Here is a 72,089-nt window from a genome sequence, read left to right on the forward strand (position 1 = left end):
GTGGGGGTTCCCTTGGGGCGTGGGATGGCCTGGGCGAGGGGCCTGTGGTGGTTTGCAGGCCAGCCACGCCCCACCGGTGACCCAAGCGGAGGCCCTGGTATCTGGGGTTTATTTATCTTCTACAATTGAAACTTTGTAGCCTGGAGTGGAGCCAAGCCTTCTGCTTGCTCCATGGGGGCAGCCATTTTTGTTGGGATTTACGTATCTACTATAATTGAAACTTTGTAGCCTTAAGCGGAGGCCTGGGCCAGCCAGGATGTGTGGAAAGCTTGGCTTCCCCCATCGCCAGGGGCAACCCTAGCCTCCTGCTCTTTCCAGCTCCGTGGCTGCCGCTATTTCTGTTTGGATTTATGTTTCTTCTATCATTGAAACTTTGTAGCCTTGAGTGGAGGCCTAGGCCGGCAAGGGCAGACGGAAAGCTTGGCTTCCTCCATTGCCAGGGAAACCCAAGCCTCCCTCCTGCTCTCTGTGGCTGTAGCTATCTTGGTTGGGTTTATGTGCATATTCGCTCCTGATTGGCTGGTGGGCGTGGCTTATGGGTGTGGCTTGTGGGTGTAGCAGAGTGATGGTTAATTTGCATATTACTCTTTTATTATGTGTAAAGAGGAACAAGTTGAAGGACCCACACTTTTTGCTTACAAAAACTACTACAAAACTACAGCAATCTAAACAGTGTTGTACTGAAATAAAGACAGACATATAGACCAATGGAACAGAATACATAACTCAGAAAGAAACCTTTCTGTATATAGTCAAATGATTTTCAACCAGGGCACCAGGACCATTAACTGGGGAAAAGTCAGTCTTTTCAACAAATAGTGCTGTCTAAGAAAACTGGATACCCACATGTAAAGGAATGAAGTTGGATCCTTAGCATATACCATATACAAAATTGAATAAAAGGATCATTATCAAAATGCAAGAGGTAAAAACTGTAGAATACTTCGAATAAAATGTAGTGGAATGCTTCATGTCATTGGATTTGAAAATTATTTCTTGGATACAGGTAACAAAATAAAAAAAGCCATGTAAGTTGGACTACATCAAAATATAAAACTTTTGCCCTAACTGGTTTGGCTCAGTGGATAGAAAGTCAGCCTGCAGACTGAAGGGTCTCAGGTTCAATTCCGGTCAAGGGTATGTACCTTGGTTGCGGGCACATCCCCAGTAGGGGTGTGCAGGAGGCAGCTCATCGATGTTTCTAACTCTCTATCCCTCTCCCTTCCTCTATGTAAAAATAAATAAAATATATAAAAAAATAAAACTTTTGTTTATCAAAAGGCACTAGAAAGAGGGTAAGAGGCATTCCATAGGAGAAAATATTCACAACTCATATATCTAATAAGGTGCTTATATCCAATTTTTAAAGATAAGTCCTAAAATACAACAAATCAACTAAAATATTTAAAACCCCAACAACAAAAAGCAAACAACATGATTTAAAGATGAACCAAGGGTTTGAGTAGATATTTCTTCTATGAAGATATACAAATGGCTTATGAAAAGATACTCAAACTTAATAATCTTTATCAGTGGTTCTCAACCTTCCTAATGCCGTGACCCTTTAATACAGTTCCTCATGTTGTGGTGACCCCCAACCATAAAATTACTTTCGTTGCTACTTCATAACTGTAATTTTGCTACTGTTATGAATTGTAATGTAAATATCTGTGTTTTCCGATGGTCTTAGGTGACCCTGCTAGCAGTTATCAACCTGTGGGTCGCGACCCACAGGGTGAGAACCGCTGCTGTAGATATTTACATTATAATTCATTAACAGTAGCAAAATTACAGTAATGAAGTAGCAACGAAAATAATTTTGTGGTTGGGGGTCACCACAACATGAGGAACTATATTAAAGGGTCGCGGCATTAGGAAGGTTGAGAACCACTATTTATATATAGATTCTATAGGAAAATGCAAAACCACAATGAGATATCATCTTATACCCATTAGGATGGCTACTATCAATAAAACAGAATAACAAGTGTTGACAAGGATGTGGAGAAACCAAAATCCCTGTGCATGCTGCTAGAAATATAACATGGTGCACCCACTGTGGAAAACAGTGTGGTCAGTCTTTAAAAATTTTAAAGGAGACTTACCATGTGATCCTGTAATTCCACTTCTGGTATACAGTATAACCAAAAGGACTGAAAGCAGGGACTCAAATGGTTATTTGCACAATTATAACCACAGCAGCATTATACACATTAGCCAAAAGGTGAAAGCAATCCAGTGTCCTTCCATAGCTGAATGGATAAACATAGTGTGATATATGCATACAACAGAATAGTCTTCAGCCTTAAAAAGGAAGGGCATTCAGACCCATGGTATAACATGGAAGAACCTTGAGCACATTTTGCTAAGTGAAATCAGGAAGTCACAAAGGAACAGATACTGCATGTTTCCATTCATATGAGGTACGTAGAGTTGTCAAACTTAAGGAGATGGGAAGTACAATAGCAGTTTCTGGGGTCAGGTGGGATTTGTTTAATAGATACAGTTTCAGTTATGAAAGATTTTAAAAAGTTCTGGAGATGGATGGGTCCACCAAAGTCAATATACTTAATACCACTGAATTATATACTAAAAAATGGTCAAAATGGTGAATTTCATGTTATGTATATTTTACCACAAAGATAAAAGCAAAACTTGGAGTACTTTATTTTTAAAAATCAAGTCAAGTAACAAATTACACTAACCCACAGGAACACAACACATTAAACAACGATTTGGTAAAAAAAAAAATCAAGGAGAAAAGAAAACATGGAAAATATATCCATAATAACTTGGAAATAATATTCTACACATATGATTTGGTAGAATGACAATGAGTCAGTATCATACTGACTCCTATATACAACACTCAGATTTTAGATTTATAAATCAGGATTATCTTTGCCAATTTTAAAAGGTCCTATCATCTATTCTTATTTATTTTAAAAACATATGTAACAGGGTAAAAGCACAGGCCTTGTGGAATATATCAGAATCAGAGAAATTTACTTCATGATTGTAGGTTGGGTGGTACAGGAATATACACTATGTATTCCCATATAACTCTTCTAGGATTGGCTAATCAAGAATAGGAAATAAAACAGGTCAGGATTTGGTGAGGTTGAAGGAGATGTGGGTTTGTGGACATGCACTTCCTCTGCTCCCTGAACTCCAAATGAAACAGAAGAGTGGCCACAGGTCAATGAACTACACCAGGAACCTCAGCCAGCAGCTCAGCTAAAAGACAAAGTGTCAAAGCACCACACGCTTTGACAACCATGATCACTGAGAAAAAAACCTTGGGATTTAAGCATCAATAGGTCATAAAGAAGCTTTAGGAGAAGGTTCAGTAGAAAAGTAAGGCCAGAAGCCAACAGCCAGAGGGTTAAATAGAGAATGGGTTATGATATGAATCAGCAACTGCTCATGACACTTTCTGGGATCACCCACCTGTATTTGGGGACATCTCTTCATCTTTTTGAACTTGAATTTTTAAAGAAGTCATACAGCAATAGCTACCTCACTGATTTTTTGCAAGAATTAAATGGAAAGGCAGTTTATATTTTGTTCCAACAGAAAACTGAGCATAGTCACTTTTTCCTTGAGAGTGTTGGTGGCACTTATCCTATATAATAAAAGGCTAATATGCAAATTGTCCTCTCGACCAGGAGTTCAACAACGAGTTCGACCAGGGGGTGGGGCCACCCGGCCAACCACCCTTGGCCCCTACCCCTGGCCAGTCCTGCCTCCAGTTAGCACCCCCACCACAATCAGAGGCGGGGCTGGCCAGACCCTACCTGTGCACAAATTCGTGCACCAGGCCTCTAGTACCAAATAATTGATAGAATCACTTTCTACTTCCTTCTACTTACAACTCCTGGGAAAGAGATGATGACAAAAAGTTGACCCTGTTAATGGCCTTCCAAATTTTCTGCTTTTCTTTATGCTGCTCAAACAATAAATGATCAAATGATTCAAATTCTTCTATAAAATAAAATTGGAAGAATTTTTGCTTTCCAATAATATTTTAAATAGAAATGGGGAGAAGGGGAGCATTGTGAGGGTAACTAAAGGAGAGTGAGAGACACCAGCAACATGGTGTGTGTGTGTGTGTGTGTGTGTGTGTGTGTGTGTGTGTGTGTGCGTGTGTGTGTGTGTGTGTGTGTGTGGTAGGGGGAGTACGGGGAATAAAGACAGCAGAAGAAAAATCCTATTGTCAAGAATAGCCATAAAGGATTTAACAATATAAATGCCTTACAGTAAATGTCATCATCTGGGCTATATTAGGTGATGAAATAATCCTTCACTCCATTATGCCAACATTTAGAAAACTTGTGTGACTGCATGAGCAACAACATTCTGGGAGAGATAGCTTCTAAGTTTCGGTCATCAGAGCAGAACAGAGACCAGCACCAGTAGGCAAGTACTGAGTTAGGTGGAGAAAATAATGAGGGAAAGATATTAGGACAAGAGCTAATGAATTGGTGAAACAAGCAAGAAAAAACCTCATGGACATGGACAACAAAATGGTGATAACCAGAGGGAAAGGGGGTGGGGGCAGGTGGAGGAGGGTAAACAGGATAAAATGTTAATGGAACAAGACTAGATTTAGATTGTGAGTGCACAATGCAATGTGCAGATGATGTATTACAGAATTGTACACTTGAAACCTATGTAACTTTATTAACCTATGTAACCCCAATAATTCAATAAAAAGAGCCAATAAAAATAAATGTAAATAGAGCTTGGAACTGTAAGAAGAGACACCTCCCCCCAAAATCGGGTAGAATTTTCCCCCTCTGCCAGCTAGGTGGGCTCCATCCTCATTTGGAATTTAACCTTGCCTGTCCAAGATGAAAAGAGAAATCTGAGAAGGTCTGGTGCTGCCATTCTGGCTCAGCTCTGGGACTGTGACACCTGGGTCCTTGAGAAGTAGAGTACATCTAGCATCAGGGTTAGGAAGAGGAGTGAGCATAGAAACTATGAGGTGGGAACCTCCTCGTTATCCCTACGCAGAATTTTCTATGCCCTGGTTTCTGTTAGAAAGGAAGTCTCCCCATACACCCAACACAAATTCTTACATATATGGTTTGAATTTTATCCTCCCACACCCATCATGTTGTTCCTTCTTCAGTTATGCCTTCTGCACCCTGCATCTTAAATATTTTTCTCTCTACCAGTTATTTGCCATCCAAATATCTTCAAACCTATTCCATCCCAAAGAGAATTCCTGCCTTGACCTCTCACACTTACTGCTGCATTCTGGCCCCTCTTTTCTCTAAAATATCAAATGACCACCTTATACACATCTTCCCTGCCATTCATTTATTATTTGTACTTGTAGAAATTGTTCTGGATTTTATCAATCACACGCCATGTTCAGATATTCTGCTGACACAAAACATGTGTACTGAAAAGCAATAACCCCCAGCCATTTCCCAACCCCAGGATCAATGTTATTTATGTTTCATGTGTTGCAATTGTTTCTGAAGTCACTTGTATTTCATCTGTATGTCTCATTTTCTCTCTCTTTTCATTTCTTGCCATGTTTATGGTGATGAAACAAGGTTGTTTGTCTCCCCAATGGGTTTCACTGATTATTTCTTCATGGTGTAAAATGTTCCTTTATCCTTGTACTTCCTACAGGTTGGTAGTTATATTTATAAATTTGATGAGAATTGCTAACAATTTTATGTTTCAAGATGACTTCATATAGTCAGTTCAAAATATTTCTGCCAGAGTCACATAATCACTGACAATGTCTCTTTTTTGCATTTAGCCACTGTAGATAACCATTTTTAGATGTATTATTTTATTAGGTGTTGCAAACTGTTAATATAATAACTTCATCATTCCTGTGTAATTTATTAGCCTGAATATACTTAAGAAGTAAAATATTGCATAAAGATGACTTGATTAGAAGTTGGCAAGAATGTGAAATTGGAATTGGTTTAAAGTCAGGCTATTGTTGAGTCTGCAAGAATAGGGTTTAAGGGACATACCAAAGATCAGGCATAAGAGGTCGGGTGGAGTGAAGAAGCTGTGGTTCCATGTTGAGTCCTTTTTCTGGTAGAGGTGTGCTTGAAGTTCAGTGGTCACTGTAATGCAGAGTGAAGATTCATCAGGGCAGAGAGCCTGGAAAAATAGGCTTGCTGCTATAGTATTAGATTCATGGGAAGGTGTAGGTCATGCTCTATCAAAACTCAGGGGTTCACAATCTTAATGTATATAGACTACCTGCTGGACTACATTTAAGTACTTCCCTTTTGTATATATTTCCTTATCATTACACTGAGAGCAGGTTTAACTGTGGCAACCACACCTTGATGAGGAACTTGGGTTTTATTATATATTCATTAGGAAGCTCTTAGAAGGGTTTAAGCAGCTGACATGCCTCATTCTACTGGGATTGGTGATCTGCCATGGGCCTTCAGTGCCCCTAGGTCTTCCTGCTGGGTATGTCAGAAATGCAAAGCCTGGGTGCTCTTTACTTGGGGTTATTTATCAAGGTTGTTTCCGCAGTGAGCAACCCTGAGTGATGAAGTCATGTTTCTGTAGACAGAGAATGGACATGGATCTATACTCACAAAAGTGGTGAGTCCCCCAAACTCAGTGGTCCTCCCCTAAAATGCAGCCCACTGTATGTGCTGTCACTCACCTAGTCCAACCTGCATCACACTCATGGGACATGGGAGGGCATGAGGAACTGATATGAATATGAACTGTGGCTATTGCGTTTGCTCTGAGTAATAATGTCACCTTTGTTACTGAACTCGAAGTTTTGTGTGTCCTGCCATCATCAGCCAAACAGCAACTAGACAAACCTGACTAGTTTTTAAGTTGGGTAAAATCCCACAACAGCTTTTTTTTCCCTTCAAGATCAGTCCTATCCTATTGGCAAAAATTAAAAAGTGGTAATTTTCTATGCTGGTTGAGATGCAGAGATAAAAGCCCTTTGGTACCATGCTACAGCTTTTTTGGTAAGCAATCTATCCTATATAATAAAGAGGTAATATGCAAATTGACTGTCATGCCATTGCACAAGATGGCCGCCACAGGATGGCTGGCAGGGTAAGGCAGTTGGGGGTGACTGGGCCTGCAGGGGAGGGCAGTTGGGGGCAATCGGGCCGGCAAGGGTGCAGTTAAGCGTCAATCAGGCTGGCAGGGGAGTGGTTAGGGGGTGATCAGGCTGGCAGGCAGAAGCAGTTAGGGGCAATCAGGCAGGCAGGCAGGCAAGCGGTTAGGAGCCAGCAGTCCCGGATTGTGAGAGGTATGTCCGACTGCTGGTTTAAGCCCAATCCCTGTGGATTCTTTCTGCCCCTTTCTCTGTGGGATTGGCCCTAAACTGGCAGTTGGACATCACCCGAGGGGTTCCAAGTTGGAGAGGGTGCAGGCTGGACTGAGGGACACCCCCCTCCAGTGCACGATTTTCGTGCACCAGGCCTCTAGTATATATATAAAAGCCCAAGTGACCGTTATGACGGAACGACTGGTCGACCAGTTGCTATGATGCTCACTGTCCACCAAGGGGCAGATGCTCAACTCAGGCCTTATTGGCCCCGATCAGGTGGGCTGGCTGGCCAACCTCCCGCAGCCCCTCCTCCCAGCCGGCCAGCCCCCCATAGGCCTCAATTGCTGGGCAGGCCGAGGGACCCCACCCATGCATGAATTCGTGTATCAGGCCTCAAGTTTAATAATATTATACACTGGTGTATACTTATTGGCAAAAATTGAATTTTATACATCAAATATGTACAGATTTTACACATCAAGCATACTTTAAAAACATGGTTTTCAAAAATATATATAACATCTAATATAAAATATATACAAGCATTTTAGTCTGAAATCTCAATTCTGGGGATCTGTTCTTTAACTATAAGGGTGCATAAGAGTATACCTACAACAGTGTTCATTAAAGCACTTATCATAGTACTGAATACCCATCAAGAGGGTAATCCTTCAAGCTAGGAAGAGAGGTGTTAGATCTCCATCTTCTGATCTGAAGATATTCCCATCATGTAACTGTGGAAAGTAACTTCCAAGAAAATAAATGTAGAATGTGACCTCATTTTTGTGGAAGAAATGACATAAACCACATGAAACAATCCTATTAACAGAAAGGAGTGGTGAAGCAGAAATAGCATGTATTGACACTGGTTGTTTGTCTTGGGATGGGGGTATGGATAGAAAACAAAAGGGAGAAAAGGAATACATTAGCTGCTCTTTAGCTGAATGGGAACCACAAGTCTTATTATAGGAAATACTCTAATTCATCCCTGAACACTGGAGTGTCCCTCAGGAAAGGCCTTCTCTGGCCCACAATGACAATCTCAATGCCCATTCAGCAAGCAGACCTGGTAGGAAAAGAGAAAGTGGGTACAGTCACCCAGGGGCACCAGGCACTGCCAGCAAGAAAAGAGACTGGCACACAGGACACCTTCAGAAAATGCTATTCAATAGTAAAACGAGGGTGGGGCTGCGTATGGGGGGGGAATGAGGGCCTAGAAAGAAAACTGGTGGATTCTCCCTGCACCCAGGCTCAGAGGAACAGTCAGCATTTCCCCCACCCTCTGGACTAATCCCAGGTTCTGGTTTGTCTGGGGTGGAGCCCAATCCTGTAGTGGGCTGGCACACAGAGTCCTGCTTTATTAAGCCCTGGACTTGTCCTACAGGCAGCAGGAGGAAGCCTGGCCGCGGAATCTTTGGTACCAGTAACGGGACCTCTGCCACCCAGGAGAGCCCACCTGCTGCCATGGGCCGCTACCGCATCCAAGTGGCCACTGGGGCCTGGCTCTTCTCTGGGTCTTTCAACCGCGTGCAGCTGTGGCTGGTTGGGGAACTCGGGGAGGCAGAGCTGGAGCTGCAGCTGAGGCCAGCGCGGGGCCAGGTAAGAGGAAGAAGTGGGAACTCAGACCCCCTGGCTGGGCTCAATGCCTGAGGGCAGTTGGGACTTGGGGGGCTGAGAGCCAGTGACAGCACAACCACACCAGCTGGGACTTCCAGTGAGAAGGGACGCCTGCACCTGGTGGGTGAGAGGTTCAGAGCCAGGGCCCAGCTGGACTCAACCCCTTTCTCCCTCCCCTGGACTCTGCCCCACACAACCTCCACTTCTTTCCCAAGTGTCATTATGGGCTCAATGGTCAAAGGGGAAGGTCCTCCGAGAGCCTGGGCACAGGTGCAGGTGTTGGTGCTCAGTGTTCAAGTCACTGTGGTCTCAACTTGGGCCCCTGGTCCTCCTGGTTCAATGGGTCATCTGAGACCCACCGCGCAGGTGTTGGGAGGAGGCAATGCTGTCTTTGGAGGCTGTGTCACTGGACTCCACAAAGCCCCCACCCTTGGTTAAATGCCTCTCCCGGGTCCCTGCTACTAAGTCTCACCGGGTTCTGGTCCCCACAGGTGGAGGAGTTTGAACACGAAGTTCCCCAGGACTTGGGGCCACTGCAGTTCGTGAAGTTGCGCAAACACCACTCCCTGGTGGATGACGCCTGGTTCTGTGACCGCATCACTGTGCAGGGCCCAGGAGCCTTTGAGGAGGTCAACTTCCCCTGCTACCGCTGGGTGCAGGGCGAGGGCGTGCTGACCCTGCCGGAGGGCACTGGTGAGGGTCTGCCTTAGGGAAGTGGGAACATGCATGGCCTAGGGAGTAGTGCATGAAGGGGGGAAGGGGCGACTGAAGGAGGGGTCGGAGCACAGAGGAAGATCTGAGGGATTTGAAAAAAGTGCGCACTTCACAGGTTAAGAGGGCCCAAGACAGGGACAAAGGGAAAGTTATACATAGAATGAAAAAGGTCTGAAGTGGGCCTGCACAGAGAAATGAGTGATGTGTTGACCACACCTCCCAAGGTGAGCAAAGGGAATGGGAGGTGCAGCCATGCTGGGAAACAGAAGAGCCAAAGTAAAGTGGAAAGATCTCTGTGTGACTGGAAACTAGTTAGGACAAGGACAGGTAAGGCTAGCACATGTGACCCCTGAGAGGAGGCATGGAATGGAAGCAATAAATGATATGAAGATAAGAGCTGCTTTGGCTGTGAAAACATGGAAGACAATTGTGAGGGCAGGGAGCACTCTGACTGGGGTGGGGATGCATGAGCAGGGGCTATAATGGTATTTGTTGCTGTGGGACACGTGGAGGAGAGATATGACTGGAGAGTAAATTTAGAACAATGGCATGTAATAATGAAGATGAATCAGCCATAAGAAAGATGAAATATTGCTGTTTGAGACAACATGGATGGATCTTGAGAGTATTATATTAAATGAAATGTCAAAGAAAAAGGACTAGAACTATACGATTTGACTTCTATGTGGGATATAAAACAAAAAGCAGAAAATGAAGAAACAAAACAAAAAGTACAAACTCATAGATACAGACAACAGAATGGTGGTTACTAGAGGGGAGACAAAGAGGGTAAAGAGGGTCAAATATGTGACTACAGCACACTCAGAGTATACAAATGTAAGATTGTACATCTGAGTTTTATATGATGTTATTAATCAATGTTATATCCCAATAAATTTAATAAAAAATGGAAACATGAGACTTTGAGGAACAATATAAGTACAGGTGAGAAGAGGACAAGTCAGGTAAACAAATATAAACTATGTGATGGTGAGGTTAGGTGAAATGGAGTGAGGGAAAGGTAGTAACATGGAACTATTTCCTCTTTAAGACAGGTGAGATGGGATGGTTGAAGGTAACACACATAGAATTTTTGTCTCAGGTGGGGGTAGGGACAAGGAAGAGCAAAGTGCATATGTATAAAAAATATGAAGTATGTCATTTGGAGGACAGGTGAAGGAGTAGAAAGGGAAAGTCCAATAAGATTAACAAATGAGATAAAAAGATTAATAAACAAATGAGATTAACAAAGGTAATCTATATATAAACTGAGTGGCCAGATTATTATGACCACCTGACGCTTTAGACAAATTAGCTATAATTTGGCGCTGAAGTTGCTAGAGGGCCAGACCATTATAAATAGGGAAGCAGGTTGTTTACCACAACGGTAAAAGTGATTTTTTTCTGAAGATATGGGTAAACAATGCGATTTAACAGCCTTTGAACGTGGGATGATTGTTGGCGCTCAGAGCCATGGAGTGAGTATCAGCAAAACAGCTGAATTCATTAAATGTTCAAGAGCAGCTGTTGTTAAAGTGTTTAAAGACTGGACTGTCAGCTGAAAATCTGGGTCTGAATGTGCGAATTGTGGCCGTCAGCGACTACTCAATGTTAGGGCAGAAGAGAGAGGGCCAAAACTGTTATAAGACAACAGAAGGGCAAAAGTGCATCAAATTACTGCAGATCTTAATCAGGGATCCTCTCAAATGATCTCTGAACGCACTGTTCACCATACACTGCATTGTATGGGATATGGAAGCTGAAGGCCTGTTCGAACACCTTTGCTGTCTGCAGTTACCAAAATAAAACATCTCCAATTCGCACAGGAACACAAGGATTGGACAGTCGAGCATTGGAAAAAAAGCCATGTGGTCTGATAAATCACGTTTCCAGTTACATCATACAGATGGCAGAGTGAGAATTTGGCGGAAACAATATGAAAGCATGCACCCCACATGCATGAGTACAACCCTTCAAGCTGGTGGGGGCAGTGTTATTATTTGGGGAATGTTTTTCTGGCATGATTTGGGCCCTTTAATTCATGTGGAACAGCGTCTGAATAGCACAACATACCTAAGTATCATTGCTGATCAAGTTGATCCTATCATGTCGATGGAGTATCCCAAAGGAGATGGCTTCTTCCAACAAGACAATGCACCATGCCATAGTGCTGGTATTGTGCAGGAATGGTTTCAAGAACATGATGGAGACTTTACCTTGCTTAGGTGGCCCCCACAATCACCAGATCTCAATAAAATTGAGCATTTGTGGGACAAAGTTAAAAGAGCCATCAGGCAGTTGGTTCCACAACCATCAAATCTCACAGAACTGGACAGTGCTATTCATCATGCATGGTGTCAGATTCCTCGCATCACCTTTCAACATCTTGTGGAGTCAATGCCAAGAAGAATCACCGCAGTATTGAAGGCAAAAGGTGGCCCAACGAAGTACTGATGGGATGGTCATAATAATTTGGCCACTAAGTGTATAAAGGCCTAAGTGACCGTCCAACCGCCTGACTGGTAGCTATGATGCACACTGACCACCAGAGGGCAGACACTCAATGCAGAAGCTTCCAAGGAGGTAGCCCTATTCCAGGGTGTGTCACCCGAGAACCACTCTCTCGCAATCTGGGACCCCGTGGTCAATATCGGAGAGCCGGTCTCAGCCCTATCCTCGCTGAGGGATAGGAACCCACTGCAGAGGGACCTGATTACTGCAGATCTTAATCAGGGATCTCTGAACAGTGCGTTCAGAGATCGCTGAGGGACCCCACTGGTGCACAAATCTGTGCACCAGGCCTCTGCTATATAATAATATGGGATATTGTGGATATGGCACGTGATTAAGAAGAAAATTCATAATCATCTCTAGGCACAAGTAGTGGAATTTGACTTAAGGAACAAGAAAGGGAGGAAAACATGGAATGTTGCTTAAGGACAAACATGGGTTGCAATAGGTGAAATCACGAATTGGGTGTGGGTAAAGATACAATAAGTGACTTTGGGAATATATCATGTGAGGTAGAGACAGAGAAAAAGGCAAAAGAACAGTCAAGATGGAGAGATTAGATCAAGTCAGGGATACCATGAATTGGATAAACCTATGTGGTCAAATGTTCTCCCAGCCCGCCTTGCAGAAGAGAGTACCTTGGACGAGTTCCAGAAGCATCAAGAGAAAGAACTGAAGGAAAGACAGCTGATTTACTGGTAACCATCTACACATAGCCCTCCTGATATCCCCACCTCTTCTCTGATCCTGCCACCATCACTGACCCCCTAATTCCTCCCTGAACTCTTTTCCCCGTCTGCTAGTTGGGGCACCTGGCATGAAGGGTTACCCCTGACAATAGCTGTGGACTCTGTGAAGGATCTGCCCTCAGATATGAAATTTCATGGTGAAAAGAGGCTGGACTATGAATGGACAGGGAAGACAGGGTGAGAAAAGACCCCAATGGAGTGGGGAGTGATATATTCCATAACAGGCAGGATTTGGTGAGTTGACAGTGCCATCCTTGATATCTGTCCTAGGTTACTGGAGATGATTCTCAAACGTGTTTATACCTTCCTGAACTCCTGGGACAGCCTAGAGGATTTTGATCAGATCTTCTGGGGCCCCAAGAGCACCCTTTGTGGTCAGTATTCCCATAGAGCTTTGTAAATTCTTCATAGCCTGTTTTGTTGTCCCAAACTTCATACTTCATAGACCCTCATAAGTACTTTCAGATGAGAAGATATTATGCCTGGTCATTTCTCAGAGGCAACAAAAGAAAGACAGGGGCTGGATACAAAGTGATCATATGCCTGAATAGCTGTATTAAAGCCTAAAGGAGAAGGACATCAGGTTGTGGTGAATATCCTCCCCCTACCCTCCACTCCAATCCCACAGAGAAGGTTCACCAGCACTGGAAGGATGATGAACTTTTTGGCTATCAGTTCCTCAATGGTGCCAACCCCATGCAGTTGAGACGCTCCACTTCTCTGCCCTCCCGGTTGGTGCTGCCCTCAGGAATGGAGGAGTTTCGGGGCCAGCTGGAGAAAGAACTCCAGGTACACCCCAGTCCTTTATTGTCTTCTCCTTGTCTGTGGCGGAAGGGATGTGGTGAATGGGAAGGACCAGAGGTGAATCAAGGAAGAGAGACTGTATTAATCCACTGTTCCTATGTGCAGAGTCCTTTGCAGGAAAAATTTGCAGTTGATAAAGTATGTAAAGGAAACTATGAGACTCTTACGTGCCAGACAGAGGTAGCAGAAGAGAAAGTAGATGAGGAAAGAGGCCTGGAAACCTTGACAGGGGAAGCTTAGCATGCCTGTGCTGCAAAGAAATTGGTCAAGTATGGTCTTAAAACCACCACTGCCACAGGGAATTAACATGTCCCTGGGGAAGACTCCTCTCATTTTGCCTCTTTCCTCACTGTCAACTGAGATGACTTGGACTAAATGTTCTGGATGCCTCCTTCCTTTCTGCCACTAGGACTCTGATATTGATGTAGGATAATTGCAAGAAGTGAGACTGAATGTTATTACATTTCTTCCCCTTGGTGCTGGCCCTCTGGAGTAGACTTTGAACTTTTCCCCCCAGAACGGTTCCCTATTTGAAGCTGACTTTATACTGCTGGATGGAATTCCAGCCAACGTAATCCAAGGAGAGAAGCAATACCTGGCTGCCCCCCTCGTCATGCTGAAGATGGAACCCAGTGGGAAGCTGCTACCCATGGTCATCCAGGTGAGATATTTTGGAAATCCTCTTTCAACACTGCTCTGCCTTCTCCCCAACCACTGCCCAGGGACAAAGACAGCTAGTTCTTGTCCCCCCTCCTCTATCTCACTCAGTGAGGTCTGTCTTTGTCTCCAGTCTTCCCTTTCTACCTTGCAACTAGCTCACTACTCACCTGAAATTGCCTTTTTTGAGAGTCAGAATGCTCTCTATTGGTCCTCACCCTAAGGCTACTCAGTCTCTTTCTGATCTTTGAATCTGTGGAATATCCTTTCTTTCTTGGACATATTTTCTCCCTTGTTTTTAATGTATTTTCCCTCTTACTGTTATCAGTCAATTGATGAGAATTGTCAGGTATCTCACATGTCCAACTTCTCCTTCCTATCCTACCATCCAAACTCACACTTTAGTCAGGTTTCTCCCAAACCGCTGTTATGGCCATACTGAACTCCTTCCTTTCCAAATCCTCTTGCTTTAACCTGACCATTTATGGTACTCACACTTCCCCGCAGCTAGTGAGAGGATGAGAGGCAGGATCCTCATTCCTTCTACTAGATTATAGCCCTCTGCATGACAATAATATTAGTCATCAGTTTCCCCTAGAATACTGAGCATAGTGTGCAACATATGATGAGGTTAATGAATGCTTATCTTTATTGCAGATCCAGCCTCCCAACTCCAGCTACCCAACCCCACCACTATTCCTGCCCTCAGACCCTCCCCTTGCCTGGCTTCTGGCAAAGACCTGGGTCCGAAGTTCAGATTTTCAACTGCACCAGTTACAATATCACTTGCTGAACACTCATCTGCTGGCTGAGGTCATTGCTGTGGCCACCATGAGGTGCCTCCCAGGACTGCACCCTGTCTTCAAGGTACATACTCTATCTTCCATGTCCCATATTGCGCACAAGGAAACATGTGAAACAATGCAACAGTTATTCAAGATTTTACAATCCTAAGCCACCTGGCTAGGCATATATAACAAACCTGCTTTGCAATAATCAAGCACTGATATGGTATCAGCAAAGAATCTTCATAGGCAGGAAGGGACAGGAGTGAGATAATGCTGGCAACACCTTGAATTTTGTGGTGATATTTTCATGTTTAAATTCTTTTTTAAAATTATGCCAATTATAGATTCACACACAGTTATAAGAAATAAAACACAAGCTATCCTATTAAATCAAGTCCTTCAGCAGTTTTCTACACATATTGCAAGTCAATTCTCTGAAATTCTCCAGCAATGGGTCCAGAGGAGAGTAGGAATATAGTTTGTTAAACCCATATGTTGCCATTTAGCCAGAAAGACAAGTGGTAGACATGACAAACAGCCAAAGAATCATATCTGAGAATAGAGGTGGAAATCAAAAAAACAGCTATCTACACTAATAAAAGAGAAATATGCCAATTGACTGTACCTCCACAAGGCCCACCAGCCAATCAGGAGTGGGTATGCAAATTAACCCAACAAAGATGGAGGGCTAATTTGCATATGCAGGCACAGAGCAGCCAGGCGGGGCAGGACACCTGCTATGAGGGGCATGGAGGGAGGTGGAGGGAGCTACAGGAGTGAAGACTGAAGGCTCTGGCCAGAGGGAAGACAGAAGGCGGCAGCCAGGACGAAGGCCTGGGTCCCAGGTGCCGGAGGAAAACCAGTGCCAGCAGCCATGGGAAGGAAGGCCTATTCTTGCATGAATCTTTGTGCAATGGGCCTATAGTAAACTCTATAGTATTGATGGAGAATGTTCCACTGAAACCAAATGTTATGAGGAGCACAAGATAAAAGGGCAAGGATAGCAGCCCAGCTGGTCACTGAGTGAGGAGACTAAAAATGTACATTAGCATGGTGATGACAGGGATGGAAGGGAGGAGACACTGCCTGCGTCATACTTGTACATTATTGGAGAGAAAGGTCAGAGGTCTCAGCACTGCCAGACCTAGGAGCTCACAAAGTGAATACTGTTGGAATGACCCAAAAATACTGTGATGTTATAAACAGTGAGTTCAGTGTCTGTTGCTAGGCAGAAGGCAGCAAAATAAGGCTTGTGCTTGTCTTACAATTGTTTTCCAAATCTCAATGGCACTTCGATACAGGGAACAGGGCAGGCAGGGGGCAAAAATCTACAAGTCTATGAAGCAGAGCAGTGGTCAGAAAGATTGTAGTCAGGAAAAGAAGTCAGTTTGGAGGCAAAGATTAGGTATTGAGCTTTAGATACAAAGAGTTTGAAGTGTTGGTAAGATACGCAAATGAGCAGTTGACAAGCAGAAAAACTGATCTGTAATGTCTCTGGGAGTTCCAATGCCAACAATCCTATGGGCTGTGGATGTTCGGGGTTCTAGTGTAACATAGATAAAATAGTTACTAATGTAGTTCATGGGCTCTCAGATTTGATAACCTCATGATGCCTTTCTATCACCATCTCCCTCCTAGTTTGAATCACTTATTCCTACTTTACACTTCAAAATGCCTTTTTAATATATAAGCCCCCCTCCACAGCCATATTCCCTCATCATAGCAACTCCATCCCATGGCAGACAGTCTTGTTGGAACTCCCAGGAGGGCTAAGCTTGCAGAAGTTACCAACATTATCTGTGCAGGCTCTGGGTCTGAAGCCTGAATCCTGGTCTCAGTACTTACCAGATGTATGTTCAGGTTCCTTATCTCTGAAGGAGGATAACGGGTTGTAATTGGTTGTTAAGGCATTACAGACTAAATGCTAGAAAAATGTCAGTTTTCTGCCATTATTTTGGTTATCATCATCATTTCTGTCATTGCTGTTAGAAACTCTGTTCTGGGTTCTTTGCTCCTCACTGTGGTCTTAGCGTTTTCTCTGAAACCAGCATCTCTCCATGAACTTTCTGAAAATAATAATATGAGATCCTTTGATATCTTGGTATCAGGAGTATCACTTGTGTCCTTCCTTTATTCCGGCATCAAAAAGCTCTGATCAATACCCAAACAGTCTAAATCCTATATATAAACCAGGCAGAAATGAAATAAAATTCATCTAAGATAAAAAGAATATGTTAGCTGTACTTTTTAATAGCTAAAAAAAAGAAGAAGGAAAGAGAGGACAATTAGGAATAGGTATAGATTTGATGATAACCCATTTGCTGCTTAAGCAGGGAGCTTGATATCATTTCTAAAATTCTGACTGAAGATACTCTTTCCCCAAAAGAATCCAAAAGTAAAACAATGAGCAGTTGGAGGGAGAGCTTTGAAAATGAGCAAAGAGGCCAGTTTAAGGAAGGAGAAGATGTGAATGACAGAGGAAGCATGAAATGATATTGAAAACTAAAGGGTAGCTTCTAAACGGACAACTACATTCAAGGTGGATACAATAAAGGTAATGATAATACTTCCTAATCAATGCTTCTGTGTGTCAGGCACTGAGCAAAACACTCTTTATATATTACTCACATAATCATCACCACAGCACTTGACTTAGGAGACCTATTATCATCCTTGTTGACAGATGAGGAAATTGACAGATGAGGTACTTGAACAAGTACCAAAGTGAGTGGTTAAGCAAGGATTCAAGCCCAGGTCATTTGGGATCCACAACCCCACTCACTGTATAGAGTCATGGAGAGCATGAGAGTTAGTGATCATAGCAGCAGAAGGAGACCAGCCTACAAAGGCCCTGGCAGGGAGGAAAGCATCAAGAGGAGAGAATGTCACCAGGCTGAGTGCCACTCCCTACAAGGGAGGACCCAAGCATGGTCTCCAATAACTACCCTTCTCTAATCTTCTTCATCCAGCTCCTGATCCCACACACCCGGTACACCATGGATATGAACGTACAGGGACGAATACACTTCAACTCAGATAGTGGAATATTTAGTCAGGTAAAAAGGAAATGAGGGCATGGGGCTGCCTAATCTTTCATCTCTCTACAACAGTGGTTTTCAACCTTCCTAATGCCGCAACCCTTTAATACAGTTCCTCATGTTGTGGTGACCCCCAATCATAAAATTATTTTCGTTGCTACTTCATAACTGTAATTTTGCTACTGTTATGAATTATAATGTAAATATCTGTGTTTTCCGATGGTTTTAGGTGAACCCTGTGAAAGGGTTGTTTGACCCCCAAAGGGGTTGCAACCCACAGGTTGAGAACTGCTGTACAACCTCCTGCCATCTTCACAGTTTCAGACCACCTAGTATGAATGTCCTGATCCTTAAACCATGAGCCTGTTCATTTCATACTTTTAATTTTGTAAACTCCACTGTGAACCTCTTATATAATATGCCAAGATTGTCAGATCTTCTTTTATCTCTCAAGACCTGTCAACTCTCAAATTCCAGGCAGTGAGCACAGGTGGAGGGCCCCATGTGCAGTTGCTCCGTCGGGCCATGGCTAAGCTGACCTACCGCTCCCTCTGTGCTCCTGAAGATCTGGCTGACCGGGGCCTGCTGGGAATCCCAAGTGCTCTCTATGCCCATGATGCTTTACGACTCTGGGAGATCACTGCCAGGTGGGTAAGAGTGGGAGCTGAGAAATGGAGGGCCATTGGTGAGAATGAGAGTGGGTCTCTGGCTTGAGGTCAGCACTGGACAAAAGGAATATGAAAAAAGAAAGGTCCAGACAGAAGGAGCAGAGGAGACAGTGGATAGAATCTGAAAAGGAAGATAGTGGAATAACGAAAGAGCCTAACTTGGGGAAACTGGGAATGGAGAGATGGGGATCTGGAAGAACTTGGTTTTTGTTAGAAAGAATGGTTATTAATCATGTATAGGGAACACTTAAAACTAATGTCCCACATTTCCCTTCTAAACTAGTGTGTAGAAAGAGGTTGGGGATGTCCCAAAAGGAAAGTCTTGTAAGATGTGCCCCCAGATACAATGACAGTCAACTGGACAGAAGCCACAGAAAAGGATTAACAGTCATAGGCTAGATCCTTGTACTCTCAAGTAACTCAGCTCCCTTCTCCTCTTGGCAGGTACGTGGAAGGGATCATCCGCCTCTTCTACCACGGGGATGATGTTGTGAGAGGGGACCGTGAGCTGCAGGCCTGGTGTCGGGAGATCACTGAGGTGGGGCTGTGCCAGGCCCAGGACCGAGGTGAGAACTGGGCCAAGAGAAGGAAGCTGTTCAGACACTCTGCCCAGTGCCCCTTGTCAGCCTTGCCCTTCTGGGGACATGGTCCCAATCTCTCATCACCCTCTCGCCCTCCACACATGAAGCATATGAATACCATCCCTACCTCCTAAGTGTGAGGACAGTCCTAGAAACTCAAAGATTATACTCCCCAGAGAACCTGATCATCAACCTTTATGTCCATCTCCCATTCGTGCCACAGATGCCCTGAATCTTCCACAGCATAGAGCCCAGTGGGTCCAGAATCATGACCAGTGGGGGATCTGCCCAGGCCCTGCTTCTAAAGCTCTTCCTAAGAATATAAGTGGGGGAAATTTTCCCACCAAAATCCATGATGACCCTCTCTGGGTTTCCCTCCCTTCTTCTCTTGCCTGCTACTGTCCACCCCACACAGTGGGTCCAGATACATGCAACACTGCCACAGTGGAAGGTCATTTCTAGGTGAAATTGAATATCGGCTTTCTCTGCCCAGTTCATTCCTTCACTAGGATCTACCTTTAGTTCTCCCACTCCACATTTTACTCAAGGTTTAATATACCAATGCCAGACCCTCAGAGGGAGGCTTTTCTTGAAGGATCTGAGCAACACCCCCACCGCCCTGACCCTTTCAGGACGAAATGTTCTCTCATACTTTTCAGTTCTGTTCTTTAAGCATCCCATGCCCCCAAATGATGCTTCTTCCTCTCCCTGGCCATCCTCTTCCCATGACATATCTACTGTAAGCATTTACAAAATACAGTCATATATAAGCTTTAGTCTCTGATTCTCCCATTTCACTCCCTCAACTTTCAATGTTCTTTCTGCCCTATTATTCCCACATTATTCTCATTAAAGGCCACACACTAATATTTGTTTCTAAAGTACTGGTTTCTGCCTTTTTCCATCTATGACCTTGAGCCATTGACGAGATCTCTTTCACTTTGACTTTTAGTTTTCTTAAAGCTAAAATGGACAAAATATTTGCCAATCATTCTCACTTTGTACCTGACAGAATTTTTGAGACCTAATGATATAAGTTCTGAAGTCTACATAGTATATAGTGTTAGATGAGTTTAATCATATGCTCCACCCCACACAAAAATACCTCCCCAATATGATCAGCATGTGAATTAGGAGAGTCCAGACTCTGCCACGTGGTAGATGACCTTGGCCAGGCGTCAAACTCTATGACCCCATCTCATTGCATTCATCATGTTTATTTATTCCGCAGTTTTGATAATTTGACATCTTGGAGTCTTATTGACCCAAAAGTTACTACTCCTCCCAGGGCCAGCTGATTCTCAGATATGGCAAACTACTCCCCTAGAAGCATGCTTTTTATATGCTGGAAGTCCCAACCACCACCTGTATTGAGCTCTTACACTCTGGGCCGCTATTCCTCTGTCTGGCCTAATCACCTTGGGCCAGGTACCAGACTAGGCACAGCTACCACACTCCAGAGCCCACTGGAAGTATTGCAACTAGCCTGTCCTAAACCCGCTTATTCTGTATTCCTTCTCATGGAAACCACAACAAAGGCTCCTGCTACCTTTTCCTCTCACCCCCTCTGCCTCTTGACCAACCCTGGTGCTCCCAGTGTGGTCCCCTGCAGTGTGGCAGGTACCCATCTCCTAGGATCTGTGAGTATAACACGCATCTTTTCCATGGCAGTTTTTTCCTGACCTATTGGCCTCAACACAACTGAATAATAATAATAGAAACTATACTTTAAAACACTTGCTGCCTGTATATTGAGTTGAATGGGATAGCTGATTTTGACACCCTTCCTGTATTTTAACTGAATCAATTACTTATCTTTCTCTGCATCATTCCCCAGCTATCTATAAGCACTGAACCACTTTTGGGGAGTCAGCAATTGTTGAAATACAACAAACCTAGAGGAAGGTACATACTCATAGGTGTAAAACTTAGTGATGTGTTACTACAGTGACACACCTGTATAATTAGCATGAAGATTAAGAATCAGAACTTTACCAGCTCCCTCAGAAAGCCCCTTGTATACTGTCTTCCAGTCTGTCCACTTGAAGATAAACATTATCTTGACTTGTAGGTTGGTTAGTTTTACTTGTTTTGACCTTTCACAGATGGAAATACAACACGCACTTGCTTGTGTCTGGCTTCATTCGCTGAATACTGTGTTTAATATTTACCTACTTTGTTGCATGTAGCATGTAGTTTGTTCATTATCATTGTGGAAACCTCCATTTTATGACTATGGCACCATTTATTTTTCCTTTTTGCTACTGATGGATATTGGTATTGTTTCCAGCTTAGGGCAGTCAATATTAGTGCTGTTGTAAACATTTGTGTGTGTGTTTTCCTGTGGACTTGATGGACTTAAATTATGCAAAAATTAGCTTCAGTAGCTATTGACCCTTTTCCCAAAGTGGTTGTACCAGTTTTCACTCCATTCAGCGGAGTTTCAGTTATAGTTGCTCCATATAGTCTCAAATACATGAAAAAGATATTTCTATCTTTTTTACTTTAGCCATTTTGGTGAGTATGTAGATCTATCATATTGTGAGTTTAAGTTGCCTTTTCCTGAAGACTAGTTGCTCTGAATACTTTTTCCTTCGTTTAATAGTCACCCAGAATATCCTCCTTTATGAGGTGCCTGTTAAAATCTTTACCCTTATACTTCTAAGGTTGTAACCTTTATCTTGTGAGTTTTTAAAATTGAAGTATAATTGGTATGTATTATTAATTTCAGATGTACAACATAATGATTCAATATTGTATGTATTGTGAAATGATCACCACAGTAAGTCTAGTTAATATCCATCACCACACATAGTTACACAATGTTTTCCTTTGATGAGAACTTTTATGATCTACCCTTTTAGCAACTTTCAAATATACAATACAGTATTATTAACTATAGCCACCATGTTGTACATTACATAATAGCCATGCTGTACATTACATCCCATGACTTGTCCTATATCATAAAATGCTAATATGCAAATTGACTGAATGGTGGAACAACCAGTCACTGACACACACTGACCACCAGGGGGCTGATGCTCAATGCAAGAGCTACCCCTTGGTGGTCAGTGCGCTCCCACAGGGGAAGCGTCACTCAGCCAGAAGCCAGGCTCGCCAGTGGTGAGCGCAGTGGCAATGGCAGGAGCCTCTCCCACCTCCGCAGCAGCGCTAAGGACCCCTCGGGGGGATGTCTGACTGCCGGCTTAGGCCCACACCCACAAGCAGTCGGATATCCCCCAAGGGGTCCCAGACTGCGAGAGGGCTCAGGCCGGGCTGAGGGATCCCCTCCCCCCCCCAGTGCACAAATGTCGTACACTGGGCCTCTAGTTTATTTTATAACTGGAAGTTTGTAACTTTTGACCACATTCACCCATTTCACCCACTCTTACCCCCACCTCTGGAACTACCAATCTGTTCTCTGTATCTATGATCTCAGGGTCTTTTTCCTTTTTTTAAATTCCACATATAAGTGAGACCATATAATATTTAACTTTCTCAGGCTACTTATTTCACTTAGCATCATGCCATCCCATGGTCTATCCCTGTTGTCACAAATGGCAAGAATTCCTTCTTTTTAAAGGCTGAATAATATTTGAATACACACACACACACACACACACACACACACACACACACACTGAGTGGCCAGATTATTATGATCTCTGAATGCATAATAATCTGGCCACTCAGTGTATATCCTATATAATAAAAGGCTAATATGCAAATTGTCCCCTCAACCAGGAGTTTGACCAGCAGGCAGGCTGGCCAACTGCCCATGTCCTCTCCCCCTGGTCAGGCTGGCTGGACCCCACCCATGCACCAATTCATGCACTGGGCCTCTAATATGTATATATATACTGAGTGGCCAGATTATTATGCGATCAGAGATCATAATAATCTGGCCACTCAGTGTATAGTAGGTTGATTTATTCTATTTCTTTAAAATATGCAATTGGAACTTCAAAGTTACACGCCCTCATGCAAGAATTTCGTGCACTGGACCTCTAGTATATATATACTAGAGGGCCGGTGAATGAAGATTCATGCAAGAATGGGCTTTCCTTCTTCTGGCTGCCAACACTGCCTTTTCTCTCAGGCCTGGAGCCACCTTTCCACCTTCCCACACTGCCCAGAGGCACAGAGCAGCTGGGGCGGTGCAGAATGCCTGCATCATCACCATAGCGATGACACAAATGTCCCGCCTCGCCTCCAGCAGCTTTGTGCCTGCATATGCAAATTAACCCATCATCTTTGTTGGGTTAATCTGCATACTCACTCCTGATTGGCTGTGGGCGTCACAAAGATACGGTCAATTTGCATCTTATTCTTTTATTACTGTAGATATATAACTTTGTTTATTCATTCATCCATTGATGAGCACTTAGATTGCTTCCATGTCTTTTTTTTTTTTAAAGATTTTTATTCATTTTTACAGAGAGAGTAAGGGAGAGGGAGAAACATTGATGTTAGATAGGAACAAGTCTATTGAACGGCTGCTTCTTATACACTCCCTACTGGGTATTGAGCCCACAATCCATAACCTGGGCATGTGCCCTGACAGGGAATTGAACTAGCAACCTTTCATTGCACAGCATGATGCCCAACCAACTGAGCCCCATGGGCCAGGGCAGTTGCTTCCATGTTTTGGCTATGGTAAATAATGCTGCAATGAACATGGGGTCCAGCAATATTTTCAAGTCAATGTTTTATTTCCTTTGGATAAATGCCCAGAAATGGATTTTCTGGATCATATGGTAATTCTATTTTTAATATTTTGAAGAATCCCCATACTGGCTTCCATAGTGGCTTCACAACTTTCCACTAACAGTACACAAGGCTTCTATTCTCCACAGCCTCACCAATACTTGTTATTACTTGGCTTTTGATAATACCCATTCTAACAGGTGTGAGGTAGCATCTCATTATGATTTTGATTTACATTTCCCTGTTAATTAGTGATGTTGAGCACTTTTTCATGTACCCGTTGGCCATCTTTGTGTCTTTGGAAAAATGTTTATTCAGATCTTCTGTCCACCTTTTAATCGGAATCTGGTTTATGTTGCTATTGAGTTGTATGAGTTCTTTATATATTTTGGATATTAACCCCTTATTAGATATGTGATTTGCAAATATTTTCTCCCATTCAGTATGTTGCCTGTGAATTTTGTTGGTGGTTTCCTTTGCTGTGCAGAAAATCTTTAGCCTGATGTAGTTCCATTTGTGTATTGTTGCCTTGGCTTTTGCAAATCCAAAATAGCATCACCAAGACTGATGTCAAGGAGCTTACCACCTATGTGTTCTTCTATGAGTATTATGGTTTCAGTACTTTAATCCATTTTTTCTTAATATCTGTGTGTGGTTTAAGATAGCAGTCCAGTTTCACTCTTTTGTATGTGGCTCCCAGTTTTCCCAGCAGTATTTATTGAAGAGACTGTCCTTTTCCCATTGTATATTCTTGCCTCCTTTTTTGGACTCTTTATTCAGATCCATTGATCTATGTGTCTGCTATATGCTAATACCATACTGTTTTGATTATTTTTTCTTTGTTATATAGTTTGAAATCAGAAGGCAGAATAAGGATGCCTTGAACTCTGTCCTTTTTAAGATTTCTGTGGCTATTTGGGGTCCTTACTGATTTCAACTTAAAATTATAGGTTGATTTATTCTATTTCTTTAAAAAATGCAATTGGAATTTCACAGGGATTGCATCGAATGAGTAGATTGCCTTGGGTAGTATAGACATTTTAACAATATTAATTCTTCCAATCCATGATAATAAAATATATTTCCATTTATTTGTCTTCAATTTCTTTCACCAATGTTTTATGGTTTGCAATGTACAGGTATTTCACATCCATGGTCCAATATATTACTAAGCTATTTTATTCTTTTGGATGCAGCATATATTTTACATGACTGACTGAATGAATGAATGAATGAATGCTCACCAATTCTAACATATGGGTATCTCCAGACATCAGCTCTTATTTCCTTATCTTTTTCAGGGATTGCAGTTTCTAAACTTCGGTATTTCTTCTTCTAGGTTTTCCTGTCTCCTTCCAGTCCCGGGCTCAGCTCTGCCATTTCCTTACCATGTGCATTTTCAGATGCACTGCCCAGCATGCAGCAGTCAACTTCAGCCAGGTATGGACAACTGAAAGCCTGGGTCCCTGAGAGAAAGTGCCTGGACGAGGGTATGTTTGAAGGAAAGAGTTGGGAGCCAGAGCCCTGCATATCACAGTGCCTGGTTGACTCCAGATTCTTGCCCCCTCAGCATGACTGGATGTTCTGGGTCCCTAATGCCCCATGCACAATGCGGATGCCCCCTCCTACCACCAAGGAAGATGTGACAATGGCCACACTGATGGGCTCACTCCCAGATGTCCGGCAGAGCTGTCTTCAGATGCTTTTCGTGAGGCAACTGGGCCGGCAGCAGCCAGACATGGTGAGAGCAGATTTGGGGAATTCTAGGGCAGTGATAATGGAAAAGAAATTTCAGAATGTGGGGCTGGGCTCTGATCCCTGTATCTTGGAACTAGAAGCTGATCAATCCTTTCTTTTCTGCTTCAGGTACCCCTGGGGTATCACACAGAAGAATATTTCTCAGGCCCTGAGCCCAAGGCTATTTTAAGACAATTTCAAGCAGATCTGGACAACCTGGAAAGGGAGATAGTGGCCCGGAATGAGCAGCTAGACCTTCCCTATGAATACCTGAAGCCGAGCTGCATAGAGAACAGTGTTGCTATCTGAGCCCCAGTATAATGGCCTTTTATAGACCACAGGCCGATACTAGGGTTAACATTTTCCTTTTGAGTTTTATGTTTTTCTGTATCTGAATTGCTATGGTTCTATTTTCTTTTCTATCTGAGTTCCCTCCCTGAATATATCACTAGCCTGAGGCACTGTCCCCACTTCCAGGTCATCTAACAGAATGATCTTTAGCTTGAAAACACATTCCTTAAAGAGATCAACTATTTACTCATGTAGCCTTCTCCTGTCTCTGGAAAATTTATCTTTTTCATTTATTATGTAATCATTTTGAGATAGATTTTTTAATATAGTGTGGGATTAATGTTAAATTCTATTTTCTTTTGAGGAAATCTATTATACCAGCACAGTTTATTTAAAGCCCATCCTCTCTCACTGATCTATTATGCTAGTATAAATCAGATTTCCGTATCTCAATGGGAGTATTTTTGAGTTTTTTATTCTACATTTTCATTAATATGTTTGTCTTACACTGTACCGCATTAACATAATTACTACAACTGTATAATTAAAATAACATACTATTTCATAATATATATTCTTCAAATTTGTCTCAGAGGTGACAGTTTCTCTTTGACTTCTGCTCTTTCATGTAAAATTAAAATCAGCTTGTTGTTCTCCAATAAAATCTATTGTGATCTGTGTGTGTTAATGTACTGCATCTATATGAAGTTTTTGATCTTAAACCAACTTTGTGTTCTTGAGAGATATCCAATTTGCCATTTTATATATTGTTAAATTCCATTATATTTTCTCAGGCTTGGGAAGAACCAGGTACCATTTCAAACTATCCAATCAATTTCCCCATCTTTTCCTTGCTTCTGTTTTTTTCTCCCTCTAACCAATCCATTTCCTAGATCCTCTGGGGTTCTGTGTCCCTTATCCAATCCAATCACTTTCCCAAGCTAGGTACCTCCCCTTTATGGTCTCTATCTTAGTTCCTACTAGCATGACTCATAGTAGAAGCACCATCCCCTGTGCCATCTTGGCTTCTACTGGACATGCACCCAGCAGAGGAATTTCCCCTTTATTGTTTATTCCTCCATCCAGATTGGAAAGTTGGTCTTTTCTCCATACCTGGGGAGGGAGGGATGTTAATCCCCTTGGTGGGAAAATACTGCAATCCCCTGGGTGCCTATGAATGCTGCAGCTTCCTATTACATTAGGCTTCTTAATGTCTGATTCCCTTTGCTCCATTCCTTTATTAATATCTACATAACATTTTGATTATAATTTTTGCATTATATTTATCAGTATGAGTGGCTTATATTTATTTTTTCTGGTTTTGTTAAGATGGTTTAATAAACCTTAATTAGTTAGTGATACTCATTTCTTTAAAAAAACTTTTAGAAGAACTCTCTGTGGTTGGTAATATCCTTTATTAAATGTTTTATCGAACTCACCTCTACAACTGTCTATTTTTGGTGGGTTTGCAAGTTTTTTCCAGTGGTGGGTGGGAATATTTTAAACAACTGATTAAAATTATTTAATAGTTGCATGATAATTCTAGTTTGGTATTTTGTCTTCTGTCAGATTTAATTCTACTTTTTCTAGGAAGTTTTAAATTTTTCATCAAATTTGTTGTCTTGTCACAATAGTCTCTTATTTAATAACTAGAGGCCCAGTGCATGAAATTCATGCACAGGTAATATCCTTAGTGGCTGCCACCTGCTGGCCAGGGCCTCCCTACCCCTGGCTGCCTGCTGCTGCCAGCTGAGGCCTCCTTTCACACCCACCTTAGCCTGGCATCGCCCGCTCACCTGCTCCACCATCCCACTGTGGTTCCGCTCTCATTGGGGCCCATTGGGGCTGGCAGCACTTCCACTGCTACCTGCTGCCAGAGCCATGTTGCTGTCGCCCACCATATTCTGAATCGCCCCCTGGTGGTCAGCACATGTCTAATTCCCAGTCAGTCAAATTCCCGCCGGTGATAAAGACAAGTATCACTTGATCTCATTCATATGTGGAATCCAATGAACAAAATAGATCCAGAGACACAGAAGCATGGAACAGACTGTCGAATCTTAGAGGAAAGGCAGGGGTAGGTGGGTAGATGGGAAGAGATCAACCAAAGAACTTGTATGCATATATGCATAACCCATGTACATAGACAATAGGGTGGTGAAGGCCTGGGGTGGGGGGCATGGGCAGGCTAGAAGAGGACAATGAGAGGAAAGAAGGGATATATGTAATACTTTCAACAATAAAGATTAAATGCAAACAAAGGATATAAAGAACTTATACAACTGAACACCAGGAAGAAAAACAATCCAGTTAACAAATGGGCAAGGAGGGGGGGAGTGGGGAAATGGAGGTGGAATAGACAGACTGTTCCAAGCCTTGTCCCAGAGCAGAGAGAGGGAGCAGCTGAGGGTCGCACGAGGAGTGTTTGTTGGCAGGTTAGGGGACAGCTAGACTCCAGGAGAGGGTGGGGGACTGATGGACAGGGTTCCCCTAACCGGGCAGCCCCCACTGAGGCTGGGTCCCCTCCTGGAGCTGCAGGCTCGGACCTGGGGACTGCGCCATCTTGAAAGGGAAAGTGGAGCTTTTCGGAGGCCTGAAGGTCCACAACTGCGGCGCCCACTGGACAGCTGTGGGACCCAGAACTCCGGTCCCCAATTGGCGCAAACATGCGGATTCAGAGGAGCTCTACACTGCACCACAGAAAGGTCAGATTTTGCCTGGGATAAGGTGAGGTCTCTGGTCCCTGCAGGAGAGAGGATTGCACGTTTTGCGCGAGCTGGAGGACCAGGGAGGTCTGTGCTTGGAAAGGTCCGTGGCTGCTGGGGCTGGCGTGGTCCGTGAATGTGAAGGGGGGTCCTCAGAGCTGCTGACAGAAGGGATCTCTAAAGGGCAGCCCATTTTGATCTGACGTGCAGGGACAGCCTAAGAATTTCAAAGGTGTGCTGGCTGCTTAGACTTGCGCGGACCCAATGTTCGCACACTTGGGCTTTTTCCTCTTCAGGTCCTTACTTCTGATTGCTGGGCCCAATACATAGGATCACCCAGTTGGGGACACCCTGGGAGACTGCAGGGGAAAGTTGTTTTTCTAAAACCTGGGGATCTGAGCAGGAAGTGACCATTGGAGAGCCAGCTCTGAGGCAGCCCACTTCCACAAACCGGTATTGAGTGCCACAGGGAAAGAAGGATGTAAATACAGGCTAGAGAGGCCAAAGAGATCCGGAAGTCAATCCAGAAACACTGCCACCCAGGGGCTGAATCACAAATTGACTCTTGTGTAATCAAAAATAAAGGAATAAAGAAATTAAGACACACTGCCTGCTTAAAAATCAGGACTGGCTTACAACACTGAGGAGCAGTGGAATGCAGGGAATGGCCATACTGTCCAGACTGAGAAACACGTGTGCTAAACAGAACAATAGAGGAAGTGAATGACCTTCACTACTGCACATTTTATTTTTTTTTATTTTCATTTTTTGCATCTTTTACTCAAGAAACTAATTTCTTTCTTTTTTCCTCACTTGATTTTACCTTTTTAATTATTACATTTTTATTTTCAATCAGCATTATTACTACTACTATTTTATCTTTTTATTTTTTAAAGTATCATTTTATTTTCTCTTTATTTTACTTTGGGATTAGTGTTCTACATTCTATTTTCATCTTTCCTTTAACATCATTTTACTCTATCTCAACTCTACCTTTATGCCATCACTCTCTTCCTAACCTTTCCCCTTTTGGTGTCCTGTTATCTTACCCTTTTCCTGCTTTAGATTTTCCTTATTCTTTCTGTTTACCCCCTGATAAAATTTCACCCTATTTATATATCTAATCTACAATCCCCTGATCCAAGTCCATACACACCTCTCTCTTCGCTGTCTTAACTATCCAAATTATTGTCTTTCTCTCTGTCCTTTTGTTGTGGTTTGCTTGAATGTTGATTATGTCAAATTTTTATGCTTTTTTGTGAGATAGTTTTGCTTATTCTTTTGTTTGTTTGTTTTTTGTTTGCTTTGTTTTTGTTTGTTTTTTGATTCTGTTTTTCCTTGCCTTGCTTGATATTAGTTGGTGTTGTACTTTGTATTAATCCCCAGGTACTTGTTGCTGGCATTTGCTGGGATTAATGGTTGTTCTATTGCAGTTTTCTCCCCATATATATAGTTTGTTCCCCTTTCTCCCTTAGTCTCTTTCTTGTCTCTCTTACTTTTTTTATCCTGTTCCCAATTTCATTTTGACACTCCTTCATTTTTTTTTTCTTTCTTTTTCTTCTTCTTCTTTCTCTCCTATCCCCTAATTTGCCTTTCTCTGGTGGTCACCTTTATTGGAGGTTATTAATATCATGAATACATTTCTGTTCAGTGCCTTGTGTGTTGTACCTGGTTGTGTTGTATTTTGTGCCTTTAAATCAACCCAGGAGAGAGAGAACTACATAACCAGACACCCAGAGAAGAGAGACCATGGGGATACAAAGAAACAGCCCACATATGAAAGAAAAGCAGGGATCACCAGAAAAGGAAGTAAACGAAATGGAGGCAAGCAACCTTCCAGAGAAAGAATTCAAAGAAATGGTCATAAGGTGGCTAAAAAGAATAGAAGACAAATTTGGCAATATGAGTAAGAACCAAGAGGAAATGAAGAAGAACCAAGAAGAAATGAAAAATGACATCACTGCTGTAAAGAACTCAATAGAAGGCATCAAGAGTAGACTAGAAGAAGCAGAGGACTGCATCAGTGAGCTAGAAGACAAGATGAGAAAAAATACTCAAGTAGAGCAGCTTCTAGAAAAAAAAAATTAAAAAGCAGGAGGAGAGCCTAAGGGACCTTTGGGACAACACGAAACAAAACAACATTCGCATAATAGGGGTTGCAGAAGGAAAGGAAACTGAGCAAGAAATAGAAAACCTGTTTGAAGAAATAATGACAGAAAACTTCCCTGATATAGAGAAGAAAAAAACCCACACAAATCCAAGAAGCTCACAGAGTCCCAAGCAAAATGAACCCCAAAAGAATGACACCAAGGCACATTATAATTAAATTGGCAAACACCAATGACAAAATAAGAATCTTAAAAGCGGCAAGAGAGAGATAGAAAGTTACATACAAAAGAACCCCCATCAGACTAGCAACTGATTTCTCAACAGAAACTCATCAGGCCAGAAGGGAATGGAATGAAATATACAAAGTCATGCAAAGGAAGGGTCTGAATCCAAGAATACTGTACCCAGCAAGGCTATCAAACAAAATTGAAGGTGAAATCAGGAGCTTCACAGACAAAAAAAGACTAAGGGAATTTATTACCACCAAACAAGCAATGCAAAAAATGCTAAAGGGTCTGCTGTAAAAAAAAAAAAGAAATAGGAAGCGAAGAAGGAACACAGGGGTAAAGAATAAAAATGGCAACAAATAAGTACCTATCAATAATAACTTTAAATGTAAATGGATTAAATGCCCCAATCAAAAGACATAGGGTAATGGATTGGATAAGAAAACAAGACCCATATATCTGCTGTCTACAAGAAACCCACCTCAGAAGAAAAGACTCACACAGACAGAGGGTGAAGGGATGGAAAAAGGTTTTTCAGGCAAATGGAAATGAAAAAAAAAAAAAGCTGGGGTAGCAATACTTATATCTGACAGATTAGATCTGAAAGTGAAGGACATAACAAGAGATAAGGAAGGCCACTTCATAATACTAAAGGGAGCAATCCAACAAGAAGAAATAACTCTGGTAAACATATATGCACCCAATACAGGAGCACCCAAATACATAAAAAAGACTCCTGGAGGATATCAAGGGAGAGATTGACAGCAATACAATCATAGTAGGAGACTTTAATACCTCACTATCACCATTGGACAAATCCTCTAAACAAAAAAAAATCAGCGAAGAAACATCAATCGTAAATGACTCACTAGACCAGATGGAATTAATTGACATCTTCAGAACATTTCACCCCAAAGCCACAGAATATACATTCTTCTCAAGTGCACATGGGTCATTTTCAAAGATAGACCATATGTTGAGACATAGGCAAAGTCTCTTCAAATTCAAGAAGATAGAAATCATATCAAGCATCTTCTCAGACCACAGTGGCATAAAACTGGAAATAAACTACAATAAAAACAAGCCAAAGAAATCAAACACATGGAGACTAAACAGCATGCTATTAAACAATGACTGGGTTACCAGAGAGATCAAGGAAGAAATAAAAAACATCATGGCAACAAATGACAATGAAAACACTACAATCCAAAATCTATGAGACACAAAAAGCAGTCTTGAGAGGGAAGTTCATAGCTCTACAAGCATACTGCAAAAAACAAGAAACAATGATAATAAATTACCTAACCCTCAACTCAAAACGTTAGAAATAGAGCAACAAGAAAAACCCAGTTGTAAGCAGAAGGAAGAAAATAATAAAGATCAGAGTGGAGATAAACGACATAGAGACCAAAGAAACAATACAAAAGATCAACAAAACCAAGAGCTGGTTCTTTGAAAGGATAAACAAGATTGATGAACCTCTAGCCAGGTTCACCAAGAAGCAAATGAAAGGACCCAAATAAACAAAATCAGAAATGATAGAGGTGAAATAACAACAGATCCCGCCGAAATACAAAGGATTGTTAAAAAATACTATGAACAACTCTATTCCAACAAACTGGACAACCTGGAGGAAATGGACATATTCCTAGAAAAATATAACCTTCCAAAACTCAATCAGGAAGATTCTAAACAGCTCAATATGCCACTAACTATGGAAGAAATTGAAGAATTTAACGAAATGCTTCCAGCAAACAAAAGCCCGGGGCCAGACGGCTTCACAGGAGAGTTTTACCAAACATTCAAGGAAGAACTAAAACGTATCCTCTCAGACTACTCCAAAAATTCAAGAGGAAGGAACACTTCCAAGCTCCTTCTATGAAGCCAGCATCACCCTAATACCAAAACCAGATAAAGACAACACAATGAAAGAGAATTACAGGCCAATATCCCTCATGAACGTAGATGCCAAAATCCTCAACAAAATTCTAGCAAATCGGATCCAGCAGTACATCAGAAAGATCATACACCATGACCAAGTAGGATTTATCCCAGGAATGCAAGGATGGTACAATATCCGCAACTCAATTAACATGATACATCACATAAACAAATTGAGAGATTAAAATCACATAGTCATATCAATTGATGCAGAAAAAGCTTTTGACAAAATCCAACACCCTTTCTTGATAAAAACTCTCAACAAGGTGGGAATAGAAGGATCATACTTCAACATAATGAAAGCTATATATGATAAACCCACAGCTAACATCATACTCAATGGACAAAAACTAAAACCATTTCCCCTAAGAACAGGAACAAGACAGGGATGCCCACTCTCACCACTCCTGTTCGACAGAGCACTGGAAGTATTAGCCATTGCAATTAGACAAGAAGAAGAAATAAAAGGCATCCAAATTTGAAAAGAAGAAGTAAAGCTGTCCTTATTTGCAGATGACATGATATTGTACATAAAAAACCCAAAAGACTCCATCAAAAAACTAACAGACTTAATAAATGAATTTGGCAATGTAGCAGGATACAAAATTAACACCAATAAATCTATGGCATTTCTATACACCAATAGTGAACTTACAGAAAGAGAGACAGAAAAAGCAATCCCATTTACCATCGCACAAAAAAAATTAAGATACCTAGGAATAAACTTAACCAAGGAGGTAAAAGACCTATACACGGAAAACTACAGGACAATGAAAAAAGAGATCGAGGAAGACGTAAACAGATGGAAGAACATTCCATGTTCATGGATTGGTAGAATCAACATCATTAAAATGTCCATACTACCCAAAGCATATTTAGATTCAATGCACTCCCCATTAAAATACCACAGCATATTTCACAGACCTAGAAAGAACTCTACAAAAATTCATCTGGAATAAAAAAAGACTGCGCCTAGCCAGAGCAATCCTGAGAAAGAAGAATAAAGTAGGAGGGATCTCAATACCAGATATCAAGCTGTATTACAAAGCCACTGTCCACAAAACAGCCTGGTACTGGCACAAGAACAGACATATAGATCAATGGAATAGAATAGAGAATCCAGATATCGACCCAAACCGCTATGCGCAATTAATATTTGACAAAGGAGGCATGAACATACAATGGAGTCAAGACAGTCTCTTCAATAAATGGTGTTGGGAAAATTGGACAGATACATGCAAAAAAAATGAAACTAGATCACCAACCTACACCAAACACAAAAATAAACTCAAAATGGATAAAGGACTTAAACATAAGACGGGAAACCATAAAAATACTAGAGGAATCCACAGGCAGCAAAATCTCAGACATATGCCGAAAGAACTTCTTCACTGATACTGCCCTTAGGGCAATGGAAGCCAAAGAGAAAATAAACAAATGGGACTACATCAAAATAAAAAGCTTTTGCACAGCAAAAGAAACCATCAACAAAACAACAAGAAACCCCACTGTATGGGAGAACATATTTGCAAATGTTATCACTGATAAAGGTTTAATCTCCAACATCTACAGGCAGCTTATACAACTTAATAAAAGGAAGATAAATGATCCAATAAAAAAAATGGGCTATGGACCTAAATAGAATCTTTTTGAAAGAAGACAGAAGGAAGGCCAAGAGACATATGAAAACATGCTCAAAGTCACTAATTATCTGAGAGATGCAAATGAAAACGACAATGTGATACCATCTCACACCTGTCAGAATGGCTATCATCAACAAATCAACAAATGACAAGTGTTGGCGAGGATGTGGAGAAAAAGGAACCCTCATGCACTGGTGGTGGGAATGCAGCCACTGTGGAGAAGAGTATGGAGTTTCCTCAAAAAACTGAATATGGAACTCCCATTTGACCCAGTAATCCCACTCCTGGGAATATATCCTAAGAAACTAGAAACACCAATCAGAAAGGATATATGCACTCCTATGTTCATAGCAGCATAATTTACAATAGCTAAGATTTGGAAACAGCCTAGGTGCCCATCAGCAGATGAATGGATCAGAAAACTATGGTACATCTACACAATGGAATACTATGTTTCCATAAAAAAGAAGGAATTCTTACCATTTGAAGCAACCTGGATGGAATTAGAGAACATTATGCTAAGTGAAATAAGCCAGTCAATGAAAGAAAATACCACATGATCTCACTCACTTGTGGATAATAAAAAAATATTATAAACTGATGAACAAAAAGATAGATACAGAGGCTGTAAAGCATCAAACAGACTGTCAAATTACAGTAGGAAGGTTAGGGAGAGGTGGGGGAAATAAAAGATCAACTGAAGGACTTGTATGCATTCATATAAGAGTAACCAACGGATGCAAAACATTGGGGGTGAGGGCATGTATGGGAGTGGGGTGGGGGGGGGCAATGGTAAGATATGTACACATATAATACCTTAATTAAAAAAGATAATGGGCCGAAACCGGTTTGGCTCAGTGGATAGAGCGTCAGCCTGCGGACTGAAGGGTCCCGGGTTCGATTCCGGTCAAGGGCATGTACCTTGGTTGCGGGAACGTCCCCAGTAGGGGGTGTGCAGGAGGCAGCTGATCGATGTTTCTCTCTTATCGATGTTTCTAGCTCTCTGTCCCTCTCCCTTCCTCTCTGTAAAATATCAATAAAATATATTTTAAAAAAAAGATAATGGTAAAAAAAAATGGGCAAGGGACCTGAATAGACACTTCTCCAAACAAGACATATAGATGACCAAGAGACATATGAAAAAATGCTCAATGTTACAGATGCAAATTAAAACTACAGTGAGATATCATCTCACCCCTACCAGAATAGCTGCCATCAATAAATCAACATACAAATGCTAGTGAGGATGTGGAGTAAAGAGAACCCTAGTACACTGTTGGTTGGAATTCAGATTGGTGCAGCCACTGTGGAAAAGCCGTTTCCTCAAAAATATTAAAAGTGGAACTGCCTTTTGACCCAGTGATCCCACTTCTGGGAATACATCCTAAGAAACCCAAAACACCAGTCAGAATGAATACAAGCACCCCTATGTTTATAGCAGCATTATGAACAATAGGCAAGATTGGGAAACACTCCAAGTGCTCATTAATAGATGAGTGTATTAAAAAGCTGTGGTACATTTACAAAATGAAATACTATGCAGCCGTGAAAGAGAAGAAAATCATTCTTTTGTGTCAGCATGTATGGACCTGGATGCTAAGTTAAATAAGCAAGTCAAAGATAAACAAATATATGATCTCACTTACTGGTATATGTGGAATCTAATGAACAAAATAAATGGACGAACAAAATACAAACAGAGGCATGGAGGAGATTGACAGCTGTGGGGGTGGAGGAAGGGGAATCTAGATGAAAGAAGGTGAAGGGATTAGCCAATGAACATACAGTATATGCATAACTCATAGACACAGACAACAGTGTGGTGATGGCCAGAGAGAAGAGAGGACAGGGGCTGGGTAGAGGTGGGTTTAGGGGGAGTAAATGGGGACATCTGTAATAGTGTCAACACTAAAAATAATGTTTTTTAAAAAAAGAAAGATGACTCAGAGCTACTAAACAAACAAAACTCAGAAGATAGTAGTCTATAGTTCATCCTGATACATCAATAATCACCCTATATATAAGCAGACTGACATCACCAAAAAAAAGGGACAGAGTAGCAGATTGGATAAATAAATTATACACCCAACCATGCGCTGCCTTCTAGAGACACATCTCAGCTCCAAGGACAAATATAGACTCAAAGTGAATGGGTAATGATTCTCCAAGCAAATGGTATGCAGAGAAAAGTGGTTGTAGCCATACTTATATCTGATAAGAAAGATTTCAAGATAAAAAGGTAGCAAGAGAAAAAAAAGACATTTTATAATGATAAAGGGGACAATACATCAAGAATACATAACACTTATTAATATACAACAGGAATACATTGTATTACTGTACATGTATACTGTATATACAGCATATATACAGTATATATACTAGAGGCCCGGTGTACAAAATTTGTGCACAGGGACGGGGGAAGGTGTCCGTCAGCCTGGTCTGCACCCTCTCCAATCTGTGACCCCTTGGGGATATCTGACTGCCGTGGCCATCTTGTGGTGGCCATCTTGTGACAATGTTGCAGTAGCCATCTTGTGACGACATCATGCTACACCACCTAGGCTTTTATTACATAGGATATATGGAATCTCAAGGGATCCCAAAAAGCCAAACAATTGTGTAAAGAAGAACAGGCTGAAGAACCCACACTTTTTGCTTACAAAAACTACTACAAAACTACAGCAATCTAAACAGTGTGATACTGAAATAAAGACAGATATATAGACCAATGGAACAGAATACATAACTCAGAAAGAAACCTTTCTGTATATAGTCAAATGTTTTTCAACCAGGGCACCAGGACCATTAACTGGGGAAAAGTCAGTCTTTTCAACAAACAGTGCTGACTAGGAAAACTGGATACCCACATGTAAAGGAATGAAGTTGGATCCTTAGCATATACCATATACAAAATTGAATAAAAGGATCATTATCAAAATGCAAGAGGTAAAACTGTAAAATATTTCAAATAAAATTTAGGGGAATGCTTCATGTCATTGGATTTGAAAATTATTTCTTGGATACAGGTAATAAAATAAAAAAAATCATATAACTTGGACAACATCAAAATTTAAAACTTTTGTTTATCAAAAGGCACTAACAAGAGGGTAAGAGGTAATCCATTGAGTAGGAGAAAATATTTACAAGTCATATATCTAATAATGTGTTAATATCCAATTTTTAAAGATAACTCCTAAAATACAACAACAAATCAACTAAAATATTTAAAACCCCAACAACAAAAAGAAAACATGATTTAAAGATGAACAAAGGGTTTGAATAGATATTTCTTCTATGAAGATATACAAGTGGCTTATGAAAAGATACTCAAACTTAATAATCTATAGGAAAATGCAAAACCACAATGAGATATCATCTTATACCCATTAGGATGGCTACTATCAATAAAACAAAGTAACAAGTGTTGACAAGGATGTGGAGGAACCAAAATCCCTGTGCATGCTGCTAGAAATATAAAATGGTACAGCCACTGTGGAAAACAGTGTGGTAGGTCTTTAAAAATGTTTAAAGAGAATTACCAGATGATACTGTAATTCCACTTCTGGTATACAGTATAACCAAAAGGACTGAAAGCAGAGGCTCAAATGGTTATTTGCACACTTATAACCACAGCAGCATTATACACATTAGCCAAAAGGTGAAAGCAATCCAGTGTCCTTCAGTAGCTGAATGGATAAAAACAGTGTACTATATGCATACAACAGAATAGTCTTCAGCCTTAAAAAGGAAGGGCATTCAGACCCCTGGTATAACATGGAAGAACCTTGAGGACATTTTGCTAAGTGAAATCAGGCAGTCACAAAGGAACAGGTACTATAGGTTTCCATTCATATGAGGTACGTAGAGTTGTCAAACTTATGGAGATGGGAAGTACAATAGCAGTTGCTGGGGTCAGGTGGGATTTGTTTAATAGATACAGAGTTTCAGTTATGAAAGATAAAAAAAAAAGTTCTGGAGATGGATGGGTCCACTAATCCTATATAATAAAGAGGTAATATGCAAATTGACCATCACTCCAACACCCAAGATGGCCACCCCAATGTGGACACAAGATGGCTGCCACAAGATAGCCAGCAGGGGAGGGCAGTTGTTGGGGACCAGGCCAGCAGGGGAGGGCAGTTATGGGCAACCAGGCCTGCAGGGGGGGGGCAGTTAGGGGTGACCAGGCTGGCAGGGGAGCACAGTTAAGGGCAATTAGGCCGGCAAGGGAGCAGTTAGGCGTCGATCAGGCTGGCAGGGGAGTGTTTAGGGGGTGATCAGGCTGGCAGGCAGAAGTAGTTAGGGGCAATCAGGCAGGCAAGCAGGTGAGCAGTTGGGAGTCAGCAGTCCTGGATTGTGAGAGGGATGTCCAACTGCCCGTTTAAGCCAGATCCCACTAGTATCTGACCTAAACGGGTAGTCGGACATCCCTTGAGGGGTCCCAGATTGGAAAGGGTGCAGGCTGGGCTGAGGGACACACACCCCCTGCATGAATTTTGTGCACCGGGCCCCTAGTGTCAATATACTTAATACCACTGAATTATATACTGAAAAATGGTCAAAATGGTGAATTTCATGTTGTGTATATTTTACCACAAAGATAAAAGCAAAACTTGGAGTACTTTATTTTAAAAAATCAAGTCAAGTAACAAATTACACTAACCCACAGGAACACAACACATTAAACGACGACTTGGTAAAAAAAAAAAAATCAAGGAGAAAAGAAAACATGGAAAATATATCCATAATAACCTGGAAATAATATTCTACACATATGATTTGGTAAAATGACCATGAGTCAGTATCATACTGAATCCTATATATTCAGATTTTAGATTTATGAATCAGGATTATCTTTGCCAATTTTAAAAGGTCCTGTCACATATTGTTATTTATTTTAAAAACATATGTAACAGGGTAAAAGCACAGGCCTTGTGGAATATATCAGTATCAGAGAAATTTACTTCATGATTGTAGGTTGGGTGGTACAGGAATATACACTATGTATTCCCATATAACTCTTCTAGGATTGGCTAATCAAGAATAGGAAATAAAACAGGTCAGGATTTGGTGAGGTTGAAGGAGATGTGGGTTTGTGGACATGCACTTCCTCTGCTCCCTGAACTCCAAATGAAACAGAAGAGTGGCCACAGGTCAATGAACTACACCAGGAACCTCAGCCAGCAGCTCAGCTAAAAGACAAAGTGTCAAAGCACCACACGCTTTGACAACCATGATCACTGAGAAAAAAACCTTGGGATTTAAGCATCAATAGGTCATAAAGAAGCTTTAGGAGAAGGTTCAGTAGAAAAGTAAGGCCAGAAGCCAACAGCCAGAGGGTTAAATAGAGAATGGGTTATGATATGAATCAGCAACTGCTCATGACACTTTCTGGGATCACCCACCTGTATTTGGGGACATCTCTTCATCTTTTTGAACTTGAATTTTTAAAGAAGTCATACAGCAATAGCTACCTCACTGATTTTTTGCAAGAATTAAATGAAAAGGCAGTTTATATTTTGTTCCAACAGAAAACTGAGCATAGTCACTTTTTCCTTGAGAGTGTTGGTGGCACTTATCCTATATAATAAAAGGGTAATATGCAAATTGACCATCACTCCATCACACAAGATGGCCGTCCCCATGTGGTCAAAGATGGCTGCCCCTATGTGGACACAATATGGCCCCCACAAGATTGCCAGCAGAGGAAGACAGTTGGGAGGGACCAGGCCTGCAAGGGAGGGCAGTTGGGGGCAATCAGGCCTGCAGGGGAGGGCAGTTAGGGGTGACTGGGCTGGCAGAGGAGGGTAGTTGGGGGTGACCAGGCCTGCAGGGGAAGACAGTTGTGGGGGACCAGGCCTGCAGGGGAGGCCTGTTAGGGGTGACCAGGCCAGCAGGGGAGGGCAGTTAAGGGCAACCAGGCTTGCAGGGGACGGCTGTTGGGACTGATCAGGCCTGCAAGGGAGGGCAGTTGTGGGGTACCAGGCCTGCAAGGTAGGGCAGTTGGGAAGGAAAAGGCCTGCAGGAGAGGGCAGTTGCGGGGACCAGGCCTGAGGGGGAGGGCAGTTAGGGGCAACCAGGCTGCCAAGGGAGGGCAGTTAGGAATGACTGGGCCAGCAGGGGAGAGCAGTTGGGAGCAACAAGACCTGCAGGGGAGGACAGTTAGGGGCAACCAGGCCAACAGGGGAGGGCAGTTAGGGGGAATTAGGCTGGCAAGGGAGCAGTTAGGCGTTGATCAGGCTGGAGGGGGAGTGGTTAGGTGGTGATCAAGCTGGCAGGCAGAAGCAGTTAGGGGCAATCAGGCAGGCAGGCAGGCGAGTGGTTGGGAGCCAGCAGTCCTGGATTGTGAGAGGGATGTCCACTGGGATCGGGCCTAAACGGGCAGTTGGTCATCCTTGAGGGATCCCTGATTGGAGACAGTGCAGGCTGGGCTGAGGGACACCGCCCCCGCCCCGTGCACGAATTTTGTGCACTGGGCCTCTAGTCCTATATAATAAAAGGCTAATATGCAAATTGTCCTCTCTACTGGGAGTTCAACCAGGAGTTTGACCAGGGGGTGGGGCCAGCTGGCCAACCACCAGCAGCCCCTACCCTGGCCAGTCCCACCCTCACTTATGCCCCTCCCCACCCCAATCAGAAGTGAGGCTGGCCGGACCCCACCCGTGCATGAATTCATGCACCGTGCCTCTAGTATCATATAATCAATCGAATCACTCTCTACTTCCTTCTACTTACAACTCCTGGGAAAGAGATGATGGCAAAAAGTTGACCCTGTTAATGGTCTTCTAAATTCTCTGCTTTTTTTTATGCTGCTCAAACAATAAATGATCAAATGATTTGAATTCTTCTATAAAATAAAATTGGAAGAATTTTTGCTTTCCAATAATATTTTAAATAGAAATGGGGAGAAGGGGAGCATCGTGAGGGTAACTAAAGAAGAGAGAGTGAGAGACATCAGCAACATGGCGTGTGTGTGTGTGTGTGTGTGTGTGTGTGTGTGTGTGTATGTGTGGTAGGGGGAGTACGGGGAATAAAGACAGCAGAAGAAAATCCTATTGTCAAGAATAGCCATAAAGGATTTAACAATATAAATGCCTTACAGTAAATGTCATCATCTGGGCTATATTAGGTGATGAAATAATCCTTCACTCCATTATGCCAACATTTAGAAAACTTGTGTGACTGCATGAGCAACAACATTCTGGGAGAGATAGCTTCTAAGTTTCGGTCATCAGAGCAGAACAGAGACCAGCACCAGTAGGCAAGTACTGAGTTAGGTGGAGAAAATAATGAGGGAAAGATATTAGGACAAGAGCTAATGAATTGGTGAAACAAGCAAGAAAAAACCTCATGGACATGGACAACAAAATGGTGATAACCAGAGGGAAAGGGGGTGGGGGCAGGTGGAGGAGGGTAAACAGGATAAAATGTTAATGGAACAAGACTAGATTTAGATTGTGAGTGCACAATGCAATGTGCAGATGATGTATTACAGAATTGTACACTTGAAACCTATGTAACTTTATTAACCTATGCAACCCCAATAATTCAATAAAAAGAGCCAATAAAAATAAATGTAAATAGAGCTTGGAACTGTAAGAAGAGACACCTCCCCCCACAATCGGGTAGAATTTTCCCCCTCTGCCAGCTAGGTGGGCTCCATCCTCATTTGGAATTTAACCTTGTCTGTCCAAGATGAAAAGAGAAATCTGAGAAGGTCTGGTGCTGCCATTCTGGCTCAGCTCTGGGACTGTGACACCTGGGTCCTTGAGAAGTAGAGTACATCTAGCATCAGGGTTAGGAAGAGGAGTGAGCATAGAAACTATGAGGTGGGAACCTCCTCGTTATCCCTACGCAGAATTTTCTATGCCCTGGCTTCTGTTAGAAAGGAAGAGTCTCCCTGTACATCCAACACAAATTCTTGCATATATGGTTTGAATTTTATCCTCCCACACCCATCATGTTGTTCCTTCTTCAGTTATGCCTTCTGCACCCTGCATCTTAAATATTTTTCTCTCTACTAGTTAGAGAGAAAAACTGTGGCTCACGAGCCACATGCGGCTCTTTGGCCCCTTGAGTGTGGCTCTTCCACAAAATACCACGGCCTGGGCAAATCTATTTTGAAGAAGTGGCATCAGAAGAAGTTTAAGTTAAAAAAAAAATTGGCTCTCAAAAGAAATTTCAATCACTGTACTGTTGATATTTGGCTCTGTTGACTAATGAGTTTGCCGACCACTGGTCTAGACTAAGCAGTGGGTGCACAGCCCTGACCTTTGCCAAGGCTCAAGGGTCACCAGCATTCCGGGCTCCTTGTCCACACCTCTCTGCTAGTGAAGACAATAGGCGGTTTCCCACAGAATGGGGGTGTGTATAGAAAACAAGAGGGAGAAAAGGAATACATTAGCTGCTCTCTAACTGAATGGGCATCATAAGTCTTATTACAGGAAATACTCTAATTCATCCCTGAACACTGGAGTGTCCCTCAGGAAAGGCCTTCTCTGGCCCACAATGACAATCCCAATGCCCATTCAGCAAGCAGACCTGGTAGGAAAAGAGAAGTGGGTACAGTCATCCAGGGACACCAGGCCCTGCCAGCAAGAAAAGAGACTGGCACTCAGGACACCAACAGAAAATTATATTCAATAGTAAAACGAGGGAGGGGGTATATATGGGAGGGAATGAGGGCCTAAAAAGAAAACTGGTGGATTCTCCCTGTCCCTCTGTCTCTTCCTGCACCCAGGCTCAGAGGAACAGTCAGCATTTCCCCCACCCTCTGGGCTAATCCCAGGATCCGGTTTGTCTGGGGGTGGAGCCCAATCCTGTAGTGGGCTGGCACACAGAGTCCTGCTTTATTAAGCCCTGGACTTGTCCTACAGGCAGCAGGAGGAAGCCTGGCCGCGGAATCTTTGGTACCAGTAACAGGACCTCTGCCACCCAGGAGAGCCCACCTGCTGCCATGGGCCGCTACCGCATCCAAGTGGCCACTGGGGCCTGGCTCTTCTCTGGGTCTTTCAACCGCGTGCAGCTGTGGCTGGTTGGGGAACTCGGGGAGGCAGAGCTGGAGCTGCAGCTGAGGCCAGTGCGGGGCCAGGTAAGAGGAAGAAGTGGGAACTCAGACCCCCTGGCTGGGCTCAATGCCTGAGGGCAGTTGGGACTTGGGGGGCTGAGAGCCAGTGACAGCACAACCACACCAGCTGGGACTTCCAGTGAGAAGGGACGCCTGCACCTGGTGGGTGAGAGGTTCAGAGCCAGGGCCCAGATGGACTCAACCCCTTTCTCCCTCCCCTGGACTCTGCTCCACACAACCTCCACTTCTTTCCCAAGTGTCATTATGGGCTCAATGGTCAAAGGGGAAGGTCCTCCGAGAGCCTGGGCACAGGTGCAGGTGTTGGTGCTCAGTGTTCAAGTCACTGTGGTCTCAACTTGGGTCCCTGGTCCTCCTGGTTCAATGGGTCATCTGAGACCCACCGCGCAGGTGTTGGGAGGAGGCAATGCTGTCTTTGGAGGCTGTGTCACTGGACTCCACAAAGCCCCCACCCATTTCTCACCCTTGGTTAAATGCCTCTCCCAGGTCCCCACTACTAAGTCTCACTGGGTTCTGGTCCCCACAGGTGGAGGAGTTTGAGCAGGACGTTCCCCAGGACTTGGGGCCACTGCAGTTCATGAAGTTGCGCAAACACCACTCCCTGGTGGACGATGCCTGGTTCTGTGACCGCATCACCGTGCAGGGCCCAGGAGACTTAGAGGAGGCCACCTTCCCCTGCTACCGCTGGGTGCAGGGCAAGGGCGTGCTGACCCTGCCGGAGGGCACTGGTGAGGGTCTGCCTTAGGGAAGTGGGAGCATGCATGGCCCAGGGAGTAGTGCGGGAAGGGGAGAAGGGGCGACTAAAGGAAGGGGGCAGCACAGAGGAAGGTCTGAGCAATTTGAAAAAAGTGCACACTTCACAGGTTAAGAGGGCCCAAGACAGGGACAAAGGGAAAGTTATACATAGAATGAAAAAGGTCTGAAGTGGGCCTGCACAGGGAAGTGAGTGATGTGTAGATCCCACCTCCCAAGGTGAGCAAAGGGAATGGGAGGTGCAGCCATGCTGGGAAACAGAAGAGCCAAAGTAAAGTGGAAAGATCTCTTTGTGACTGGAAACTAGTTAGGACAAGGACAGGTAAGGCTAGCACATGTGACCCCTGAGAGGAGGCATTGAATGGAAGCAATAAATGATATGAAGATAAGAGCTGCTTTGGCTGTGAAAACATGGAAGACAATTGTGAGGGCAGGGAGCACTCTGATTGGGGTGGGGATGCATGAGCAGGGGCTATATGGTATTTGTTGTTGTGGGACACGTGGAGAAGAGATATGACTGGAGAGTAAATTTAGAACAATGGCATGTAATAATAGAGACTAATCAGCCATAACAAAGATGGCATGCTGTTTGAGACAACATGGATGAATCTTGAGAGTATTATATTAAATGAAATATCAAAGGAAAAGGACTAGAACTACACGATTTGACTTCTATGTGTGATATAAAACAAAAAGCAGCAAATGAACAAACAAAAATACAAACTCATAGATACAGACAACAGAATGATGGTTACCAGAGGAAAAACAAAGAGGGTAAAGAGGGTCAAATATGTGTCTACAGAACACTCAGAGTATACAAATGTATTATAAGATTGTACATCTGAATTTTATATGATGTTATTGGTCAATGTTATATCCCAATAAATTTAATAAAAAATGGATACATGAGTCTTTGAGGAACAATATAAGTACAGGTGAGAAGAGGACAAGTCAGGTTAACAAATATAAACTATGTGATGGTGAGGTTAGATGAAATGGAATGAGGGAAAGGTAGCAACATGGAATTTTCCTCCCTAAGACAGGTGAGATGGGATGGTTGAAGGGAACACACATATAATTTTTGTCTCAGGGATCAGGTGGGGGTAGAGACAAGGAAGAGCTGAGTGCATATGTGTAATAAATATGAAATATGTCATTTGGAGGACAGGTGAAGAATTAGAAAGGGGAAGGCCAATATAGATGAGATTAACAAAGGCAATCTATATATATAAAAGCCTAAGCAACTGTCTGACCAGTAGCTATGACACACACTGACCACTAGGGGGCAGACACTCAATGCAGGAGCTGCTGAGGAGGAAGCCCGATTCCAAGGTGTGTCACCCGAGAACCGCTCTCTCACAATCTGGGACCCCTCAGGCAATATCAGAGATCCAGTTTCAGCCCAATCTTCTCAGGCCAGTCTGAGGGACCTACTGGTGCACAAATTTGTGCACCAGACCTCTAGTATGTAATAATACGAGATATTGTGGATATGGCACATGATTAAGAAGAAAATTCATAATCATCTCTAGGCACAAGTAGTGAAATTTGATTTAAGGAACAAGAAAAGGAGGAAAACATGGGATGTTGCTTAAGGACAAACATGGGGTTGAAATAGATGAAATCATGAATTGGGTGTGAGTAAAGATACAATAAGTGACTTTGGGAATACATCAGGTGAGGTAGAGCCAGAGATAAAGGCAAGTGTATGATGTAGCCCTAACTGGTTTGGCTCAGTGGATAGAGCATTGGCCTGTAGACTGAAAGGTCCCAGGTTTGATTCTGGTCAAGGGCACCTTGGTTGCAGGCACATTCCCAGTAGGAGTTGTGCAGGAAGCAGCTGATCAATGTTTCTCTCTCATCGATGTTTCTAACTCTCTATCCCTCTCTCGTCCTCTCTGTAAAAAAATCAATAAAATATATATATTTTTAAAAAGAGTATGATGTAATACAGTCAATAATGAGAGATTAGATCAAGTCAGGGATAGCAGCATTTAGACAAACCTATGTGGTCAAATGTTCTCCCAGCCCGCCTGGCAGGAAACAGTATCTTGGACAAGTTCCAGAAGCATCGAGAGAAAGAACTGAAGGAAAGACAGCTGATTTACTGGTAACCACCAACCCATAGCCCTCCTGATATCCCCACCTCTTCTCTGATCCTGCCACCATCACTGACCCCCTAATTCCTCCCTGAACTCTTTTCCCATCTGCTAGTTGGGACACCTGGCACGAAGGGTTACCCCTGACAATGGCTGTGGACTCTGTGAAGGATCTGCCCCCAGATATGAAATTTCATGGTGAAAAGAAGCTGGACTATGAATGGAGAGTGAAGACAGGGTGAGAAAAGATCCCAATGGAGTGGGGAGTGGTGAATCCCATAACAGGCAGGATTTGGTGAGTTGACAGTGCCATCCTTGACATTTATCCTAGAGCACTGGAGATGGTCCTCAAACGTATTTACACCCTCCTGAACTCCTGGGACAGCCTAGAGGATTTTGATCAGATCTTTTGGGGCCCCAAGAGCACCCTTTGTGGTCAGTATTCCCACAGACCTTTGTAAATTCTTCATAGCCTGTTTTGTTGTCCCAAACTTCATACTTCATAGACCCTCATAAGTACTTTCAGATGAGAAGATACTATGCCTGGTCATTTCTCAGAGGCAACAAAAAGGAAAGACAGGGGCTGGATGCAAAGTGATCATATGCCTGAATGGCTGTGTTAAAACCTAAAGGAGAAGGACATCAGGTTGTGGTGAATATCCTCCCCTTACCCTCCACTCCAATCCCACAGAGAAGGTTCACCAGCACTGGAAGGATGATGAACTTTTTGGCTATCAGTTCCTCAATGGTGCCAACCCCATGCTGTTGAGACGCTCCACCTCTCTGCCCTCCCGGTTGGTGCTGCCCTCAGGGATGGAGGAGCTTCGGGGCCAGCTGGAAAAAGAACTCCAGGTACACCCCCAGCACTCTGTTGTCTTCTCCTTGTCTGTGGGGGAAGGGATGTGGTGAATGGGAAGGACCAGAGGTGAATCAAGGAAGAGAGACTGTATTAATCCACTGTTCCTATGTGCAGAGTCCTTTGCAGGAAAAACTTGCAGTTGATAAAGTATGTAAAGGAAACTATGAGACTCTTACGTGCCAGACAGAGGTAGCAGAAGAGAAAGTAGATGAGGAAAGAGGCCTGGAAACCTTGACAGGGGAAGCTTAACATGCCTGTGCTGCAAAGAAATTGGTCAAGTATGGTCTTAAAACCACCACTGCCACAGGGAATTAACATGTCCCTGGGGAAGACTCCTCTCATTTTGCCTCTTTCCTCACTGTCAACTGAGATGACTTGGACTAAATGTTCTGGATGCCTCCTTCCTTTCTGCCACTAGGACTCTGATATTGATGTAGGATAATTGCAAGAAATGAGACTGAATGTTATTACATTTCTTCCCCTTGGTGCTGGCCCTCTGGAGTAGACTTTGAACTTTTCCCCCACAGAACGGTTCCCTGTTTGAAGCTGACTTTATACTGCTGGATGGAATTCCAGCCAATGTGATCCAAGGAGAGAAGCAATACCTGGCTGCCCCCCTTGTCATGCTGAAGATGGAACCCAGTGGGAAGCTACTACCCATGGTCATCCAGGTGAGATATTTTGGAAATCCTCTTTCAACACTGCTCTGCCTTCTCCCCAACCACTGCCCAGGGACAAAGACAGTGGGCTCTTGTCCCCCAGCCCCAACTCACTCAGTGAGATCTGTCTTTGTCTCCAATCTCTCCTTTCTACCTCGCAGCCTGCCTCACTACTCACATTCAATTACTTTTTTTGAGAGTCAGAATGCTCTCTATTGGTCCTCACCCTAAGGCTATTCAATCTCTTCCTGATCTTTGAATCTGTGGAATATCATTTCTTAATTGGACATATTTTCTCCCTTGTTTTTAATGCATTTTTCCTCTTAAGTGTTCTCATCAATCAGTTGATGAGAACTGTCAGGTATCTCACATGTCCAGTTTCTCCTTCCTATTCTACCATCCTAACTCACACTTTTATCAGGTTTCTCCCAAACCACTGTTATGGCCATACCGGACTCCCCCCTTTCCAATTCCTCCTGCTTTGATCCTGACCATTATAGTGCTGACACTTCCCCGCAGCTAGTGAGAGGATGAATGGAAAGGTCCTCATTCCTCCTACTAGATTATAGCCCTCTGCATGACAATAATATTAGTCATCAATTTCCCCCAGAATACTGAGCATAGTGTGTAACATATGAGGTTAATGAATGCTTAATTCCTCTTTATTGCAGATCCAGCCTCCCAACGCCAGCTACCCAACCCCACCACTATTCCTGCCCTCAGACCCTCCCCTTGCCTGGCTCCTGGCAAAGATCTGGGTCCGAAGTTCAGATTTACAACTGCACCAGTTCCAATATCACGTGCTGAACACTCATCTGCTGGCTGAGGTCATTGCTGTGGCCACCATGAGGTGCCTCCCAGGACTGCACCCTGTCTTCAAGGTACATACTCTACCTTCCATGTCCCATATTGCTCACTAGGAAACATGTGAAACAATTCAACAGTTACCCAAGATTTTAAAAATCTAAGCCATCTGGCTAGGAATATATAACAAACCTGCTTTGCAATAATCAAGCACTGATATGGTATCAGCAAAGAATCTTCATATGCAGGAAGGGATAGGAGAGAGATAACTACAGCAACACCTTGAATCTTGTGGTTATATTTTCATGTTTAAATTCTTTTAATTTTATGCCAATTATAGATTCACATGCATTTATAAGAAATAATACACAATATATCCTATTAAATTGAGTCCTTTAGCAGTTTTCTACACATATTGCAAGTCAATTCTCTGAAATTCTCCAGCAATGGGTCCAGAGGAGAGTAAGAATATAGTTTGTTAAACCCATATGTTGCCATTTAGCCAGGAAGACAAGTGGTAGACATAACAAAAGCCAAAGAATCATATCTGAGAATAGAGGTGGAAATAAAAAGAAACAGCTATAAACTCTATAGTATTGATGGAGAATATTCTACTACAACTGAATGTTATGAGGAGCACAAGATAAAAAGGCAAGGATAGCAGCCCAGCTGGTCACTGACATCTACTCAAGAGTGAGGAGACTAAAGATGTACATTAGAATGGTGATGACAGGGATGAAAGGGAGGAGACACTGCCTGCGTCATGCCTGAACATTATTGGAGAGAGCGATCAGAGGTCTCAGCACTGCCAGACCTAGGAACTCACAAAGTGAATACTGTTGGAATGACCCAAAAATACTGTGATGCTATAAACAGTGAGTTCAGTGTCCATTGCTAGGCAGAAGGCAGCAAAATAAGCTTGTGCTTGTCTTACAATTGTTTTCCAAATCTCAATGGCACTTCGATACAGGGAACAGGGCAGGGCAGGGGGCAAAAATCTACAAGTCTATGAAGCAGAGCAGTGGTCAGAAAGTTTGTAGTCAGGAAAAGAAGTCAGTTTGGAGGCAAAGATTAGGTATTGAGCTTTAGATACAAAGAGTTTGAAGTGTTGGTAAGATATGCAAATGAGTATTTGACAAGCAGAACAACTGATCTGTAATGTCTCTTGGAGTTCCAATGCCAACACTCCTGTGGACTGTGGATGTTCGGGGTTCTAGTGTAACATAGATAAAATAGTTACTAATGTAGTTCATGGGCTCTCAGATTTGATAACCTCATGATGCCTTTCCATCACCATCTCCCTCCTAGCGTGAATCACTTATTCCCACTTTTACACCTCAAAATGCCCTTTTAATACATAAGCCCCCCCTCCAGAGCCATATTCCCTCATCATAGCAACTCCATCCCATGGCAGACAGTCTTGTTGGAACTCCCAGGAGGGCTAAGCTTGCAGAAGTTACCAAGGTTACCTGTGCAGGCTCTGGATTAACTGCTTGGGTCTGAAGCCTGAATCCTGGTCTCAGTACTTACAGATGTGTGTTCAGGGTCCTCATCTCTGAAGGAGGATAACTATTTCCATTGTTGGCTTGTTAAGGCATTACAGATTAAATTCTATAAAAATGTCAGTTTTCTGCTGTTATTTTGGTTATCATCATCATTACTATCATTGCTGTTAGGAACTCTGTTCTGGGTTCTTTGCTCCTCACTGTGAAACCAGCATCTCTCCATGAACTTTCTGAAATGAACAATATAAGCTCCTTTGATATCTTGGTATCAGGAGTATCACTTGTGTCCTTCCTTTATTCCATCATCAAAAAGCTCTGATCAATATCCAAACAATCTAAATCCGGTATATCAACCAGGCGGAAATGAAATAAAATTCATCTAAGATAAAAAGAATATGTTAGTTGTACTTTTTAGTAGCTAAAAAAAGAAGAAGGAAAGAGAGGACAATTAGGAATGGGTACAGATTTGATGACAACCCATTTGCTGCTTAAGCAGGGAGCTTGATATCAATTCTAAAATTCTGACTGAAGATAATCTTTCCCCAAAAGAATCCAAGAGTAAAACAATGAGCAGTTGGAGGGAGAGCTGTGAAAATGAGCAGAGAGGCTAGTTTAAGGAATGTGATGTGAATGATAGAGGAAGCATGAAATGATATTGAAAGCTAAGGGGTAGCTTCTAAACGAACAACTAGGGGTAGCTTCTAAACGAAGAAGTGAACTACATTCAAGGTGGATACAATAAAGGTAATGATAATACCTCCTAATCAATGCTTCTGTGTGCCAGGCACTGAGCTAAACACTCTTTATATATTACTCATATAATTACCACCACAGCACCTGACCTAGGAGACCTATTATCATCCTTGTTGACAGATGAGGAAATTGACAGATGAGGTACTTGAACAAGTACCAAAGTGAGTGGTTAAGCAAGGATTCAAGCCCAGGTCATTCTAGTTCCACAACCCCCTCACTGTAGAGTCATGGAGAGCATGAGAGTTAGTGATCATAGCAGCAGAAGGAGACCAGCCTACAAAGGCACTGGCAGGGAGGAAAGCATCAAGATGGTCTCCGATAACTACCTTTCTCTAATCTTCTTCATCCAGCTCCTGTTCCCACACACCCGCTACACCATGGAGGTTAACACCCGGGCACGGACAGAACTCAACTCAGATAGTGGAATATTTAGTCAGGTAAAGAGGAAATGAGGGCATGGGGCTGCCTAATCTTTCATCCCTCTACAACCTCCTGCCATCTTCACAGTCTCACACCACCAGATATGAATGTCCTGATCCTTGAACCTATGGGCCTATTCATTTTATACTTTTAATTTTGTAAACCCCTGTGAACACCTTATATAATATGCCAAGATTGTCAGCTCTTCTTTTATCTCTCAAGACCTGTCAACTTTCAAATTCCAGGCAGTGAGCACAGGTGGAGGGCCCCATGTGCAGTTGCTCCGTCGGGCCATGGCTAAGCTGACCTACCGCTCCCTCTGTGCTCCTGAAGATCTGGCTGACCGGGGCCTGCTGGGAATCCCAAGTGCTCTCTATGCCCATGATGCTTTACGGCTCTGGGAGATCACTGCCAGGTGGGTAAGAGTGGGAGCTGAGAAATGGAGGGCCATTGGTGAGAAGGGGAATGGGTCTCTGGCTTGAGGTCAGCACTGGGCAAAAGGAACATGAAACAAGAAAGGTCCAGACAGAGGGAGCAGAGGAGACAGTGGATAGAATCTGAAAAGGAAGAAAGTGGAATAACAAAAGAGCCTAGCTTGGGGAAACTGGGAATGGGGAGATGGGGATCTGGAAGAACTTGGGTTTTGTTAGAAAGAATGGTTATTAATCGTGTATAGGGAACACTTAAAACTAATGTCCCACATTTCCTTTTCTAAACCAATGTGTAAAAGTGGTTGGGGTTGTCCCAAAAGGAAAGTCTGGTAAGATGTGCCCCCAGGGGGGCAATAGTAAGATATATACACATATAATACCTTAATAAAAAAAATAAAATCTTAAAAATAAATAAATAAATTAATTAATTAATTAATAAAAGATGTGCCCCCAGATACAATGACAGTCAACTGGACAGAAGCCACAGAAAAGGATTAACGGTCATAGGCTACAGCCTTGACCCAAGGAGCAGAATAAATAAGCATGATGAATGCAATGAGCTCAGCTCTCTTCTCCTCTTGGCAGGTACGTGGAAGGGATCATCCACCTCTTCTACCACGGGGATGATGTCGTGAGAGGGGACCCTGAGCTGCAGGCCTGGTGTCGGGAGATCACTGAGGTGGGGCTGTGCCAGGCCCAAAACCGAGGTGAGAACTGGGCTGAGAGAAGGAAGCTGTTCAGACACTCTGCCCAGTGCCCCTTGTCAGCCTTGCCCTTCTGGGGACATAGTCCCAACCTCTCATCACCCTCTCGCCCTCCACACATGAAGCATATGAATACCATCCCCACCTCCTATGTGTTAGGACAGTTCTACAAACCCAAGGATTGTCCTTCCCAGAGAACCTGATCATCAACCTTTATGTCCATCTCCCATTCCTGCCACAGATGCCCTGAATCTTCCACAGCATAGAGCCCAGTGGGTCCAGAATCATGACCAGTGGGGGATCTGCCCAGGCCCTGCTTCTAAAGCTCTTCCTAAGAATATAAGTGGGGGAAACTTTCCCACCAAAATCCATGATGACCCTCTCTGGATTTCCCTCCCTTCTTCTCTTGCCTGCTACTGTCCACCCCACACAGTGGGTCCAGACACATGCAACACTACCACAGTGGAAGGTCATTTCTAGGTGCAAATTGAATATTGGATTTCTCTGCCCAGTTCATTCCTTCACTAGGATCTACCTTTAGTTCTCTCACTCCACATTTTACTCTGTGAGGAAGAACTACCTTTTATTGAGCTTTGCCTAGTTTCATCCTCCTCTCTCTAGCACACATGGACCAGCTTGCTTTGTTTCAAATTGTATGAACATATACTGGGAAGCTATTATGGCCGGGACATGGGAATACAAGGTTTAATAAACCAATGCCAGACCGTTGGAGGGAGGCTTTTCTTGAAGGATCTGAGCAACATCCCCATCGCCCTGAACCTTTCAGGACCAAATGTTCTCTCATACTTTTCAGTTCTGTTCTTCAAGCATCCCATGCCCCAAAAGATGCTTCTTCCTCTCCCTGGCCATCCTCTTCCCATGGCATATTTACCTTAAGCATTTACAAAATGCAGTCATATATAAGCTTTAATCTCTGATTCTCCCATTTTACTCCCTCAACTTTTAATGTTCTCTCTGCCCTGTTATTCTCACATTATTCTCATTAAATGCCACACACTAATATTGGTTTCTAAAGTACTGGTTTCTGCCTCTTTCCATCTATGTGACCTTGAGCCATCCACTAGATCTCTTTCACTTTGACTTTTAGTTTCCTCAAAGCTAAAATGGACAAAATACTATCCAATCATTCTCACTTTGTACCTGACAGAATTTTTGAGATCCAATGATATAATGTGTGACAGTACTGAAGCCTGCATAGTATATAGTGTTAGATGAGTATAATCATATGCTCCACCCCACACAAAAATACCTCCCTAATATGATCAGCATGTGAATTAGGAGAGTCCAGGCCCAGCCATGCAGTAGATGGCCTTGGTCAGGCATCAAACTCTATGACCCCATCTCACTGCATTCATCATGCCTGTTTATTCTGCAGTTTTGATACTTTGACATCTTGGAGTCTTGCTGATCCAGAAGGTACCACCCTTCCCAGGGCCAGCTGATTATCAGATATAACAAACCACTCCCCTGGAAGTGTGCTTTTCATATGCCAGAAGTCCCAACCACCACTTCTATTGAGCTCTTACACTCTGGGCCACTATTCCCCTGGCCTACTCACCTCGGGCCAGGTCCCAGACTAGGGACAGCTACCACACTCCAGAGCCCACTGGAAGTATTGCAACTAGCCTGTCCTAAACCCTCTTACTCTGTCTTGCCTGTTCCTTCTCATGGAAACCACAACAAAGACTCCTACCACAGTTTTCCTCTCACTCCCTCTGCCTCTTGACCAACCCTGGTGCACCCAGTGTGGCCCCTTGTGGTGTGCACCCAGGTACCCATCTCTTGGGATCTGTGAGTATAACACGTATCTTTTCCATGGCAGTTATCTCCTGACCTGTTGGCCTCAGCACAACTGAATAATACTAATAGAAACTATACTTTAAAACACTTGCCGCCTGTATATTGGGTTGAATGGGATAGCTGATTTTGACTCATCTTCCTGTATTTAAATTGAAAAAATTACTTCTCTTTCTCTGCATCATTCCCCAGCTATCTATAAGCACTGAACCACTTTTGGGGAGTCAGCAATTGTTGAAATACAACAAACCTAGAGAAAGGTACATGATACTCATAGGTGTAAAACTTAGTGATGTGTTACTACAGTGACACACCTGTATAATTAGCATGAAGATTAAGAATCAGAACTTTACCAGCTCCCTCAGAAAGCCCCTTGTATACTGTCTTCCAGTCTGTCCACTTGAAGATAAACATTATCTTGACTTGTAGGTTGGTTAGTTTTACTTGTTTTGACCTTCACAGATGGAAATACAACACGCACTTGCTTGTGTCTGGCTTCATTCGCTGAATACTGTGTTTAATATTTACCTACTTTGTTGCATGTAGCATGTAGTTTGTTCATTATCATTGTGGAAACCTCCATTTTATGACTATGGCACCATTTATTTTTCCTTTTTGCTACTGATGGATATTGGTATTGTTTCCAGCTTAGGGCAGTCAATATTAGTGCTGTTGTAAACATTTGTGTGTGTGTTTTCCTGTGGACTTGATGGACTTAAATTATGCAAAAATTAGCTTCAGTAGCTATTGACCCTTTTCCCAAAGTGGTTGTACCAGTTTTCACTCCATTCAGCGGAGTTTCAGTTATAGTTGCTCCATATAGTCTCAAATACATGAAAAAGATATTTCTATCTTTTTTACTTTAGCCATTTTGGTGAGTATGTAGATCTATCATATTGTGAGTTTAAGTTGCCTTTTCCTGAAGACTAGTTGCTCTGAATACTTTTTCCTTCGTTTAATAGTCACCCAGAATATCCTCCTTTATGAGGTGTCTGTTAAAATCTTTACCCTTATACCTCTAGGGTTGTAACCTTTAACTTGTAAGTTATTAAAATTGAAGTATAATTGGTATGTATTATTAATTTCAGATGTACAACATAATGATTCAATATTTGTATGTATTGTGAATGATCACTTCAGTGAGTCTAGTTAATATCCATCACCACACATAGTTACACAATGTTTTCCTTTGATGAGAACTTTTATGATCTACCCTTTTAGCAACTTTCAAATATACAATACAGTATTATTAACTATAGCCACCATGTTTTACATTACATAATAGCCATGCTGTACATTACATCCCATGACTTATCCTATATAACAAAACACTAATATGCAAATAGACTGAACGGTGGAACAACCAGTCACTATGACACACACTGACCACCAGGGGGCAGACGCGCGATGCAGGAGCTGCCCACTGGAGGTCAGTGCGCTCCCACAGAGGGAGCGCCACTCAGCCAGAAGCTAGGCTCACCAGTGGGTTCACAGCTGGCTAGTGCAGTGGCGGTGGCAGTAGCCTCTCCCACCTCCACAGCAGCACTAAGGACCCCTCAGGGGATGTCCGACTGCTTAGGCCCACTCCCTGTGGGCAGCCAGACATCCCCCAAGGGGTCCTGGACTGCAAGAGGGCTCAGGCCAGGCTGAGGGACCCCCTCCCCTCCAGTGCATGAATGTCATGCACTGGGCATCTAGTTTATTTTATAACTGGAAGTTTGTAACTTTTGACCACATTCACCCATTTCACCCACTCTTACCCCCACCTCTGGAACTACCAATCTGTTCTCTGTATCTATTCTGTATCTATGATCTCAGGGTCTTTTTCCTTTTTTTTTTTTTAATTCCACATATAAGTGAGACCATATAATATTTAACTTTCTCAGGCTACTTATTTCACTTAGCATTATGCTATCCCATGTTCCATCCCTATTGTCACAAATGGCAAGAATTCCTTTTTTTTTAAGGCTGAATAATATTTGAATATATATATATATATATATATATATATATATATATATATATATATTAGGTTCCTTTATTCTATTTCTTTAAAAAATGCAACTGGAATTTCAAAGTTATATATATATATATATATATATATATATATATATATATACACACACACACACACACACTAATAAAAGAGAAACATGCAAATTGACCATCCCTCCACTACGCCCACCAGCCAATCAGGAGCGAGTATGCAAATTAACCCAACAAAGATGGCGGTTAGTTTACATATGCAGGCACAGAGTGAAGACTGAGGACAGTGTAGAAGGAAGCCAAACACTGCAGAAGGGAGCCAAGCAGATGAGAAGGGAGTGAGGCAGCGGAGATGGGAGGGAGAAAGGCAGCCAAGAAGGGAGTGAAGCCTGCCGAGATGCTCAGGCCACAGGAAGCCCTATTCTTACAGGAATAGGCCCTAGGGAGCCCTATTCTTGCAGGAATCTTCCTGCAATGGGCCTCTAGTATATATATAATTTTGTTTATTCATCCATTGATGAACACTTAGGTTGATTCCATGCCTTTTTTTTAAGATTTTTATTGATTTTTAGAGAGAGTGTAAGGGAGAGAGAGAAACATTGATGTTAGATAGGAACAAGTCTATTGAATGGCTGCCTCTTGTATGCCCCCAACCGGGTACTGAGCCCACAATCCATAACCTGGGCATGTGCCCTGACAGGGAATTGAACTAGCAACCTTTTGTTGCACAGTATGATGTCCAACCAACTGAGCCACACCAGGCCAGGGCAGTTGCTTCCATGTTTTGGCTATGATAAATAATGCTGCAATGAACATGGGGTCTAGCTATATTTTCAAGTCAATGTTTCATTTCCTTTGGATAAATGTCCAGAAATGGATTTGCTGGATCATATGGTAATTCTATTTTTAATATGTTGAAGAATCCCCATACTGGTTTCCATTGTGGCTTCACCACTTTCCACTAACAGTACATAAGGCTTCTATTCTCCACAGCCTCACCAATACTTGTTATTCCTTGTCTTTTGATAATACCCATTCTAACAGGTGTGAGGTAGCATCTCATTATGATTTCGATTTACATTTCCCTGTTAATTAGTGATGCTGAGCACTTTTTTATGTACCTGTTGGCCATCTATGTGTCTTCAGAAAAAATGTTTATTCAGAGCTCCTGTCTAACTTTTAATTGGAATCTGGTTTATGTTGCTATTGAGTTGTATGAGTTCTTTATATATTTTGGATATTAACCCCTTATTAGATATGTGATGTGCAAATATTTTCTCCCATTCAGTATGTTGCCTGTGAATTTTGTTGGTGGTTTCCTTTGCTGTGCAGAAGATCTTTAGCCTGATGCAGTTCCATTTGTGTATTTTTGCTTTTGTTGCCTTGGCTTTTGCAAATCCAAAATAGCATCACCAAGACTGATGTCAAGGAGCTTACCACCTAATTTTTCTTCTAGGAATATTATGGTTTCAGTACTTTAATCCATTTTTCCTTAATTTTTGTTTGTGGTATAAGATAGCAGTCCAGTTTCACTCTTTTGCATGTGGCTCCCAGTTTTCCCAGCAACATTCATTTACTGAAGAGACTATCCTTTCCCCATTGTATATTAATGTCTCATTTTTTGGACTCTTTCTTCAGTTCCTTGATCTATGTGTCTGCTATCTGCCAATACCATACTGTTTTGATTATTTTTTTCTTTGTTATATAATTTGAAATCAGAAAGCAGAATAAGGATGCCTTTAACTCTGTCCTTTTTAAGATTTCTGTGGCTATTTGAGATCCTTACTGATTTCAACTTAAAATTATAGGTTGATTTATATTCTATTTCTTTAAAAAATGCAATTGAAATTCACAGGGATTGCATTGAATGAGTAGATTGCCTTGGGTAGTATGGACATTTTAACAATATTAATTCTTCCAATCCATGATAATAGAATATATTTTCATTTATTTGTCTTTAATTTCTTTCATCGGTGTCTTATGGTTTGCAATGTAGAGGTATTTCACATCCTTGGTCCAATATATTCCTAAGCTATTTTATTCTTTTGGATGCAGCATATATTTTACATGAATGAATGAATGCACACTAATCATAACATATGGGTATCTCCAGACATCAGCACTTATTTCCTTATATTTTTCAAGGATTGCAGTTTCTAAACTTCGGTATTTCTTCTTCTAGGTTTTCCTGTCTCCTTCCAGTGCCAGGCTCAGCTCTGCCATTTCCTTACCATGTGCATTTTCAGATGCACTGCCCAGCATGCAGCAGTCAACTTCAGCCAGGTATGGACAACTGAAAGCCTGGGTCCCTGAGGGAAAGTGCCTGGACGAGGGTATGTTTGAAGGAAAGAGTTGGGAGCCAGAGCCCTGCATATCACAGTGCCTGGTTGACTCCAGATTCTTGCCCCCTCAGCATGACTGGATGTTCTGGGTCCCTAATGCCCCATGCACAATGCGGATGCCCCCTCCTACCACCAAGGAAGATGTGACAATGGCCACACTGATGGGCTCACTCCCAGATGTCCGGCAGAGCTGTCTTCAGATGCTTTTTGTGAGGCAAGTGGGCCGGCAGCAGCCAGACATGGTGAGAGCGGATTTGGGGAACTCTGGGGCAGTAATAACAGAAAAGAAATTTCAGAATATGGGGCTGGGCTCTGGTCCCTGTGTCTTGGAGCTAGAAGCTGATCAATCCTTTCTTTTCTGCTTCAGGTACCCCTGGGGTATCACACAGAAGAATATTTCTCAGGCCCTGAGCCCAAGGCTATTTTAAGACAATTTCAAGCAGATCTGGACAACCTGGAAAGGGAGATAGTGGCCCGGAATGAGCAGCTAGACATTCCCTATGAATACCTGAAGCCGAGCTGCATAGAGAACAGTGTTACTATCTGAGCCCCAGTATAATGGCCTTTCATAGACCAGAGGCCGATACTAGGGTTAACATTTTCCTTTTGAGTTTTATGTTTTTTTGGATCTGAATTGCTGTGGTTCTATTTTCTTTTCTATCTGAGTTCTCCCCACCCCCCAATATATCACTAGCCTGAGGCACTGTCCCACTTCCAGGTCATCTAATAGAATGATCTTTAATTTGAAAACACATTCCTTAGAGAGATCAACTATTCACTCATGTATTCTTCCCCTATCTCTGGAAATAATGTATTTTCCATTTATTATATAATCATTTAGGGATAGATTTATTAATATCACTAATCATCAGAGAGATAGTGTGAGATTAATGTTAAATTCTATTTTCTTCTGAGAAAATCTATTATACCAGCACAATTTATTTAAAAACCCATCCTCTCTCACTGATCTATTATGCTAGTATAAATCACATTGCCATAACTGAATGAAAGTATTTTTGAGTTTTTTATTCTATATATTCATTAATATGTTTGTCTTATACTGTACCACAGTAACATAATTACTACAACTGTAAAATTAAAATAACATACTCTTTCATAACATATATTCATTAAATTTGTCTTAGAGGTGACAGCTTTTCTTTGACTTCTGAGCTTTCATGTAAAATTAAAATCAGCTTGTTATTCTACAATAAAATCTATTGTGATCTGTGTGTTAATGCACTGCATCTATATTAAGTTTTTAATATTAAGCCAACTTTGCATTCTTGAGAGATATCCAATTTGCCATTTTATATATTGTTAAATTCCATTATATTTTCTCAGGCTTGGGAAGAACCAGGTACCATTTCAAACTATCCAATCCATTTCCCCATCCTTTCTGTGGTTCTGCTGGTTTCCCCCTTTAACCAATCCATTTCCTAGATCCTCTGGGGTTCTGTGTCCCTTATCCAATCCAATCACTTTCCCAGGCTAGGTACCTCCTCTTTTGGTCACTCTCTTAGTTCCTACTAGCATGACTCATAGTAGAAGCACCACCCCCTATGCCATCTTGGCTTCTAATGGACATGCACCCAGCAGAGGAATTTCCCCTTTATTGTTTATTCCTCTATCCAGATTGAAAAGCTGGTCTTTTCTCCATACCTGGGGAGGGAGGAATGTTAATCCCATTGGGGGGGAAAAACAAAGGAGAAAATAAGCAAATGGGACTACATCAAACTACAAAACTCTGCACAGCCAAAGAAACCATTAACAAAATGCAATGGGAACCCACTGTATGAGAAACATATTTTCCAATGATACATCTGGTAAGGGGTTAATTGACCTGGAAAGTGTTATGCTAAGTGAAAGTATTATTTCTCACTAAGCCAGTGATAAAGACAAGTATCACTTGATCTCACTCATATGTGGAATCCAATGAACAAAATAAACTGATGAACAAAATAGATCCAGAGACATAGAAGCATAAAACAGACTGTCAAATCTCAGTGGAAAGGATTGGACGGGTGGGTGGGAAGAAATCAAAGAACTTGTATGCATATATGCATAACCCATAGGCACAGGCAATCGGGTGGTGAAGGCCTGGAGTGAGGGGCAGGGGCATGCTAGAAGAGGTCAATGGGAGGTAAGGAAGGACATATCTAATACTTTCAACAACAGAGATTAAATAAAAAACAAAATATATAAAGAACTTATACAAACTCCAACACCAGGAAGACAAACAATCCAATTAACAAATAGGCAAGGGACCTGAATAGACACTTCTCTAAACAGGACATACAGATGGCCAAGAGACATATGAAAAAATGCTCAATATCACTAATCGTCAGAGAGATACAAATTAAAACTACAGTGAGATATCATCTCACACCTGTCAGAATGGCTGTCATCAATAAATCAACATTCAAGTGCTAGTGGGGTTATAGAAAAAAGGGAACCCTAGTGCATTGCTGGTGGAAATTCAGATTGCTGGAGCCACTGTGGAAAACAGTATGCAGTTTTCTCAAAAAATTAAAAATGGAACTGCCTTTTGCCCAGTGATCCCACTTCAGGGAATATATTCTAAGAATCCCAAAATACCAATCAGAATGAATATATGCACCTCTATGTTTATAGCAGCATTATTGACAACAGGCAAGATCTAGAGACATTCTAAGTGCTCATCAATAGCTGAATATATAAAAAAGCTGTGGTACATTTACAAAATGAAATACTATGCAGCCATAAAAAAAACGAAGGAAGCCATATCTTTTGTGACAGCATGTATGGACCTGGATGCTAAGTTAAATAAGCAAGTCAGAGAAAAACAAATACCGTAATGTCTCACTTATATGTGGAATCTAATGAACAAAATAAATGGATGGCCCTAGCAGGTTTGGCTCAGTGGATAGAGCGTCAGCCTGCGGACTGAAGGGTCCCAGGTTCAATTCCGGTCAAGGGCATGTACCTTGGTTGTGGGCACATCCCCAGTTGGAGGTGTGCGGGAGGGAGCTGATCGATGTTTCTCTCTCATCGATGTTTCTAACTCTCTATACCTCTCCCTTCCTCTCCGTAAAAAATCAATAAAATATATTTTTAAAAAATAAATAAATGGATGAACAAAATAGAAACAAAGGAATGGATACATGGAGGAGACTGATAGCTTTGGGGGTGGAGAGAGGGAAATCTGAATGAAAAAGGTGAAGGGATTAGCCAATGAACATATATGCATAACTCATAGTCTCAGACAACAGTGTGGTGATGGCCAGAGAGAAGAGAGGACAGGGACTGGGTGGAAGTGGGTTTAGGGGAAGTAAATGCTGATATCTGTAATAGTGTCAACAATAAAAATAATGCAAAATAAACAATGATGACTCAGAGCTACTAAAGAAACAAAACTCAGAAGATAGTAGTCTATTCTTGGCCGACAGCAGCTGCCCTCTCACTGCAACAAGACTTGTTTGAGTTGTCTTGTACCCATGATGTGGGGAAGTGGGTTTTTGATATCTAAATCCAGCCTAGCACCAGGAATGCTCAGGGCCTACTCAAGAAGGCAAATAATTCTTTCCACTAATATTTACAGGGTAAAACAAGATTGTTGTTAGAGTATTAAATTTGACAGAAAGAAACTCACTACAGACTGATTCATTTGCCTCTCAGCATAACCATTATTGCTTGTCTCATTTTCAGTTCTTATAAGTGTATTTCTAGTATCACATGATCTCACTCATCTAGGGGAAATAATGAACAACATAAGCTGATGAACAAAAACAGACCTGGAGACAGGGAAGCATCGATCAGACTGTCAAAACTCAGAGGGAAGGTAGGGGAGGGTGGGGTAAGGGGCAGAGATCAACCAAAGGACTTGTATGCATGCACATAAGCCTAACCAGTGGTCATGAACAACAGGGGAGTGGGGGCATGCATGGGGAGGGGTTTGGGATGGGAATGGGGGGGTGAGGACAAATATGTGATACCTTAATCAATAAAGAAATTTTAAAAAAATAAATTTAAAAAAAAGAGGATAGTAGTCTATAGTTCATCCTGATACATCAATAATCACCCTACATATAAGCGGACTGACATCACCAATAAAAGGGACAGAGTAGCAGATTGGAGAAAAAAATAAAAACCAACTATGCTGCCTTCTAGAGACACATCTCAGCTCCAAGGACAAATATAGACTCAAAGTGAATGGGTGGAAAATGATTCTCCAAGCAAATGGTATGCAGAGAAAAGTGGGTGTAGCCATACTTATATCTGATAAGATAGATTTCAAGATAAAAAGGTAACAAGAGAAAAAGAAGGACATTTTATAATGATAAAGGGGACAATACATCAAGAATACATAACACTTGGGAGAGGAAGATGGCTGCCAATGGGAAGGCAGACTGCAAGATAGTGTGTGAGTGAGAGAATGAAGAAAGAGTGTGTGGTCACATGGGAAGTGTTTGTTTGTGAGTTGAGGGACAGCGATACTCCAGGGGACTGTGGGAGATTGCTGGACAGGGTTCCCCTGAACAGGCAGCCTGCACTGCTGCTGGGATCCCTCCTGGAGAGACCGGCTCTGATGCGGAGACCACACCATCTTGAAGGGGAGAGTGGATATTGTCGGAAGACTGAAAATCCCGGGAATATACAACAACAGCACCCAGCAAACAGCTATGAACCTGGGAACACTGATCCCCAAGTGGCATGAGCACGCGGATTCGAAGGAGCTCTGCACCTCCTCACAGAAAGGTCAGATTTCGCCTGGGATAAGGAGAGAGAGAACTACATAACCAAACACCTGGAGAAGAGAGATCATGGGGAGACAAAGACACAGCCCGCATATGAAAGAAAAGCAGGCATCACCAGAAAAGGAAGTAAACGAAATGGAGGCAAGCAATCTGTCAAAGAAAGAATTCAGAGAAATGGTCATAAGGTGGATGAAAAGAATGGAAGACAAATTCGACAATATGAGTAAGAACCAAGAGGAAATGAAGAACCAAGAAGAAATGAAAAATGACATCACTGCTATAAAGAACTCAATAGAAAGCATCAACAGTAGAATAGAAGAAGCAGAGGACCGCATCAGTGAGCTAAAAGACAAGGTAGGAAAAAAATACCCAAGCAGAGCAGCTTCTAGAAAAAAAAAATTAAAAAGCAGGAGGAGAGCCTAAGGGAACTTTTGGGACAACATAAAACGAAACAACATCCACATCATAGGGGTGCCAGAAGGAGAGGAAACTGAGCAAAGAATAGAAAACCTGTTTGAAGAAATAATGACAGAAAACTTCCCTGATATAGGGAAGAAAAAACTCACACAAATCCAAGACGCTCACAGAGTCCCAAACAAAATGATCCCCAAAAGACTGACACCAAGACACATTATAATTAAATAGGCAAACACCAGCAACAAAGTAAAAATCTTAAAAGCGGCCAGAGACAGACAGAAAGTTACCTACAAAGGATTCCCCATCAGACTAGCGACTGATTTCTCAACAGAAACACATCAGGCAAGAAGGGAATGGAATTAAATATACAAAGTCATGCAAAGAAAGGGTCTGAGGCCAAGAATACTGTACCCAGCAAGGCTATCAAGCAAAATTGATGGTGAAATCAGGAGCTTCACAGACAAAAGAGGACTAAGGGAGTTTATTACCACCAAACCAGCAATGCAAGAAATGCTAAAGGATCTGCTGTAAAAAAAAAAAAAAAGAAAAAAGAAAAAAAAGAAAAAGAAAAAAAAAGAAATAGTAAGCAAAGAAGGAACACAGGGGTAAAGAATAAAAATGGTGACAAACAAGTACCTATCAATAATAACTTCAAATGCAAATGGATTAAATGCCCCAATCAAAAGACATAGGGTAACGGATTGGATAAGAAAACATGACACATATATCCGCTGTCTATAAGAAACTCACCTCGGAAAAAAAGACGCACACAGACTGTTGGTGAAGGGATGGAAAAGGGTTTTTCAGCCGAATGGAAATGTAAAAAAAAGCTAGGGTAGCAATACTTATATCTGACAAATTAGATCTCAAAATGAAGGTCATAACAAAAGATAAGGAAGGCCACTTCATAACACTAAAGGGAGCAATACAACAAGAAGAATTAACTCTGGTAAACATATACCCACCCAATACAGGAGCACCCAAATACATAAAAAACTTCTGGAGGATATCAAGGGAGAGATTGACAGCAATACAATCATAGTAGGAGACTTTAATACCCCACTATCACCATTGGACAAATCCTCTAAACAAAAAATCAGCAAAGAAACAGTAATCCGAAAGGACTCACTAGATCAGAAGAAATTAATTGATATCTTCAGAACATTTTACCCCAAAGCCACACATTATACATTCTTCTCAAGTGCACATGGGTCATTTTCAAAGATAGACCATATGTTGGGACATAGGCAAAGTCTCTTCAAATTTAAGAAGCATCTTCTCAAACTACAGTGGCATAAAACTGGAAATCAACTACAATAAAAACAATCCAAAAAGCCAAAACCGGTTTGGCTCAGTGGATAGAGCGTTGGCCTGTGGACTGAAAGGTCCCAGGTTCGATTCCGGTCAAGGGCATGTACCTTGGTTGCGGGCACATCCCCAGTAGGGGGTGTGCGAGAGGCAGCTGATCGATGTTTCTCTCTCATCGATGTTTCTAACTCTCTATCCCTCTTCCTTCCTCTCTGTAAAAAATCAATAAAATATATTTAAAAAAAAAAACAATCCAAAAAAATCAAACACCTGGAGACTAAATAGCATGCTGTTAAATAATGACTGGGTTACCAGAGAGCAAAGAAGAAATTAAAAACATCATGGCAACAAATGACAATGAAAACACAACAATCCAAAAGCTATGGGACACAGTGAAAGCAGTCTTGAGAGGGAGGTTCATAGCTCTACCAGCCTACTGCAAAATAAATAAATAAATAAATAAATAAAAATAAAATAAAAATAAAAAACAAGAAAAAAAAATGGTGTTTGTGAAGACATAAATGGTAATCAATTACCTAACCCTACAACTCAAAGAGTTAGAAAGAGAACAACAAGAAAAGCCCAGTGTAAACAGAAGGAAGGAAATAATAAAGATTAGAGCAGAGATAAAGGACATAGAGACCAAAAAAAATAAAATACAAAAGATCAACAAAACCAAGAGCAGATTCTTTAAAAGGATAAACAAGATTGATGAACCTCTAGCCAGGCTCACCAAGAAGTAAAGAGAGAGGACCCAAATAAACAAAATCAGAAATAAAAGAGATGAAATAACAACAGACCGCACCGAAATACAAAGGATTGTTAAAAAATACTATGAACAACTCTATTACAACAAACTAGACAACCTGGAGGAAATGGACATATTCCTAGAAAAATACAACCTTCCAAAACTCAATCAGGAAGAATCTAAAAATCTCAATAGGCCAATAACTATGGGAGAAATTGAAGCAGTCATCAAAAAGCTTCCAGCAAACAAAAGCCCAGGGCCAGACGGCTTCACAGGGGAGTTTTACCAAACATTCAAGGAAGAACTAAAACCTTTCCTCCTCAGACTATTCCAAAAAATTCAAGAGGAAGGAACACTTCCAAGCTCATTCTATGAAGCCAGCATCACCCTAATACTAAACCAGATGAAGACCACACGATGAAAGTGAATTACAGGCCAATATTCCTGATGAACATAGATGCCAAAATCCTCAACAAAATTCTAGCAAATCGGATCCAGCAGTACATCAGAAAGATCATGCACCATGACCAAGTAGGATTTATCCCAGGGATGCAAGGAGGTACATTAACCACAAATCAATAAACGTGATACATCACATAAACAAATTGAGAGATAAAAACCACATAGTCATATCAATTGATGCAGAAAAAGCATTTGACAAAATCCAACACCCATTTTTTATAAAAGTCTCAGCAAGGTGGGAATAGAAGGATCATACCTCAATATAATAAAAGTCATATATGACAAACCCACAACCAACATCATACTCAATGGGCAAAAACTAAAACCATTTCCCCTAAGAATAAGAACAAGACAGGGATGCCCACTCTCACCACTCCTGTTTGAAATAGTACTGGAAGTATTAGCCATTGCGATTAGACAGAAGAAGAAATAAAAGGCATCCAAATTGGAAAAGAAGAAGTAAAACTGTCCTTATTTGCAGATGACATGATATTGTACATAAAAAACCTGAAAGACTCCATCAAAAAACTATTAGACTTAATAAGTGAATTTGGCAATGTAGCAGGATACAAAATTAACGCCAAGAATTTATGGCATTTCTATACACCAATAGTGAACTTACAGAAAGGGAGACTAAAAATGCAATCACATTTACCATCACACCAAATTAATTAAGATACCTAGGAATAAACTTAACTAAGGAGGTAAAAAACCTATATGCAAAAAACTACAGGACACTGAAAAAAGAGATAGAGGAAGACATAAATAGATGGAAGAACATACCGTGTTCATGGATTGGTAGAATCAACATCATCAAAATGTCCATACTACCCAAAGCAATCTATAGATTCAATGCACTTCCCATTAAAATACCAACAGCATATTTCACAGACCTAGAAAGAACTCTCCAAAAATTCATCTGGAATAAAAGAAGACCCCGAATAGCCACAGCAATCCTGAGAAAGAAGAATAAAGTAGGAGGGATCTCAATACCAGATTTCAAGCTGTATTACAAAGCCACTGTTCTTAAAACTGCCCGGTACTGGCACAAGGACAGAAATATAGACCAATGGAATAGAATAGAGAACCCAGAAATCGACCCAAACCACTATGCCCAATTAATATTCAACAAAGGAGGCATAAACATACAATGGAGTCAAGACAGTCTCTTCAACAAATGTTGTCGGGAAAATTGGACAGATACATGCAAAAAATGAAACTAGACCACCAACTTACACCATACACAAAAATAAACTCAAAATGGATAAAGGACTTAAGCATAATATGGGAAACCATAAAAATACTAGAGGAATCCACAGGCAGCATAATCTCAGACATATGTTGAAGCAATTTCTTCACCGATACTGCTCCTCGGGCAATGGAAACTAAAGAGAAACTAAACAAATGGGACTACAAGAAAATAAAAAGCTTTTGCACAACAAAAGAAACCATCAACAAAACAACAAGAAACCCCACTGTATGGGAGAACATATTTGCAAATGTTATCACTGATAAAGGTTTAATCTCCAACATTTACAGGGAACTCATACAACTTAACAAAAGGAAGATAAATGATCCAATAAAAAAATGGGCAACTAAATAGATACTTTTTGAAAGAAGACAGAGGAAGGCCAAGAAACATATGAAAACATGCTCAAAGTCACTAATTATTTGAGAGATGCAAATAAAAACGACAATGCGGTACCATCTTACACCTGTCAGAATGGCTATCATCAACAAATCAACAAACGACAAGTGCTGGTGAGGATGCGGAGAAAAAGGAACCCTCGTGCACTACTGGTAGGAATGCAGACTGGTGCAGTCACTGTGGAGAACAGTATGGAGTTTTCTCAAAAAACTAAAAATGGAACTCCCATTTGACCCAGTAATTCCACTTCTAGGAATATATCCCAAGAAACTAGAAACACCAATCAGAAAGGATATATATACCCCTATGTTCATAGCAGCACAATTCACCATAGCTGAGATTTGGAAACAGCCTAAATGCCCATCAGCAGATGAGTAGATTAGAAAACTATTATACATCTACACATTGGAATACTATGCTGCTATAAAAAAGAAGGAATTCTTACCATTTGCAGCAGCATGGATGGACCTGGAGAACATTATGTTAAGTGAAATAAGTCAGGCAATGAAAGAAAAATACCACATGATCTCACTCATTTATGGAAAATAAAGAACATTATAACCTGATGAACAAAAAGATATATACAGAGTCAGTAAAGCATCAAACAGACTGTCAAATTACAGCGGGAAGGCTGGGGAATGTTGGGGAGGGGGCGAAAGAGATCAACCGAAGGTCTTGTATGCATGCATATAAGCACAACCAATGGACAAGACACTGGGGGTGGGTGGGATGAGGGCATGTGCCAGGGGAAGGGGAGGCTGGGGGAAGGTCAATGGGGAAAAAAAAGGAGATATATGTACTATTATGTGTAATACTTTAAACAATAAAATAAAAATTTAAAAAAAGAATACATAACACTTAATAATATATGTATTTATTCACCCAATCAGGGAGCACCAACATATATAAAGCAACTACTAAAAGATCTGAAGGTAGAAACTGGCAAAACACAATTATAGCTGGGGACTTAAATACCTACTGATAGCTATAAATAGATAATTCAAATATAAAATCAATAAGAAAATATTGGCCTTAAATGACACATTAGAACAAATGGACATAATTGACATTTACAGAGCCTTCTATACATTCTTCTCTAGTGAATGTGGAACATTCTAAAGCATAAACCATATGTTAACAACACAAAAGGAGCCTCAACGTATTTACGAAGATTGAAATCATACTAAGCTTATTCTCTGGCTACAGTGCTATGAAATTGGAAATTAATTGCAAAAAGAAATCAGGGAAAACCACAAATATGTGGAGATTAAACAACATGCTACTAAACACAGACTGGGTCAAAGAAAAAACAAAGAAGAGATCAAAAGATACATAGGGTCAAATGAGAAGACAATACTGTATAATAAAACTTTAAGGATGAAGCCAAAGTGGTAATAAGAGGAACATTCATATCATTACAGAGCTATCTCAATAAATAAGAAAAATCCCAAATAAACAACCTAACATTACATCCTAAAGAACTAGGGGGCAGGGGAAGCAAAACCCAAGAACAAATGAAGCCCAATGTCAGCAGAAGGAAAGCAATAATAAAAATAAGAGCAGATTTATATATATATATATATATATATATATATATATATATATATATATATATATATATATACACATACACACACACACACACATATACTAGTGGCCCAGTGCACGAAATTCGTGCACATTAAAAGGGGACGCAGAGTTAAGTCCCTGCCCACCCACATGTGCCTCAAAATCTTGTGAGACCCAGACCCAGCCGCCCGCCCCCACTGGACCAGATCTAGACCCGGCCAGTCCCACCCTTGTCAAGCCCTGCCGGGTAGGGGGCGTAGCCTCAGGTCCCCTAGCCCAGTGCAGAATGGGGGGCTTGACCTAGGTCCTCCAGATGGGGCGAAGGGGTGTGCCTTGAGGCCCCCCGTCAAGCCCCACCAGGTGGGGGACACGGCCTGAGATCCCCTGTCAAGCCCTGCTGGGTGGGGGGTATGGCCTGAGGTCCCCTGTCAAGCCCTGCCAGGCAGGGGTGTGCAGCCTCAGGTCCCCTGGCCCGGCACCGGGAGGGTGGTGCAGCCTCAGGTCCTTCGTCAAGCCCCACTGGCAGGGGGGCACAGCCCCAGGTCCCCTGTCAAGCCCCGCTGGCGGGGGGTGTGGCCTAAGTTCCCCCAACCCAACACTGGGGGTGCACCTTTAGATCCCCCGTCAAGCCCCACTGGGTGGGGAGCACAGCCTGAGGTCCCCTATCAAGCCCTGCCAGGCAGCGGGGTGCAGCCTCAGGTCCCCTGGCCTGGTGCCAGGGTGGGGAACACAGCCTGAAGTCCTCTGTCAAGCCCCACCTGGTGGGGGGGGCACGGCCTGAGGTCCCCTGGCCTTGCGCTGGGGCAGGGGGAGCAGCTTGAGGTCCCCCTTCAAGGCCCGCCAAGCAGGGGGTGTGGCCTCAGGTCTCCTGTCCTGGTGTTGGGGTGGGGGTCACAGCCTGAGGTCCCCCGGCCTGGTGCCAGGGCAGGGGGTGAGGCCTGAGGTCCCCGTCAAGCCCCGCCGGGTGGGGGGCGTGGACTGAGGTCCCCGGCCTGGTGTCAAGGCAGGAGGCGTGGCCTGAGGTCCCTCAGCCTGATACCAGGGCAGGGGGGCACGGCCTGAGGTCCCCTGTCAAGCCCCACCTGGTGGGGGGTGCGGCCTGAGGTCCCCTGGCCTGTTGCTGGGGCGGGGGGAGCAGCTTGAGGTCCCCCGTCAAGCCCCGCCAGATGACGGTTGTGGCCTCAGGTCACCTGTCCTGGCACTGGGGCAGGGGTTGCAGCCTGAGGTCCCCTGGCCTGGCACCAGGGCAGGGGGCAAGGCCTGAGGTCCCCCAGCCTGATGGCATGGTGGAGGGCACAGCCTGAGGTCCCCTGTCAAGCCCCATGGGGGTGGGGGAGGGCGTAGCCTCATGTCCCTGCTGATTGCTTGTTAAGGCTCCTTAAGGGAACTTGGCCTCAGCTGTGGGTGCAGCCATCTTTGTGATGGAATGATGGTCAATTAGCATATTTCCTCTTTATTAGATAGAAAAAATATATATATAAAAGCCTAAGCGATCGTTACAACCAGTCAACTGAATGATAACTCAACCGGTCACTATGACATGCACTGACCACCAGGGGGCAGATGCTTGACATAGGAGCTGCCCCCTGGTGGTCAGTGGGCTCCCTCAGCCAACCTCCCGTGGTTCCTCCCCACCACCGGCCGGCCCCGATGGGCCCTGATCAGGACTGGGAGAGACAGCCCCAGTCACTGGCCAGGCCGAGGGACCCCACCTGTGCATGTATTCGTGCACCGAGCCTCTAGTGTGTGTGTGTGTGTTTGTGTGTGTGTGTGTATGTGTGTGTGTGTGTGTGTGTGTGTGTATCTCCATCCCACATGCCCCCTGCTGGGGATTGAGCCCGCAGCCCAATGTGCCCTTGACCAGAATCGAACAACCAGGGACCCTTCAGTCCACAAGCTGATGCTCTATCCACTGGGCCAACCCAGCTAGGGCAAGAGCAGAATTAAATAAACTAAAGAACAAAGAAACAATAGAAGAAATTAATGCAACAAAGAGTTGGGTCTTTGAGAAGACTGATAAAATTGACATAACATTGGCTAGACTCAGTAAGGAATAGAGAAAAAGAACCAAATAAATAAGATCAAAAATGAAAAAAAAGTTATGACACCACAGAAAAGAAAGGGTTATATGAGAATACTATGAAAGACTAAATGCTACCAAATTCAATAACCTAGAAGAAATGGACAAGTTCTTAGAAA

At 42.4% G+C, this 72,089-nt stretch overlaps 2 protein-coding genes across 2 annotated transcripts; both read left to right on the forward strand.

Annotated features, from left to right (window-relative positions):
* Positions 1-8,755: 8,755 nt before the first annotated feature.
* LOC308253286 (polyunsaturated fatty acid lipoxygenase ALOX12-like) lies at positions 8,756-26,174 on the forward strand (the record flags this gene model as incomplete). Its single annotated transcript, XM_080678662.1, has 14 exons — positions 8,756-8,890; positions 9,400-9,601; positions 12,750-12,831; positions 12,937-13,059; positions 13,153-13,256; positions 13,511-13,671; positions 14,204-14,347; positions 15,001-15,210; positions 18,101-18,187; positions 18,647-18,816; positions 19,282-19,403; positions 25,468-25,568; positions 25,699-25,869; positions 25,995-26,174. 14 exons carry the CDS (start codon positions 8,756-8,758, stop codon positions 26,172-26,174), a joined length of 1,992 nt encoding a protein of 663 aa, XP_080534788.1.
* Positions 26,175-43,740: 17,566 nt separating this feature from the next.
* Positions 43,741-59,549, forward strand: LOC308254351 (polyunsaturated fatty acid lipoxygenase ALOX12-like; the record flags this gene model as incomplete). The annotated part of the gene is made up of 14 exons (XM_080680328.1): positions 43,741-43,875; positions 44,396-44,597; positions 46,651-46,732; positions 46,837-46,959; positions 47,053-47,156; positions 47,413-47,573; positions 48,108-48,251; positions 48,911-49,120; positions 51,652-51,738; positions 51,967-52,136; positions 52,738-52,859; positions 58,843-58,943; positions 59,074-59,244; positions 59,370-59,549. The coding sequence occupies 14 exons, from the start codon at positions 43,741-43,743 to the stop codon at positions 59,547-59,549; spliced, it is 1,992 nt and encodes a 663-aa protein (XP_080536454.1).
* Positions 59,550-72,089: the final 12,540 nt, after the last annotated feature.

The sequence above is a fragment of the Plecotus auritus genome (assembly GCF_963455305.1).
Source record: "Plecotus auritus genome assembly, chromosome: 7".
NCBI lineage: Eukaryota > Metazoa > Chordata > Mammalia > Chiroptera > Vespertilionidae > Plecotus > Plecotus auritus.